Source organism: Cnephaeus nilssonii, assembly GCF_951640355.1.
Source record: "Cnephaeus nilssonii genome assembly, chromosome: 12".
NCBI classification, from domain to species: domain Eukaryota; kingdom Metazoa; phylum Chordata; class Mammalia; order Chiroptera; family Vespertilionidae; genus Cnephaeus; species Cnephaeus nilssonii.
Window position 1 is genome coordinate 61434087 of NC_137083.1, and position 72089 is coordinate 61506175.

A 72089-nucleotide genomic window follows, 5' to 3' on the forward strand; every position below is an offset into this window, starting at 1 on the left:
AATCGAAGGCCGAGTGAGCGAGGCCACGCCTGCGGAGAGAGCGGGCGACCGCTGGTCCCGGGTGTGCAGGGCTCAGCAGCTCTTCCCCGATGAAGAGGGAGTAGCATGTGCACATATACGCATAGGTGGAGACCGTAGTATTCCTCCAGCTTTACCGACGGAGATCCCTTTCCCTGACCTAAGACACACAAAAAGGGCTCTTTTGGAGGGGAAAATCCAGGGGCGGAGGCAAAACTTAAACGTCAGGAGGTATTCCCGGGTTCCATTTCTCTTGTCTTTCAGTGGACTGACAACTCCCTAATTCAATATAAGCCACGTCCCAAGCAAACAATTTTAAACCTGGTTAACAAACATGCGAAAATGTTCAAGCTCCCCGGTAAGTATAGTAACACGAATTAAGACGCCCCTCCCTTCTCCCCAATGAGAAACCAGCTCTGGATCATTACGTTAGTAAAGATTTTTTTAAAATAACACCCAGCAGAGAATAGAGTGCCAAGGAAAAGGAACTTTCATAGCTGACTGATGGCTAGGTAAACGTTTTTGTTCAATCAAACACCTTTTGCTCATAGAAAATTTTAATCAGCTTAAAGACAGGAACAGATCGAGATCGAAGAATGTTGTAGATGTACGGGTCAGAAGTTCCTATTGTTCCAAAATTAAACGGAAAATGTGGCTTTGAACTTACTGGGCGCGGTGCAAAGTGGGAAAATACAGATTGTTCACTGATGTCTATCAACGATGAGGGAAAAGCATATAAATTGCGCAAAGGAAACAAAACGTTTCAAGGTTTTCTCCCTGATGGTGTGTGTGTGTGTGTGTGTGTGTGTGTGTGTGTGTGTGTGATGCTTCATATGAGAGAACCTCATGTGATGCTGAGAAAAAAGAAAATCTGCTAGAGCTGAGGATGCATACCTCTTGGTGCGAATTTCTTGTGCCTCTAATTCCACCTTATTCTACTTCAGTCCCTGTTGCCAGGTATTTTACCCATTGAGCACTATAACGCACTGCTTATGAAAATATTGTAGACCTAAAAAAAAGTTTATGGCTCTAAAATATAAAAATCAAAATTAATAAATGTTAATTTTCTAAAGAAACTGTACCAGTGAGTGACCAAATAGCAGATAAAGTAAATTTTATTTTTATAGAAGTACATATTCCAAGTAATAAATAAAAAGTGAATGATAGAATGTTACCATTTTGCAACCCCTAATGAATTCAGAAATCAACCCATTGAGCATTAACCATCCTAGCATCACAAAATGAAAGATGAGACTTGTATCTCTACAACATAAAGATGACAATGACGTGTCTTGTAGGAAAAAATTTGAATCTTAATCTCATCATACATCTATAGCTAACTACCAATTTTTTTTATTTTTTTATTTTTGCTAACTACCAATTTATAGAAAATACAGAGGACGTGGGGAAATACTACAGTGGAACATTTTTTTAAAATGCTACAGAGATACAAACAGCAAAATCCAGGTTATTAAAATTCTACAGGATAAACAAACAAGTTTCTTCAACAAATAAATTGCAAAGGAAAATGATTTGGAGGGAAAGATGTGTAGGTTAAAAGGAAACTTGTGAAGGTTGTATAACTGTGAATACACTAAAAATCATTGAACAGTAATGGTTGTACAACTTTGTTAATATATTTAAACCACTGAGGTGTACACTTGAAAGGGGGAATTTTATGGCATGTAAGTTATATCTCTTTTTTTTAAATTTAATAATATAGGAAAGGAGAAGTGGATGGAAAGCTCGATGAAAGAACATTAACCATTAGCTGAAGCTGGGTGACGAGTACATGAGAACTGTCATTATATTGTTCTGTCTACCTTTTTTATGTATTAGGAAGTCTTCATAATAAAAAGGAAAAAAATAGCCCTAGCCGGTTTGGCTCAGTGGATAGAGCATTGGCCTGCGGACTGAAGGGTCCCAGGTTCTATTCTGGCCAAGGGCACATGCCCGGGTTGTGGGCTTGATCCCCAATAGGGGGCGTGCAGAAGGCAGCCGATCAATGATTCTCTCTCATCATTGATGTTTCTATCTCTCTATCCCTCTCCCTTCCTCTCTGAAATCAATAAAGAAATATATTTTTTAAATAAAAAATAAAAGGGAAAAAATGGTCTAGAAAAATAAGATTATATTAACAATCAACTGAAAATTATCTCATAGTTTTATGTTTATATCAATGTTAAATTTCAGAAACAAAATGAAAGATTTATTCTTGACTAAATTTAAAGCATTAGATTATTTTAAAAGCTTTATTAAAAGGTTAGAGCCAAATTCTTTCAGCTTAGAATGCGAGTACACTTTGCTGGGTATTGACATGATTTGGAGAGGGACCTTCAAAATAAGTGCACACAGACAATATGTACCTGCTAACACAATGTAATAGCAAGTACACAATATCGCCTATAAAGTAATAATGCCAACAATATTAACTTCAATATAATCAAGATTTAAGCTATAACATCCACTTACAGGAACTTTCAGGGGGAAAAGGAACAAGTTAAATGACATGTGAAACAGTCAAATTCAGGGGGACAATCTCCACAATATCTAGCTTAGTTTCATCAATATCATGAAAAACAAAATGAAATAACACAAAAACAAAATGGGATGGTGGTAACCCCTAATGAAATAACAGATCTAGGCAATGATAATCAATAGCTCCTAGCATAACAAAAAGAAACAACCAGGCTGACAGAAGTACACATAATCGTCTTTGAAGGAGTCTTACAAAAAAAAAAATCTGAATAATATCAAACCATTAGTGTTAACTACCAGTTTACAGGAAATAAAAGGGACAGAAAATATGTTCAATGGTATCTTGAGGATGTAACCTCCAAAATATATAATGTGGAAAGCTATAAAACAAACGGCCTATTTTCTTCAACATTATATTTCAAGGAAAAGAGAATCAACAGATTAATAGTTTTAAGAGACATATCAATCAATGTAGTGTTTGGTCTTGTTTGCCTTTTGATTAGAATGAGCCAACTGTTTTTTTAATGGGAAAATTTGATTGGGTATTGGATTATATTCAGGAATCATTGCTAATTTTTTTTTTTTAGGTATTGTGGATATGTTTTTTTTAAAAGAGCTATTTTAATATAAATACCAATTTTAATGGAATCAGTTAAATAAAAAATAAAATAGAAAAACAGCCTGGCTGGTTTGGCTCAGTGGATGAGCGCTGACCTATGAACCAGAAGGTCAGAGTTCAAGTCCTAGTCAGAGCACATGCATACTGAAATATTTACAGGCAAAATGCTATGGTGTCTAAGATTTGCTTCAAAATAATCCAGTAAGGGGGCATGGAAGACAAAATGAGAATGTAGATTGTACTGGCTAGTGTGGCTCAGTTGGTTGGAGCATCACTTCATACATCAAAAAGTGGTGGGTTTGATTCCTGGTCAGACTCCTGGTTGATGTTTCTTTCTCTCTCTCCCTTCCTCTCTCTGGAATCAATTTTTTTTTAATTAGAATGTAGATTAAACAAGGATGGCCAAGAGTTGATGCTTAGTATAGCTGGGTGATGGGTACTTGAAGTTAATTACACTACTTGCTCTCTTTTATAATTTAAATTGTTCCTTCATAAAAAGTTTTTTTAATAGTTCTTTAAAAAGCAATTCCAGATTAAAGGGAATTTACAACAAATTGTATGTAGTTCTCTTGAACAAATAAACATAAAAGATATTTTAATTTGGAAAGGTTATTAGAGAATATTAGGAAATTAATGTTATATTTATTAGGTGTGATAATGATGTCAAGGATAGATAATACAATCTCTTTATTTTTTTAAAGCATAATAAAATAATTAAGAATGTACTATCATGCCCTGACTAGTGTGGCTCAGTTGGTTGAGTATTGCCCCATGCACCAAGGTCACCTGTTGATTCCCAGGCAGGGCACATGCCTGGGTTTCCGGCTCAATCCCCAGTAAGGGGCGTGCAGGTGACCAAGCATACATCTATCTCTCCCTCTCCCTTCCTCTCTCTCTCTAAAGTCAATAAAAACGTATTTAATTAAAAAAAAAAAAAGAATGGACATTCATAATGCCTTAAGACAGCAGGACCATCTCTACTCTCCTGGGGCTTACCCAAGAACATAGTGTGACAAGCAGTAAGAACTCTCAGTTCACCCTAACTCAGAAAAAAAAAGTCAGTCGGAATTAGCAAGAAGTCTGTATTGAGACTATTTCTAGGAAATTATATTTCATAAATGTTGAGTACATACAGTGATTCAAATGAATTTCCAGAATCCCTTCCCACAGAGATTCTATCATTACAACTTTTAATGTAGTGGGGAAGTAGAGGATTGGGGGAGTGGTAAAAAGCACTTACTATATTATGAAATCTAGTTTTATTTGTCAAATTGGCATCTTAAACTCAGCACTGTGTAACCCAGTGGCTTTCAACTCTCACTGCACATTGGACAAACCTGAGGACATTTTGGAAAATACTGATGTTCAGCTCCATCCAGACCATTTGGATCAGAATCTCTGGAGCACTGGCATTGGCCATATTTTCAAAGTTCCCTGAGCTATTCCTATCTACAGCCAGGGTTGAGCTCACAAGTTTAACCCTCTGTATCCCAGTTTTATCAAGTGCAAAATGTGAGTGATATCTTCTGTTTTAGCCGCAACTGAGAATTATTGTGAGAGGTCAATGAAGTAGCATATGTGAAAATACATGGAAAAATATAATGTTTCATGTAAATGTAGGGTCATATTCCCATGTTAGCAATCAATGTATAGCAATCCTTTAAAAATGTTTACTTCTTGGACTGTTGGTTAGTTTGTTGTAGATTAAATATGACCCAGGATCATATAAATTCCTTGGTGAAGAGTCAAATGTGACTAACTGCTTGTCATCAGCCCAGATCAAATTAGCATTGATATGGAGAAGCCCAAAGTAATGAGTCTTTAGTTTACTTAATTATGAAAAGTATAAGCATTTATACATGTAAGCATTACAGACATAAGCATTATACATATAGATGTCATAGAAATGCAAAATATATAAATTGCAGCTAAAGTTAAGTTTGGCTGCCCAAAGAAAAGAAAAAGGGAAATGAGGGCTCACCTGTTGTGAACTAGACACTTCTATGTGTATTGACTTTTTAAATGGGCACATTAGCGCTGGCCAGGTTGCTCAGCTGGTTAGAGCGTCATGCCAATATTTCAAGTTTGGGGGTTCGATCCCAAATTAGAGCACATATAAGAGTCAACCAATGAATCCTATATAATAAAAGGGTAATATGCAAAATGCTCTACAGTACATGAATAGATAAATAAACTGTGGTATATCCATACAATGGAATATTATTTGATGCTAAAAAGAAATGAGCTATCAAATCATTGAAAAATATGGAGGAAACTTATAATCATACTACAGTCCTGGTGCACGGGGTCCCTCGGGCTGGCCTGTGCCCTCTTGCAATCCAGGACCCCATCGGGGGATGTTGGAGGCCCAGTGTACGGATTTGGCCCAATTCCCACAGGCCAAGCTGAAGGACCCCTCATACACCAGGCCTCTAATATGCATATGAGATCTTTGGTTAATCTCTTCCCACCCTTCCCACTTCCCTCTGAGATTCATCAGTCTGTTCCATGTTTCCATGCCTGTGCATTGAGCGTCTGCCCCCTGGTGGTCAGTGTGCATCATATCTACCGGTCAAAAGGTCGAAAGTTTAGACAGTTGCTTAGATATATAGATTATATATATATATATATATATATATATATATATATATATATATGTATATGTATATTACTAAGTGAAAGAAGCCACTCTGAAAAGGCAACATACTATATAATTCCAACTATATGACATTCTGGAAAAGGCAAAACTATAGAGATAGTAATAAGATCAGTGGTTGTCAGGAGTTTGGGAGAAGGAAGAAAGGAATAAATTAATAAAGCATGGGGAATTTTTGGGACAGTGAAACTATTCTGTATGAAACTATAAAGATGGATATATGTCATTATGTTTTCCAAACCCATAGAATGTACAACCCTAAGAATGATACCTAATGTAAACTATGAACTTTGGTAAGTAATGATGTAGTCAAGTTGGTTTAGCTGTTGTAATAAAGGTACAACTCTGTTGCAGGATATTGAAGGTGGGGGAGACTAGCTAGATGGGAACTCTGTACTTTCCAATCAGTTTTGCTGTGAACCTAAAACTGCTCTAAAAAATAATATTTTTATTTTATTTTTAGAGTTTAAAGTGAAAGGAGTTTATTAGTGAAGCAGTGACACAGAGAGGAGGCCACAGCCAGGGCAGCCTAAAGTCTTTTAATATAAAAGTCTTTTAATGTAAAAAAGTGGGGCCCTAGCTGGTTTGGCTCAGTGGATACAGCGTCAGCCTGCGGACTGAAGGGTCCCGGGTTTGATTCCAATAAGGGCCCATGCCAGGGTAGTGGGCTCAATCCCCATTAGGGGGCATGCAGGGGGCAGCCACTCAATGATTCCCTCTCATCGTTGATGTTTTATCTCTCTTCCTCTCCCTTCCTCTCTGAAATCAATAAAAATATATAATTTTTAAAAAGTGTGAGAGGGAGGCAGGGGGTTGGTGCAAAGGGACCAGGATTATCTTGAAACACCTTGTCTGTAGGTGTTCAAGTTAAAAGGCCCTTTTCTGGAGGACTGCTTGAACTAGAGAGCATGTAAACTCTCCTCTCATCATTCTCAGGCAGGCATTTGATTGGCATTAGAGCAGGCAACTAATGTGTTTAGCAAAGGGTTAGGATCCCTGAAGTCTGGTAACTTGAACCTTGTCTAAGAAATGGATATGGAAATTTTGAAGGCAATTCTTTGCCCCTCTCACACCGTCACTTAAATAAAATAAATTAAGTTCAAAGCTTCCATGTTTCTTTGTGTAACTCTGGACTTGAAGGCCTGACTTTGATTTTGATATTTAGAAAAAAGACTTTGGCCCTGTCTGGTGTGGCTCAGTTGGTTGAGTGTCATCCCTTGCACCAGAAGGTCACCCGTTCAATTCCAGTCAGGGCACATACCCAGATTTTGAGTTCTATCCTGGGTCAGGGTGTGTATGGGAGGCAACCCATTGATGTTTTTCTCTCACATCAATGTTTCTCTCTCTCTCTCTGACTCTCTCTCTCTCTCTCTCTCTCTCTCTCTCTCTCTCTTTCTCTCTCTCTCTCTTCTCCCCCCAAACCCCACCCCCCCCCGACTTCATTCCTCTCTCTCTGAAAATCAATAAAAACATTTTTTAAAAATACCTTAGGCCTTGCAAAGGTAAAACCAAGATTTCATTCCGGAGTAGGGAAGGAATTAAACAACTCTGAGATGACATTGCAAAGGTAAGCCTCATCAAGGAGCTTAGGTTGACTGCTAATGGATTGAGGAGCCATTGAAGAGTTGAAGCAGAGAGGTGGCATGATCGGATTTGTTTTCAAAGATCACAGCAGTGATTGGGTTGAGGATTTGTATTGGAGGCTGGCCGATCCCATGGGTGAACCTGCTATAGACAGCAGCTTCAGGGAAAAGAACTCTCCTCCCAAATATCTTCTACCTGCCGCCTAAAGATCTATCCTGTCACAGTATGCATGTTTAAGAGCAATATAACGAAAGATGGATATTCTTGTTTAGGCTATGATTTAAATGTAGTGCTGTCCCAGCACTGAGCCACGTAATCTTACAACCATCAATTATAACAACAATGCTCTTGTAGTGGTGTTTTATAGCTGAAAGATTAAAACAGAAGTCAACTGTAGTTTATTGTTATTTAACAAGTTTTCTTTTACACTTGACATCAGGAAAATGACATGATGTGACGCAGTAATATATTCCATTAGTTTTTGCAGGCTAATGAGAAGAGGACAAAGGCTCCATATAACATGTAAACATGTACTCATACCAAATAAAGGCTGCATGATGTCACAGCAGGAAATCTCAATAAAGTTTCATAGTGGTCCTAATGTGCCAAGTTCAATGAAAAGTGGACGTTTATTTTTTAAAACTGAATAATGGTCCCACATTTTTAAAGTTATGTGAATGAGTCATTTGTTTATTTATTTCATCCAATAATCTAACAGAAATTTTGGGTTAAAACTCGACACTTTTTTTTTTCAACATCTGCAATATTGAACTTGAAGTTCAGATATTTTTTCCTGTTCCCAATTCCAATAATAATTGGCTTATATACTCATTTGATGTGGCTTTATGTAACACTAACTTAACTACAAGGGAACAAGACAGTTTTATGAAAATATCAAGTGACATCTCGTTAAATTGGCATTAGAGGAATGCTCTCTGGCAAACATTTGTGAAGTATAACATCCAATTATCCCAAACAAGTAAACAGAGCCTTACAATTATTAATATCATTTTGCATTTTTGATGTAACAAGCTTAAATGAACAGGCACTCTCTGCATGTGTTAATATTATTAAAACTAAATTGCACAAGCAGATTAAATAGAGAAACTAAATGGGGACACATTTTTCTACTTTTCCCCAACATTGGTAATTGTAGTTTAGCAAAGCAACATCATTCATCAGAGTAAATTAATGTCACTAATGTGATGTTTTGAGTTTATGGTTATTTAACTTATAAGTTTATTTTATTTTATGTTTTATAAGCACTGTAAGCATAATAAGCTTATAAATAATGTATGCATTTAAGTAACATTTTGATAAAAATAACTTGTCAACATTGAGGAGCCTTTTTTTCTGTTTAAAATAGGATGAACAAAATTAAAAGGTGAAATGAACATTACTCAATTTTAAGAAATACTGTTCTACCAAATTCTCCTTCTTGCTTAAGTTAAATTAGTTTTGTTACATGAGGCCAATAGCATTCTAATTAATATACTACCTTTAGAGTTGTAAGATATAGATGCAAACCATAAAGTACAATTCCAATGTAATATTTACTATACAAAGTAGATTCTTAAGAAATGCTTTTTAATTACTCAGCTGGGAGAGGTAAAATAATATAATAATATATAAAGTTATAATAGCCCAAGATTACAATAGCCATATGAGTAACTACACCACTTTCTTTAAATTCAATTTTAATTTTTAAAATAATGACTATGTCCGTATTATGTAATCATCCATAAGTAGAGGAATAAATAGAAAAAGTAAAAATCTCCCCTTCACTCTCCACCTGGTCCTACTTTCCACTCCAAAAGACAGTTTGGTGCCTATCCTTCCAGATCTTTTTCTATGTATTTACATACTCTTATATGGACCTATGCAGCTATACTATTTTAGTTTGTTACATAAATGGGATTATACAGAATGCATACTGCAGATGGCTTTTCTTCTTTTCTACACCATATCTTGGACGTGTTATTATTTTTTAACAGGACTTTTTCATTCTTTTTTAAGCTGCAGCCATTCTTCTGTCACCTTTGGTGGAAACGTGAAGAGTGAAGACCTCTTAGGTTTGCCTTTCGGCTGGTGGACTCCGCCCAGTAAGCATCATTGGAGTCTCCCCTCCGCAGTCCTCCTGTCTAAGTCAGAGTCTCCCAAAGAGCTGGGGCAGCTGCGGAAGCTCTTTATCGGAGGTTTGAGCTTTGAAATTGCCGATGGGAGTCTGAGGAGCCGTGTTGAACAATGGGGACCCTCACAGACGACGTGGTGATGAGAGATCCCAAACCAAGTGCTCCAGAGGCTTTGGGTTTGTCACGATGCCACTGTGGAAGAGGGGGTGGGAGAGTTGTGCAACCAGAGAGGGCTGTCTCAAGAGAAGATTCTCAAAACCCTGGTGCCCACTTAACTGTGGGAAAGATTGTAGTTGGTGGTATTGAAGAAGACACCGAAGAACATCACCTAAGAGGTTATTTTGAACAGTATGGGACAGTAGAAGTGATTGAAATCATGACTGACCGAGGCAGTGGCAAAAAGAGAGGCTTTGCTTTTGGAACCTTTGATGACCATGACTCTGCAGACAAGCTTGTCATTCAGAAATACCACCCTGTGAATGGCCACAACTGTGAAGTCAGGAAACCCTGTCGAAGCAAGAGATGGCCAGTGCTGCATCCAGCCGAAGAGGTTGAAGTGGTTCCAGAAACTTTGGAGGTGGTCATGGAGGTGGTTTTGGTGGGAATGACAACTTTGGTCATGGAGGAAACTTCAGTTGTCGAGGTGTTTTCTGTCTGTTTTCAATTTTATTGATTTTTAGGGAGAGGAAGGGAGAGAGGGAGAAACATCTGTGTGAGAGTGTAACATGGATTGGCTGCCCCCTGCACGCCCCCTACTGGGGATGAAGCTCCAGCCCAGGCATATGGGAATGGAACCGGGACCTCCTGGTTCATGGGATGATGTTCAACCAACTGAACCACACTGGCTAGGGCAAAGGTCAAGTCTTACAGACATTAAATTTTCACTAAAAATATAAACTTAGCTGTTTGACACATTTTTTCTACTTCATGAAAGAATTATACTAGCATACATAGTATGTTTGACTCATTCTTAGCATAAAAGTTTACATACATAAATTTCTGTATATTCTCACATCAAAAAAACACCCATACAATAAAGACAGTCCGGCAGTTGGGGCTATCAGCAGAGCTGTCTGCTTCCTTGGGATAAATAAAATGGATAAGCTGACCCCCAGAGGAAGATTAGCATGCCAGAGGTTTGCAGGGAAGGCACTTGGGATCAAACACCAGGGAGAGGAGGGAAGGAAGCAGGAGGGGGCAGGGGGAGAAGCTGGACTGTGATGAAGTCTCAAAGTTGGCCCCTGGAAACTCGAAAGCTGACTGGCTCTTCAGCATTGTCCTGATTTGGGGCAGGGGGTCTGGGCCTTTTATATCTCCATCTTGGTTAGTCTCTGGATGCAGAGTGCCTTGGGGGGGTGGCAAATGGTTCTCTTCAGTCAAGAAACTCCCAGAGGGCCCTGGCCGGTGTGGTCAGTTGCTTGTCAACCCCTAAGGGCTTCCTGCTGACGGTATTCCCAGTGGCTGTGAGAATTAGTTCTTCATTCCTGAAAGGGAACCTGAGTGGATGCATCTCTGATTTCACCACCTATACTAAAACACTTAGGAAAAAACTAGCACCCGCCAAAACCTACTATGTGCCAACCACTTTCATAGACATTATCCTATTTAATCTCATAAGCAGAGGTTACTTGACCCCAAGGTCACATGGTTAGTGTTAGAAGTGGGAGGAGTGGCCATCTCTTTCCTCCAAATCAAATTTGCCAAGTAACTCTGAAAACTGGTAATTTCAGAAGTATTTATTGATTCATGTCTTAAAACTGGTATCTTCTGAACATCTATGTGCCAGGCACTGGGGAATTCTAGAAAAGAGACAAAATGTCTGTCACACACATTATGTTACACATATATATGTATGTAAATTCATAAATATACTAGAGGCCCAGTGCACGAATTCGTGCACTGGTGGGGTCTGGCCGCCCAGCCCCAATTGGGGCGGATCAGGGCTGGGCCCGTCGGGAGGAGGAGATGGCGGGAGGTTGGCTGGCCGGCCCACCCCGATCAGGGCCTGATCAGGGCCAGGCTGGCTTGGGGAAGGGGCCTTGGGCGATTGGCCGGTGGGCCTCGCCCCCAGTTGGGGTTGGGGGGCCAATTGGGGATGGGGCCGGCCATGGGGAGGGGCTGTGGCTAGTGGTCCAGCCGACCCTACCGCTGAATGGAATGGGGGTGCCGATTTGGGTTGAGACCGGGGAGGGGAGGGGCGTCAGGAGGTTGGTGGGCCAGCCCCACCCCCTATTGGGGTGGGAGGGCGATCAGGGCTGGGCCTATCGTGGTGGGGTGGGCTATTCGGGAGCAGGGCTGGCCAGGGGAAAGGGAGGAGGTGCTTGGCCAGCAGTCAGCTCTTGATCAGGGTGGGAGAGTCTGATCAGGGGCAGACCAGCAGGGAGGAGGGGCTGTGAGGTTGGCCAGCCAGCCCCACCCCCTGATCAGCCGGTTCGCTGGCCACAGTGGGTGTCATAGCGATCAGTCATTATGTTCGCTGGCTTTTTATATATATAGATAATGTATGTATGCATACACGGTTGTTCAGTCCTCCTTGAAATCCATCCTCTCACCTGCTATGCATAACCTTTCACCAAGTCCTGTTGTTTCTGGCTCCAAAATATATCTTGAACCTTCCCATTTCCAGCTATCTCCACCCTAGTCGTGGCCCATCATTGCTTTCTGCAGGGGCTTCTTTAGCAAGTTCCTAATGGTCACTCTACATCCTCCCTTGGCTCCAATCCATTCTTCACATAGTTCTCAGAGTGATTCTTCCTAAAATACACAACTATTCATGCTACGGTGCTGCTTAACGTCTTCCAATGGCTGTCTTGGGCTTTAGGATAAAGTCTAAGTCCTTTAGAAGGTTTACATACATTCATTGGATAACTATTTATTGAGTGCCCTGTTATAAACACTGGGGACACAGCAATGAACAAAAAGACAAAGCTCCTACTTTTGAGAAGATTATAAAAATTACATTCTAATAATTTAGAGGACCGGGAGAGACAGACACTCACATAAGATAACTATATAATGCGATATCAGAAGATAAGCACTATAGAGAACAACAAAGCACAGTAAGTGGAAGAAGAATCCCAGGTGTCTGGGTAGGAAGAGGGGAAGTTGCAAGTTGATACGGAGTGGTCAGGATAGATTTCATTGAGAAGTGACATTAGAGCAAGGAAGTCACAAAGAATTGAAGGATGTGAGGGAGTGAGCCATGTGAGTTTCTGGAAGAGCCTTTCTAGGCAGAGTGCCAACGCCCCAAGGCAGGATTATGGCTGCCACGTTAGTGAGGAGGCCAGTGTAGCTGGAGCAAAAAAAAAAAAAAAATGAGGGGTGGGGTGGGGAACAGAGCTATTAGAATCAGAGAGAATACATCGTTTCCTTCAAGGAGTTTTGCTGTAAAGAGCAGATAAATGGAGTGGTAGCTGAAGAAGGAACTGAAAGCTGAGAAGGTTTTTGTTCTGTTTTTAAGGCGGCAGAAATAATATCTTGATGCTGATGGGAACAGTCAGTAGAGGGGATAACGTGGGCAATGTCCTTGAGTAGACAGGCGGGGATTGTTAGGTCCAGTGTATAAGGTTGGCCTTAGAGAGGAACACAGACTATAGCAGGGCATCTCAATTTCTACACTTTTGACAGTTTGGGTGAGGTAGTTCTTTGTTGGGGGGAGAGAGGCAGAATTAAGGACCCATTGAGGTCAAGAATATAGAAATAAATTAGCATGTCATGCATTTTTCTTTCATATTCAGTTGACTGGGTGCAGGAGACGTGAACTTAACTGTGATTGAGGTTTTGCCATATAAGTACTATAAAGCAAGAAAGGTTCCAGGAACTTGAGAGGATATTCAAATAATGTATTATTTTGAGCTTATTTTGCTTTTTATTATGATATTGTCAAATATCTCAATAGTAGAAAGAATAATATAAAGAACCCTCATGAGCCTGTCACCCAAATCCAACAAATATAACATTTTGCAATCTTCTTTTTTTTTAAAAATTGATTTCAGAGAGAATGGGAGAGGGAGAGAGAGATAGAAACATCAATGAGAGAGAATCATTGATTGGATGCCTCCTGCACCACCACCACCCGCCCCCCCAAACAAGGGGGTTGAGCCCAAAACCCAGGCATGTGCCCTGACTGGGAGTTGAATCATGATCTCTTGGTTCACAGGTCGATGCTCAACCACTGAGCCAAGCCAACTGGGCTGCAATCTTCTTTCATCTATTCTGCCACACATTTTCTTTTCCTCAAGAATTTTAAAGCAGCCAGTTCTTTAAAAAAAATTTTTTTTTAATTAAAAAAAAAGAATTTTAAAGCAAATCCCAGACTGGTTCACTCATAAATACTTCAAGATGTATCTCTTATAAATAAGGACTTAAAAAAAAACCCCACCATAATCACAATGCCATTATCACATGTAACAAAACTAACAATAATTGCCCTAACTGGTTTGGCTCAGTGGATAGAGTGTCGGCCTGTGGACTGAAAGGTCCCAGGTTCGATTCTGGTCAAGGGCATGTACCTTAGTTGCAGGCACATCCCCAGTAGGAGGTGTGCAGGAGGCAGCTGATCGATGTTTCTAACTCTCTATCCCTCTCCCTTCCTCTCTGTAAAAAATCAATAAAATCTAACAATAATTACTTAATACTAGAAGCCCAGTGCACAAATTCGTACAGGGGTGGGAACTGGCCAGCCATCCTGATTGGGACTGATCTGCCTGGCTGGCTCTGGGGAGGAGACGTGGGAGGTTGGCTGATTCCCCCCACCCTGATCGGGGTGAGGCCAGCCCGCCAACTGCCGTGGCCCCTTCCTCCCCCCCACCCCCCGCCAGCCCACCCCCTGGTCGAATTGCTACAGAACTCCCTGTGGAGGGGACAATATGCATATTACCCTTTTATTATATAGGAGGATTAACTAATTCTCAGCTCATATTCAAATTTTGCAAAGTGATGATAATGTTTGCCGACCAACTTAAGCTAGCTAAGGAGAGAAGAAATAAGAAAGCTGATGATGTTTGGTACAATGGGAGGTGGTTAGATCAACGGGTTAAAGGTCCTGATGGGTGGAAAGATAATTGAAGTTAGGAGCCCATAGGGAGTTAGCTGAAGGGGTGTGGTGGGGAGGTCCCATTTTCATCTGCCCACTGCTCAGTCACAACAGTCTTCTTTTTCAGTTTATTATATGAGACAAACTCCTTCCAATCACTATCTCATCCATTTTTAAAAATATATATTTTTATTGATTTCAGAGAGGGAGAGAAAGAGAGAAACATCAAAGATGAGAGAGAATCATTGATCAGCTACCTCCTGCACGCCCCCCACTGGGGATCGAGCCTGCAACCCTGGCATGTGGCCTTGACCGGAATCAAACGTGGGACCCTTCAGTCCAGCGGTGGCCAACCTTTCGGACCTCACTGACCACCAGTGGTCCACAGGCCTGCGCTCTATCCACTGAGCCAAACAGCTCCGGCTATCTGATCCATTTTAGCTACAGCACCCCATACTCTGCAAACTAAATTAGGTCCTCCTTTTATACCTTTCTTCTTTGGAGCACTTACAATTTCAAAACTATAGAAAAAAAATGTGTTTGTTTGAAGTCGAAGTCCACTAAGAACCATGTCTCCTTTGTTCACTATGGTCATTGCAAGCTCGTAGGGCAGCGTCATAGGACACACCCACTAAATGTATTTGTTGGACAAGGGAGGAGGTGTTCAGTAATGCCAAATGCCACAGACTTCTAAACCCACCTGTAATGCGGTTTCTAAGAAGGATTCTAAATTACTTATTCTCAGGTGACCGTCGCCAATTCCTCACTTGTAAAAAGATAGAATTTAGGCGGGCCATTTAAGTTAATTACTTGAAGACTAAATTGGGCCCTTCGTTCCCGCTTAACTTGGAGAGACAGAGCTCTAAATTCCCCTTTATCAGCCCCAAAATGCTCTTGCATAAAGGAAACAATTAATTAACACCAGAGGCTCCCCCGCCAACCCCGCCCCGGGGTTTACCAAGCCCTAAAATGGCCAAGAAGGGGTGGGTCCCGTGGGCATGCGCAGAAGGATACCTGCAGAAGGGGATCTTAACCTCCCCAGAACGGAAGTCCCCGAGCCTTCAAAGCCGCGGGGAAGTAACTCGGCAACGGACCAAGATGGCGGCGCCCAGCGAGGGGACGGCGTTTGCTGCGGGGATTGAAAAGACTTGGGGTGCAGTTGTTCGCTCCCCAGAAGGGACTCCCCAAAAAATCCGGCAGCTGATAGATGAGGGGATTGCCCCGGAAGAAGGAGGCACTGAAGCGTGAGTTCGCGAGTCCACCCTGGTCCAGCTCCGGCTCATTGGAGAGGGATCCCCTGGGTGGGCGACTCTGGCGGCGTGGATGGCTTCGTCCCGTCCTCTGAAAGAGACTGGAGTCACGATCGGCTTTAATCTTCTCGGGGTGTACGGGATTGCCATAGTCAGGTTTGGGGGAGAAGGAAGAAAGAAGACCGCTGTGTGCACCTGACTGCTCTTAGTTGGGCTTCTTAACCTTTTTTGAGCTGTAGGCAGCTTTGGCAGCCTGGTAAAACTTACGAACCCCTTCTCAGCATAATATTTTTAAATGTACAAAGTAAATCACATAGGATTATGCCGGTGTGGTTCAGTGGGGCAGCTTCGAACCATGCACCAGGAGGTCGCCCGTTGGGTTGCGGTCGGTGCACAGCCCCGGTGGCGGGCTCCATCCCCGGCGGGGCGTGCGGGAGGCAGCCCGCGGTGTTTCTGCCCCCTCCCCCTGCCTCTGTCTGGGCTAAAGAAGTAAATAATTACCTAGGATGCTACAGGGAATCAATTCTGTTGGAATTCAGTTATGAAGGTAGTAGAAAAGGGTGATGCAGTCACGTACTTCATTATTAACGCGTTAAATACTATCTATTCATACCCGGTTTTTTAGCTGCCATAATTTTGAAGTAGTGATATCAGCATAAATATTTCAAAACACGTGCAACCACCATAATGTGACAAAATGTCTGTAATTTCCATTCGTCACAAATTCGCAGGTATTGCTGATGCTACTATGGTTTTATTACCTTCATTCATAATCGAAAGAATGCTAAATTTCAGTTAGAGGTTAGTAAAATAAGTGTCATTTTTTTTCCCCTTCCAAGTTTATGAATCCTCAGGTTTATCCCAAGAACCGCACCTCCCTGAGGCTCTCTGAGTCTCTGGGAAGAATTCTTACAATAAATTCCTTTCGGTTACAATAGTGGATGTAATCCTGTTTCTATTAAAATGACTTTTGTCTTCAGCAGTTCCGCCCAGTACCCCTCCCTGGGTGCTGTTGAAATACCTTTCCCTGCAAATAAAATAATTGTTTTTTGCTGGGGGGTTTTTCTCCCTGAAATTTTTTCATGAAATTGCCTAAAGATCTTTACTTTGATTTGACTTTTCAAATTAGTACGTTTATGAGCGGAGTGGGTATCAGTGATTGATCTAAGTAAGAATGCCAAGATTGTTTTCTTCTACTGTTCAACGAATTAAATGTCTAAGGTGGTCCAATTATATAATGCACAGAAGCCCAGAGTCTTATTTTGTGTTTCCTAAAGTTAAGCAAAATATGATTGGGGAGCATGAGTGAACTAGAGGAATGGTTAGCCATGGTAGAGGTAGGGATTGCTTGGAACCTAGGTGTGGCCAAACAGAAAAGAGACAGAAGGATTGGGATTCTATTTAGTAAGTGCCATCGTCCAAAACCCCCTTCGGGTACCCAGACCCTCAGGTGCCCAAGTCCTTTATATATAACTAGCGGCCCAATGCACAAATTTGTGCACAGGTGGGGTCTGGCTGGCCTGATCGCCCCAGTAAGGCCAGGGGAAGGGGCCGCGGGCGGTTGGCTGGCCAGCCCCGCCCCCTGGTCGAACAACCTTTGCACGTCCATTTGCATATTAGCCTTTTATTATATAGGATTGATTTCAGAGAGGAAGGGAGAGGGAGAGAAAGAGAAACACCATGATGAGAGAATCATTGATAGGCTGCCTCCTGCATGCCCACTACTGGGGTTGGAGCCCGCAGCCCAGGCATGTGCCCTGACTGGGAATCGAACTGTGACCCCTGAGCCACACAATTTGCATATTAGCCTTTTATTATATAGGATGACATAGTGTTTGCATATAACCTGTGCACGTCCCCCATATACTTTAAATAATCTCTAGATTACTTATTATGCCTAATATCTATCTATCTATCTATCTATCTATCTATCTATCTATCTATCTATCTAAAAGCCTAAGCCACCATCACAACCGAAACAACTGAACAGACGACTGAACAGGCTGAGTGGAGCAACCAGGCCGGCAGCAGGGGTTAGTGAGGGCCGGCCAAATGACTGAGCAGCAGGCTGCGTGGGGCGACCAGGCCGGCAGGGGGTCAGTTAGGGGCGACCAGGCTGGCGGGGGGGGGGGGCAGTTGGGAGCGACCAGGCCGGCAGGGGGGGCAGTTGGGGGTGACCAGGCCATCACGGGGGGCAGTTAGGGGTGATCAGGCAGGCAGGCAGATGAGAAGTTAGGAGCCAGTGGTCCCAGATTGTGAGAGGGATGTCCGACTGCCGATTTAGGCCGGATCCCAAACTGGCAGTCTGACATCCCCCGAGGGGTCCCGGATTGGAGAAGGTGTAGGCTGGACTGAAGAGACCTTCCCCCCATGCACGAATTTCGTGCACTGGGCCTCTAGTAATGTAAATAGTTGTTTACTGAGTCGTTAGGAAATAATGACAAGAAAAGGTCTGTACATGTTCAGTGTAGACACAACCATCATAGGCCTAACTACATAGTTCACGTCAGCAAAAACATAACATTTTTCCCCAAAATATTTTATATCTGCAGTTGAATGAATCTGCAGATGTGGAACCTGTGGATGCAGAGGGCCGATTGTATTGTGAAACCACTGAAAATGTTATCAGAGGAATTGCATGACTGAAATGATTTTTAGCAAGGTTAAAATCCAGTGCAGTGTGGTTGAGGATGTGGAGTGCAGAGAAGCTAGATACAAAATGTTTAAGCAAAGTGATGCCATGATGCCACGGAAAGATTACCAGTAGTTCTGTCATTTTATTTTAGGAAAGAGACATCTGCCACATTCCAGTCAGTTAATGGATCACCCCAAACAGAACAGCCACCATTGGAATCTACAAGCAAAGAAGCCTTCTTTAACAGAGTGGAAACATTTTCTATATCCTTTTTTAGTTCATGTGAATTATACTTCTGCCTGCTCCTGGAATTGTTATTCCCCAGGAATAACACTACTTGCTCTGATGTTTTAAATTTAAGAATTAAACTTGGTAAGAAATCTTTAAAAATATTTTTTTACTAGAAGCCCGGTGCATGAAAATCATGCACTGGGGGTGGTGGGCTCAGTCCAGCCTGCACCCTCTCGCAGTCTGGGAGCCCTTGGGGGATGTCCGACTGATGGCCTGGGCCTAAGCCATCAGTCAGACATCCTTAGCGCTGTTGTGGAGGTGGGAGAGGTTCCCGCCACTGCTGCACTTGCCGGCCGTGAGCCTGGCTTCTGGCTGAGCAGTGCTCCCCCTGTGGAGCACACTGACCACCAGGGGTCAGCTCCTGCGTTGCATGTCTGCCACCTGGTGGTCAGTGCACATCATAGTGACCAGTCGTTCCCCCATTTGGTCGATTTGCATATTAGCCTTTTATTATATAGGATTGATTTCAGAGAGGAAGGGAGAGGGAGAGAAAGAGAAATACCATGATGAGAGAATCATTGACAGGCTGCCTCCTGCATGCCCACTACTGGGGTTGGAGCCCGCAGCCCAGGCATGTGCCCTGACTGGGAATCGAACTGTGACCCCTGAGCCACACCAGCTGGGCTTGGTAAGAAATTTTATAGGAAAATTAGTATCATAAAATGTTTTCTCTCAAAGGAACATTTTAGATGATCCAACCTTTTCCTTTTACAGAAGAAAAAACTAAGCCAGAGAGGAGAAGGAACAATAATTAACATTTTTATATGTGTTTTCACATATATTATCACCTTTGATCTTTACCTTAAACCTATGAAAATAAGGTATTATTAAACTCACTTTACTGAAGAGGAAGCAGTTCAAGTAGGTTATGTGACTTGCCAAAGGTCAACCTGCTAGCAAATGGCAGAGGTGTGACTGTAGCGTAAGGCTCTTGGCAACCAAACCTAATGTTTTTTTGAGACTACTATACTTTTTGTCTTTTTCTAGATTTTCCTCTGTATATTAGTTATCTATTGTTGCATAACAAATTACCCTAAAACTCAGTGGTTTAAAACAACAAACACTTATTATCTCACAATTTCTGTGGATCAGGAATCCAGGCACAGCTTAGCCAAGTCCTCTGATTCAGGGTCCCTCACAGACAGCAGTGAAGGTATAGTCTGGGGCTGCAGTCATCTTAGGGCTCGGCTAGGAAAGGATCTACTTTCAGTCTAATGTGGTTGTTGATAGGGTTCATTTCCTTGTAGCCATTAGATTGAGGGCTTCAGTTACAGACTAGCTGTTGGCTGGAGACCTCCCTGTTTCTTGCTACATGGGCCTTTGCACGGCAGCTGGCTTCCATCAGAGTGAGCAAGCGAGAGAGCAAGACAGAAGCTAGACTCCTTGTAACCTAGTATCAGAAGATATCCCATCACTTTTGCCAGGTTCTATTCACTAGAGTGATTTTCTTTTTAGATTTAAATAGTTATAGACTTACAGAAAGATTGCACAGGTTACAAAGAACTTTCTTTCTGAGCTACTTGAAAATAAATTGTCAAAGTGATACCTCATTGTCCCCAAGTATTTCCTACAAACAAGAATTCTCTCCTACATACTCACAATGCAGCCATCAAAAAAATATATATATTCATGTAATAAATAACTGTCATCTAACCCTCTGACCCAAGTTATTTCATCTATTGTCCCAATAATGTGGGGTTTTGTTTTGTTTTTTTCATTTTATTGATTTGAGAGAGAGAAACATTGATTTGTTGTTCCACTTGGTCAAACCTGAAGGTTTGCCCTAGATGGTTTGGCTCAGTGGATAGAGCGTTGGCCTGAGGACTGAAGGGTCCTGGGTTCAGTTGTGGTCAAGGGCACATGCCTGGGTTGTGGGCTCGATCCCCAGTAGGGGACATGCAGGAAGCAGCCAATCAATGATTCTCTCTCATCATTGATGTTTCTCTCGCTCTCCTCTCCCTTCCTCTCTAAAATCAATAAAAATGTATTTTAAAGAAATAAAAACAAAACCTGAAAGCTTGGTGTATGAGCGCGACACTCTAACCAACTGAGCTACCCAGCCAGGGCCCAGTAATGTTCTTTATAGCAAAAGGATACAATTGAGAATTCTCTCAATTTTTCCTTGAATTTCATGATCTTGATACTTTTGAAGATTGCAGGCCAGTTATTTTGCAGTGTATCTCAGTTCACATTTGTGTGCTATTTCCTTGTGATTAGAGTCGGGTAATGCAGGAGCATCACAGAAGTGGTGCTGTGTTCTTATTGCATCCTGTCAGGTGGCACATGATTTTGATTTATCCCTTTCCTGGCAATGATCACTTTGATACTTGATAAAAGGGAGGTTCTGTCAGTCTTCTCCATTATAAAGTAACTTTTCCTCCTTTGTAATAAAAGAGTGTTTTGTGGCTGGTCTGCATAACTCAGTGGTTGAGTGTTGACCTATGAACCAGGAGGTCAAGGTTTGATTCCAGTTCAGGGCACATGCCGGGTTGTAGGCTTGATCCCCAGTTGGGGCATGAAGGAGGCAGCCAATCAATGATTCTCTCTCACCTTTCTTCCTCTCTGAAATCAATAAAAATACATATTTTTTAAAAAGTGTTTTTTGAGGAGGTGCTTTGAAATTAGGTAAATAACCTCATCAAACTTTATATAATTTCTTTATTTGTAGCAGCATGGGGTCATGATTTCTTTTAGTTAATAGGTTATAATCCATTACTACCATTATATGTTTGGGTGCTTCAGTTGTCCCTGGACTAATTTTTTATTTTAATATAGTATTTTTTATTTTATTTATTGATTTTAGAGGAAGAGATTCAGAGAGAGAGATAGAGGGAGATTGAGAGAGAGAAACATCTATTTGTTATTTTACTTATTTATGCATTCTTTGGTTGATTCTTGTATGTGCCCTGACCTGGGATTGAACCTGCAACCTTGACATATCAGGACAATGCTCTAACCAACAGAGCTACTCAGTTAGGGTCTGATTTTAAGAAAGTATTTAGAACCATTTCCTTTTATTCTCTTTTGTTCTCATTGGATATAAATTGATTATTACTTTGGATATGATAATTATTTAAGTTAAGCTAGTTAAGTGATTCTATTACTTTTTTTTAAAATATATTTTATTGATTTTTTACAGAGAGGAAGAGAGAGGGATAGAGAGTTAGAAACATCGATGAGAGAGAAACATTGATCAGCTGCCTCTTGCACACCCCTTACTGTGGATGTGCCCGCAACCAAGGTACATGCCCTTGACCGGAATCGAACCTGGGACCCTTGAGTCCTCAGGCTGACGCTCTATCCACTGAGCCAAACCGGCTTTGGCCTATTACTTTTATTCTAGATAATCCCAGCTCCTTTAACATTTACATCTAAATTCTGTTTTCTAGCCATTGGTCCTCCTTTTGCTGATACTGGAATGTTTTCAAATTCTCATATTCCTTATAAAAATATAGAACTTTCCTACATCTTCTTTCATGTTTTATCCCTTTTTCTCCCTGTGCTGTGAAAAATAAGAGCTCTTTAGGTAAAATATAAAAAGCTGAGTGTTGACTGTTAAAGATCAGTAAGTGTTTCAGGACATTTTCCCAAGCACATACCTATAGATGCTCTTGATGCTCTCAACCTATTGAAAACACATAGACTAGACCACACACATTAGTACATAACAATCAGATTTGGGGCAAGGGGTCCCTGGCCAGTATGACTCAGTTCGTTGAAGCGTCATCCTGTACATGGAAAAGTCAAGGGTTTGATTCCTGGTCAGGGCACATACTCATGTTTTGGGTTCAATCCCCGGTCAGGGCATGTGCAGGGGGCAACTGATCGATATTTCTCTCCCGCATTGATCTCTCTCTCCTTCTCTCTTCTTCTCTTCCATTCTCTTCCTCTCCCTTCCTCTCTCTCTAAAATCAATTTTTTTACAAAAAGCATGTCCTCAGGTGAGGGTTTTAAAAAATTGGGGACGGGGAATAATGAATAATACTATTAATTTTATTGAATATTCTTTGGAAGGTGAAAGTGGATGTGGTACAATAGGGGAGCATAGGTGAGTGGTGAAAAATATTTCTGCTTGTTTGGCTTTCACTATGCCTTATTGCTTAGGCACATCCCAGTGCTTTTGCTAGTGTTTATAAATCCCTAGTAGGTGCATGTGAATGGCTTCTACATGCCACCCCACATTTCATTTTATTTTACTTTTTAATCCTCACTGGAGGATATTTTTCCATTGATTTTTAGAGAGTGGAAGAGAGAGGGAAAGACAGAGAGAAATATTGATGTGAGAGAAACACATTGATTGGTTGCCTCCTGCACGAGCCCCAACCAGGGCCCAGGCTGGGGAGGAACCTGCAACTGAAGTAGATGCCCTTGACCGGAATCGAACCCAGGACCCTTGGGTTCGCAAGTCAACGTTCTACACACTGAGCCAAACCAGCTCGGGCTAAAATAGACATTATTTAAAGTATTACACATTTTTTAAATCCTCACCCAAGGATATGTTTTTTATTAATCATTTAGAGAGAGGAAGGGAGAGAGAGAGAGCGAAACATCAGTGTGAAAGAGAAACATTGATTGGTTGCCTCCCGTACATGCCTTTTCTGGGGATTGAACCTAGAACCTAGATATGTGCCCTGACCAGGACCCTTCAGTGTACGGGACAATGTTGCAACCAACTGAGACACACCAGCCAGGGTTAAAATAGACGTTTTAAACAAAAGAAATACATAGGGCTTCCTAGAGAAAAAGTTAATAACTTTTTTCCTCTGCTTATTACTTAAATGACCTGAATGTGTCTGTTCTTTAAAAATAGTTGTTTTTGTTAATCCTCACTCAAAGATATTTTTTCTGTTGATTTTTTTGTTTTGAGAGAGTAGAAGGGAGGGAGGGAGAGGGGAAGGGGAGAGAGAAACATTGATCTGAAAGAGACATCGATTGGTTGTTTCTCAAACACACCCCAACTGGAGCCAGGGATGGAACCTGGATCTCTGGTGTGAAGATCAGCGCTTTAACCACAGAGAAACACCAGCCAGGGCTAAAAATAGTTTTAAGCCCTGACCCCTGTGGCTCTGTTGGAGCATTGTCCTGTACACTGAAAGGCTGAGGGTTTGATTCCTGGTCAGGGCACATACCTAGGTTGCAGGTTCAGTCCCTGGTTGGGGTGTGTACGAGAGGCAACCAGTCAGTTTCTCTCTCACATCAATGTTTCTCTCCCTTCCTCTTTAAAATCAATTAACATATCCTCGAGTGAAGTTTAAACCCTGGCCTTGAAGCTCAATTGCTTGTAGTGTCATCTTAATACAATACACCAAGGTTACAGGTTGGATCCTCAGTCAGGGCACATACAAGATTCAACCATTAAATACATAAATAAGTGGAACAATAAATTGATGTCTCTCTCTTTCTCTCCCTTGCCTTGTCCTTCTCCCTCTCCCTTCCCCTTCCTCTCTCTCTTTCTCTCTCAAATGAATAAATAAAAATTTTTTAAGTAAATAAAAATTGTTTTAATACTTTTTTACTGCGTTTTCCCTCAGTTTAATATATTTATTTCTGTATACATGAAGAATAAGTGAAAGGTTTAATTTCTGACTTATTCAATTTAATGTACTTGCAGTGTTGTTTTTCTTAACATGAATACTCTTTGAAATGGGCAGGTAAGCCCCCTGAGCTGTCTCCACTTGTCTGTGCAAAATATGGCTGGGTCACAGTTGAATGTGATATGCTCAAGTGCTCCAGCTGTCAGGCTTTTCTCTGCGCCAGTTTACAACCAGCTTTTGATTTTGACAGATGTAAGTATAAAATACAAATTACGTTTTTCTCCATATTCAAGATAGACTCTGCTACTTTTTCTGAAAAGACTGGCCACTTGTTTGATTAACGAATGTATACTGCTGTATGTATATAACAACGTGAATTTGTGTTAGTCTTCACTGTATGAACTTGTCATTCCTTTTTTTTCAGTCATTCCTTTTTTAAAAAACTAAACTAGAATGAACTTGGTTTTATGTATTCTGGGAAACTAACAGTAGTATGTTTACTTTATGGTTCCAAAATTTATACTTAGGCAAAGAGACAGAAGACTTGGTGAAGGCTCACACTTTGGAATGCCTGCCTTATAAGATACATGATACTCTCTTTGTTATTGATCTTAGGATCTTGATTTAGAACTTGTTTTGTAGAAAATACTAAGATGCTGCAGTTGCTAATATTTCATATATTTTGTAATTTTCTTAGTTATTTTTATGTTTGGGTCTATACTCTTAAGGCTTTGAATCTCTATAGTGTTTTTAAAGCTTCGTTTCCTCTGTGGGTTTCAGATAAGGAACGATGCGCTGAGCTGAAGAAAGCCTTGTCTACTGCCCATGAGAAGTTCTGTTTCTGGCCAGATAGCCCCTCTCCAGGTACTTATTTCCAAGATTTCCCATTTACCATCTCTTCTTGGTCATTGCATTTCTAATATTGTATATTTATCTGTGAAAATATAATATTTCAAGTTCTTGGTCTTTATATTTGTGCTTTTCAAGAACTGACTTACATTCATTCACTTATTATGTTACTGCTTAACTTTATTAAGTGCGTTTGACTTGCCAAAGGCTTAGCCATGCATACGTTATCCCATTTAATCCTCATAGGGGCCCTGGAATGTAAACATTATCAACCCAGTTTACATATGTGTGTGTGTGTGTGTGTGTGTGTGTGTGTATTTTTTTTATATTGTTGAGAATATTATAGCTATCTCTCATTTCCGCCCCCCCTTACTCCCCCTCTTCCAAGACCCTACCACCCCCTAGGTTCAACCCAGTTTTTAGGTGAGGAAACTGAGAATCAGAAGTCTTAAAACCAACTAGTGAGGAGCCATAACTAGGGTTATCTACTTTCAAACCCTCTGCCCTTCCTGTGATAGCAAGGAGCGCCATGTTCTACCTTGGCTTCCTTTGGTGCACCAACAGCCCTAATGATGGCAGTTCGGTTGCTAAAGAAGACTCACAGAACCCCAAATAACAGTGATTACAAATCTACAGTTTATCACGGTAAAATGGCACAATCTAACAACAGCCAAAGACTGCCCCCACAGTGGTCTGGGCCAGCCAGGTGCAAGCACCTGTTCTCGCTGTATAAGGGCCATGGCAGGATACACTCTTTCGAATCAGGAACCACTGATATGGGTGCAAAACACTGTAGAACAAGAGAGCCCAAAATGATATTTCAAACGTGATTTTTTTTTACATATATGTATTTTGCTGGTTATATAAACCAGCCTTAGCTGCAGCCCTCAGGGTACAAAACTCTTTGGACCAATGGTTACAGAACAACACTGTTAATCCATATATTTCATCCTTGACCAGAAATTAGTGCCATGTAGATGTCTTTTTTTATTTTAGTAGGATAGCTGAGGCTCATTTCAGGGTCACTGATGACTAGGAATATTCCACAAGTGACCACAAAGAGGAAAGAATGGATAGAAGGTGACTAGAGTGCCATCTACTGATAAATGAAGAGGTGATAGGAAAGGGATTATTAAGAAATAATATTTTAAAGTGAAAATGACAACACTTTGTAAAGTATATGATTGTTTAACTATATGCTGTACACCTGAAACAAATACAAAATAATATGGAATATAAACTGTAATTGAAAAATTAAATTTAAATAAATTGAAATTCTGAGATCCAAATTTTTAGTTTTAAGTTATGGAGAAGACAGTCTTAGACGTTGCCTCTGAAATTAATAGATGATACTATACACATGGGAAACCCCTCAGGCTGTCTGACTACCTCATCACGTGAGGAAGGTTAACAGAAGGAAGTCACTGAAGCACACCAAGTGGATAGTGTAGCTTTCTCCTAGCTGGCTTTGGTCTCTAGACATTCATTTTGTCTACAGTAGATTTAGGAGCACAGATGGTTATGATATTAAATATCTGAAATAATTTTAGCCCCTTGGAAATTGATACAATATAGCCATGAATTTATTTTAATATTATCTTTATTAAATATGGTACATGAAAAGAGAATGTTATTGGAGTAAATTGTAGGTAACTTTACCAGTTAGTGTGATTTGGGGAAAGGCTCTTGAAAGATAAAAGCTTCAAGTGCCTCACTGAAAAAAAGGGAAGATGACTGTAAGAAGGATTTCCTGCTGTTGGCCTGGCTATTTCATTGTGCAGTACAACAAAACTCGGTCCTCTGAGGATGAATTCATCTGGGGCCGGTGTGCTCAGACCAAGTTTTTAAGGGTCTGCCTAGAGCTCTGTTGGTGAATCCCAACTCTTCTTGCTATACACTTCTTTCTTGATCCTGTTCATAACTTCAGCGGCCACTTACAAACCTCTAAATCCTATCCAGACCCCTCTCTGGAGCTTGACTTGTATCTTTCTAAACATTTCTACTTAATATTTTGCAGGTAGCTAGAACTCAACATAAACAAACCTAAATTTTTCATCTGATACTTAATACTTGGTTCTCTTATATTTTCTCCATGTTGGTAAATGACACTAATCTCCTCTTCCAGTTGTTTTAGCCAGAACCCTGGAAGTCATCTTAGATGTCTTCCCCATTACCACCACCTCCCCTGGTCCAGTCCATTCTCCCTCTTAAGTAGATCTCAAACAGGACCTTCCAATTATACTATCCCTGGATTTGGTTCTTTAACATTCAAGAGACTTGAGTGGAGAAAGGAACACCCACAAGTATTTATACATTAATGCTTAAATTTATTAAGTATATTCAATAAATACAATTTTGAAGGTAATATTTTCCTAACACGTAATAATTACAAACTAAACTAAATTCCTTTAAAAATTTTAAATCACAATCACTAATTTACTAGGACTGATTGTTTTGAACATATTACACACTAAAAGTAGACACATATTCACATATGTTAATTATAAAAGGTATATTTAAACTTATGTTAAAACATTTGCATGATGGGTTTCATTTCTTCCCTTTCACCTTGTAAGTTTTTATTAGTATGTTATTTTTTTCTAAATATATTTTTATTGATTTTAGAGAGGAAGGGAAAAGATAGAGAGATAGAAACATCGATGAGAGAGAAACATCATCGATAGACTGCCTCCTGCATGCCCCCTACTGGGGATCCAGCCCGCAACTCAGGCATGTGCTCTGATGGGGAATTGAACTGTGACCTCCTGGTTCATGGGCTGACGCTCAACTACTAAGCCATACTGGCTAGGCTATTAGTACTTTCTTAAGTTTGCAGCAATCAGACCAGATCCCAAATTAGAAGAGGATGATCAGAAAGATGTTGGGACCTGGGTTTCTTCTCCCAAGTATGTCAAACCTAAGCCACTGATTATTCAAACAATTTCCTTTTTATTTTATTATTTTTATTTTTAAATATATTTTTTATTGATTTCAGAGAGGAAAGGAGAGAAACATCAATGATGAGAGAGAATCATTGATTGGATGACTGCACACGCCACACTGGGAATTGAACCTACAACCGGGGCATGTGCCCTGACCGGGAATCGAATCGTGACCTCCTGGTTCATAGGTTGATGCTCAACCACTGAGCCACGCCAGCTGGGCATCCTTTTTATTTTTAAACCTCACTTAGTTTTTTAAAGTCCATACTTTTTCCATTGTTTTAGTTTTTATAACCTGACTTTTCTAGTAAAATGATGATGCATCATTTTAAATTGATGTCATGTGTTTTGACATATTTAGTTACTTGCAACAACTTTAAATAATTGAATAATATTAGAGACCAAAATTTGGTTGCTAGTGATAGACTAAGTGGTGGACAAAAATGCTACTGTTACTATTTTTTGGGCCCCTTTTAATAAAAAAACTGAAAAAGATTTTTTTTTTTAAACAGCCTGTTGTGGTATAATTGACATAAAACTACCCATATTTAGGTATACAATTTGATAAGTTTGTACACTCATGAAACTGTCACTACTAGAATTCTACTTAACTTCATGAGTTTATATTCATTTTCCCAATCTAATGCTGTATATGGTATTATTGTACCCACAATAATGAGGTTTTTAATTTTTTTTTAATGAGGTTTCATTCATCATTTAGAGTTTTAAAGTAATGGTTCTCTTTTCTCTATCCTTAGTTCACTGGTATCTTATAGGAATTATTACTTTATATCACTTTGATGTCTGCTAAGCTTATTTCTTTGCATTCAAAGACCCCTTACAATCTCTACTCCTAACTAATGCGTATTATCTAAAACATCACTTTCTTCTTTAAAATAATCTTTCAGTAATTTATTATTTTTTTAATTTTTCTTGATTTTAGAGAGAGAGAAACATCAATTTGTTTGACCACTTCTTTATGCATTCAGTGGTTGATTGTTGTATGTGCCCTGACTGGAGATCGAACCTGCAACCTTGGCATGTTGGACCAATGCTCTAACCAACTGAGTTACCTGGCCAGGGATTCAGTAATTTCTCATTACATACATTAATGAAGTCGTGGTCTGGCCACTGTCTACATGAACTTTATCTCCTGCTACTCTCCCCATAGGCATACCGTGTTCCAACCCTGTGAAACTACTTAGAATTCCCCAAATGTGCCATTCTTGGGCCTTTGCTTTCACACACTATTGTTGGACTTTCAAATTCAGCTTAGACTTGACTGCTTCTGAGAAACCTTTCCTGAGACTCTACTTTTTAAACATAATCACGGAAGTATCATCACCACCCCATAGAAAAAAAATCAATAACCCTGGCCGGTGTGGCTCAGATGGTTGAGCGTCTTCCCGTGCACCAAAAGGTCGTCGGTTTGATTCCTGGTCAGGGTTGTGGGCTCAATCCCAGTAGGAGGTGTGTGGGAGGCAGCCAGATGTTTCTCCCCCTCTTTCTAAAATCAATAAAGACATATTTTTTTTTAAAAAATCAATAATTGTTAATATCATAAAATATCTTATCAGTTTTACATATGCCATATGTTTTTTTATTTGTTTGTTTTTTTTAATCCTCACCCAAGGATATGTTTTTATTGATTTAAGAGAGAGGAAGGGAGAGAGGGAGTGAGAGAAACATGGATCAGTTGCCTCTTGTACCAGCCCTGACGAGGAATTGAATTTGCAACCTAGATATGTGTCCCAACCGGGAATTGAACCCACAATTTTTTTGGTTTACAAGACGATGCTCTAACCAACTGAGCCACCCAGCTGGGGCTCCCCACAGTGTTATACTTTTTTTTTCTTTTACAATTTGCACCAATATAATCCTCCAATTTACTTTTTCCGCAGATCGATTTGGGATGTTGCCATTGGATGAGCCTTCTGTTCTTGTTAGTGAATTCCTAGATCGGTTTCAAAGCCTTTGTCACTTGGACCTTCAGCTTCCTTCCCTGAGGCCAGAGGACTTGAAAACTATGGTGAGTTTTTCTTGACTAGCCTTCCGTGGCCGCAGTTGTCACCAGCATGTATATATGAAGCATTTCTTTTAATGACAAGAGGACACAGATTGCTTTGAAGAGAACCACTGGTTTGTCACTCAATTGTCCTTTTTCAGTTTTCATCAGAAAGGTGACTATTGAGCCCGAACCAAGAGGTCACAGGTTCAGTTCCTGGTCAGGGTACATGTACAGGTTGCGGGCTCAATCCCCAGTGTGGGGCGTGCCAGAGACAGCCGATGAATCTTTCTCTTTCATAGATGTTTCTATCTCTCTATCCTTCTCCCTTCCTCTCTCTAAAATCAATTTTTTAAAAAACATGTTTTTTTTAAAAAAAAAGAAAGGTGACTAGTAAGTGTTTAAGTAAATGGGTTCCATTTAAACTTTTAGATATGATTCTTTAAGTGACATAAATTCAATTTTATCCTGATTTGTTACTTAAACTATTTAACAGAAGATACTGAAATGTTATTTCATATGGTTTATTGAATATCATTTCCCAAAGAAAGTGCTAGAGTTATAAACTCCCTTCTCTCTTATGAATAGAAATCTTGAAATGTTCTGGCTCGTCTATACTTTGAATGTTTACTGTCCCATTTCTTCACCTTGTAGGTACTTTGAAAACAAGCTTCATTGTAGGAACTAGAAGCTATTATTTTGCTTCTTTAAATTGAGAGGTAGTTATGGACTTTAGCATCAAACCTCTGATGCCTATTACAAATTTCACCCTGTCACTAGCCAAGGTAATTTTTTTTAATCCTCATCCGAGGATATGGGTTTTATTCAAAATTAATTTGTTGAGAGAGAGAAGTTGATGTGAGAGAGAAATATTGATTGGTTGCCTCCCACATGTGCCCCAACCAGGGATCAAATCCGCAACCTAGATATGTGCCCTGACTGGGATTGGAACCTGCAACCTTTTGGTGTATGGGACAGTACTCCAATCAACTGAGCCACCCAGCCAGGGCCCAAGGCAATTTTTTTTCCACCCTGTCATGGTTCTTTAAAAACTGTGGCAAGCTCTGTTGTTCTGTCAAAAAGTAAATCCAGTGTCAGGCCAAGATATAAACAGTGACCTTTTTTCATTATTTGGGTTTGAAGTTTACAGGTTTCAGAGAAAATGTGCAGTTGGTAAACTGAAAACAAATTGGTACTATAAAAAGATTTGGTGGTTCCTTTCTCAGTCAGCAGATCCGGGGCAATTCAGAAAGCTTCTGTGTGCTGCCATAGCGCTGTCCCAGGACATCTTCTCTAATGAAGAGAACTGTCTTTGTGTTTGTCATTTCTGTCATGATTTTTGCCTTGAATTATGTAGGTATATCATTATGTATAATTTTCTTTTCATGGTGACTAAAACTTAAAGCTTTTTTGTTGTTCCTTTGTAGTGCTTTACAGAAGACAAGATCAGTCTTCTCCTGCACCTACTTGAAGATGAACTTGACCATGGGAGTGATGAGAGAAAAACTGCCACCAAATTAGGCTCAGATATCCAAGTCCATGTCACTGCCTGTATTCTCTCTGTGTGTGGCTGGGTAGCATGTAGGTTAGTCAGCAAATTTGGCTGGGGGACATCATACACCCATATACTTCAGTCACTAATTGTACTTGGAGATCACATGGTGTTTCCTATAAGGAAAGTAGAGACAGAGAGAAACTGAAGAGGTGGGGGCATGAGAGACAGTAAAAATCAGTAACAAAGCCAGAATTAGAACTAGGAAATTTAAACATACCTGAACTTTGTTCCTTTCACTGTCACTTCCCAGCTGGAAATTTGTATTCCTATAAACAATGAAGCTCCTTTCTACTTTCAGAAAGGAAGGAAAATGAGTTCAGTTGATAAAAACTAGCAAAGGAAACACCAGCTGGAGTCTTCTAGGCCCCCATTTTGGTGTTTCCATTCCAGCTGCTCAATTTGGCATAGACTACCTCTGAGATGGAAGACTGTCAGAACCGATCTTGATTTATTTTAATATGTTTTCTTTGGTAGATGAAGGAATAATTTTCATTTAAAAGGGAAAAGTTTTAAGAGGGATAGGGAAATTTATAAAACATAACTTTTAAAAGTCTTGCCATAGAAGAGCACACCAAGACTCCTAGGTATTTCTATAGGAAATAAATGAGAGATGATGACCTTGGGGGTCCTGAGATCAGAGGATTGGGGCCCTGGAGAGGACGTGTTCCCAGTCACTGGACTGTTTCAGAGATGTGTTGGATAAGATAAAGCATACTTGCAAATCATTACACTTAGTCCCTTGGAAATATTACCCTTTGAGAAAACTCTTTCTTTTCTGTTCCTACCTAGTTCTTCCTTGGAACCCATGCAGCTCTCCCTGATAACATGTTCACATTGTATGAGAAAAGTGGGGCTCTGGGGCTTCCAGCAGATTGAGTCATCCATGATCGACCTGGACACATCCTTTGTCCTGACCAGCTCCCCCATCCCTGGCCCTGAGGGGCGGCCGGAGCGCTTCCTCTTGGTGCCCGAGTCTCCTCGGAGGATGGTGACTCGGAGCCAGGATGCTGCGTCTTCCCCAAGCTCAGAGCAGGTATGGACTTAATTGGCTTGTTTGGGGTAAATTTTTTAAAAACAGTATTCTTGGCCCTGGCCAGATAGCTCAATTGGTTAGAGCATCGTCCTGATACACCAAGGTTGCAGGTTCAATCTCCAGTTAGGGCATATACAGAAATGAACCAATGAATGCATAAATAAGTGAAATAACAAATCAGTGTGTGTGTCTCTCTCTCCCACTCCCTATTTCTCACCCCGCCCTCCGCTTCCCTCCTCGCTTCCCTCCTCTCCCTTCCCCTCTCTCAAATCAATAAATAACATTTAAAAAATAAAAACAGCATTCTTGCCAAAAATGTTGTTGGTGGAAAAGTTGGGAGTTAACTTAGGAGTCAGTTCTAACCACATTGATACCACATAATGGTTTTATTTACCAGTTGCAATGGAAAAGCTAGATTCATTGTTTTGTATAGAAATCTAATATTCTCAGAAACTAAATTTTTACCATTTAAACTCTAAAGTACTTGCACCTGCTTCTAGAAATATTTCTCCTGACCATAGTCACTAAGAACATTGGTGTATTTCCATTATCATCTCCCCTTCCTCAGGCTGAAAGGAGCCCAGGACCCATCTTCTCTCGAACTCGGAGCTGGGACTCTTCCAGTCCTGTTGACCGCCCTGAACCGGAAGCCGCTAGCCCCACCACCAGGACCCGCCCAGTGACCCGGAGCATGGGAACAGGAGACACCTCTGGCCTGGAAGTGCCATCCAGTCCTCTTCGGAAAGCCAAACGAGCCCGCCTCTGCTCATCCAGCAGCTCAGTGAGTCCACCTGCGCATGCGGAAATCCCTGAGCTCAAAGAGCATGCCACACCCTTACCTGCTGCACAGAGAAGCAGGCGTGAGCTCATCCTGTAGCTAAAGGTTAACTATGTGAATAAGATTAAAGATGGGTGACCAAAGGGAAAACATTTAAGGGTTTTGTCATGTTTCTTTGGGATAGATTCTGGAGCGGTAATAAATATGTCGGGGGGGGGGGTCGGACAGCAGTGAGGTAGAGGAACAGACCAGACAACTAATAGTGCCTCTGAATTTACGTAGCACTACGCTTCATTAACACGGTTCTCCTCCTCCATCAGGACACGTCTTCACGAAGCTTCTTTGATCCTACCTCTCAGCATAGAGACTGGTGCCCTTGGGTGAAGATCACACTTGGCAAGGAAACCAGGGAGAATGGTGGAACTGAGGAAGATGCCAGCGCCCTAGCAGAACCAGGCTGGAAGGCAGTGCTGAACATCCTCTTGGCCCATAAGCAGTCTAACCAGCCAACTGAAACAGATGCCCTGGTGAGATGAGCCGTTGTCCCGAGTGTGTGAGGCACTTGCCGTTTATGGGTTGAGGAGCAGAGCTCAGTCCTATAATTAGCACCCCGCCTGCCCTCAGCTTTCGTAAGTCAAGTTAGATTAGACTCCATCTGGTTTCATCCTGGAGGACAGGCATGGAACTGGTTCAATCTTTCTGCACTTTAGCATATGGCATTCTATCAGGTTCTGAGAAATTCTTTGTCTTCTCAACTAAAATGTCTCAAAGGGAAAAGGAGTAAAGAAATAGAAATAGATGAATAGGCAGCTGCCCGGCCTCATGTTGCGGAACAGCTGCTTTTTCCATCTGTTGCTGTCACTGGCATTTGGAGCCTGGCCAGTGAACTTAGCTGCCTAGAGCACTGTGCTCTGGCACCAAGACTGCAGTTTCATTCCTCACAGTGGGCAGGTTACTTTGCCCTGAGACACGGCCCCAGACTTGTGCACTGAACCTCAGCTAGCCATCGCAGTCCTGACTGCTGCCAGTCACAAAAGATGGGGAAGCGCCAGTCCATCATGACAGCTGAGAAAACAAGTCAGGTGTTTGCTCTGTGCAAAGGCTGGAAGTGATAAGAGTTGGGCATTAAGGAACCATGACAACTGGGTTCTCTTTTCTTTGCTGGCTCATTCCCCAAGTTGCCTTGTAGCCTGCGTGGTATAAATATAATTTCTGACCTCTGTTCCCTCCAAAGACAAAGTAAAATAATACTCGACAGATGTTTACAAGAAGCATTTCCAGACATGGTTCTGTAGGGTCAAAGGATTCCACTGGAAGGAACTAGAGTGATGCTAAAAGCCCAAGAAAGTACATTTGTACCCTTAGTAAATGTACAGATGAAGGTTTTTCCAAGTCTTTGCAGGAAAAAAAATCTGCATTTTTCCAACTTAAAAACTTGAAAATATATAAAGCTATCTGAAGAATAACTATTTGACCTACCTCTCAAATTGGAGAGATTAGATCTATCTTTGACATAAATTCTCTCTGCCTAGAGCTTCATGAAATAATGTACTGCCAGTTTTTATTAACTTCCTCTCTCACTTCAGACTAACAAGAAATCCCATAGGACCCTTTTTTCTTTTTTTCTTTTTTTGGTAGTGGGAAAAGTTGGCCTCATAATTGGCTCTGGGTTCCAGGACTTTTGAAATCCTTTTTGGAAGCTTGTCTTTTAACCTCCCCGCAGCTGCTATGACTGGGAAATACAAAGTTTAATGAGGCTGTGGTAAGGGATCTTGATGTTGGAAAAAAGTTTACACTATTCTTCAACTTGCTTGTTTCAACTTTGTCTCTTTATTAACTAAATCGCTCTCGGTCTCTAGTAAGAGCTCAAACTTTTCCCTCCTGGGACTTTATTTTATTGAGACACTCATCCACAAAGAAGATAAGAAAACAGTGAAAGTGTCATTATGTCAGAAATCAGGGGGTCGACTTTATGGATTATCTTGTTAGATATTGTTTGGGCTCTCACTGCTTGTGACTCAAAGACACAGAGAACCAAGTGTTCCAAATCACTGAGAACTTTTTTATCTTTTAGAGAATTGTTTTGTCTCCCTGTAACACCATGTCTCAGCATCTCAGATCACTTCATAGGCAGGATCAAGTGGCAATGAGACTCTTCCTATTATTAGCTCTGCTGGCTAAAACATGAAGCTGAGAAGACCAAGGTTATAGTTTAAACTCTTAATGGTCATTTAACTTTGTTTTATTCCTTGGCCTTGGATTATATTATTAACTCCAGCTAGGCATCACGTAAATGTGGATCCTTGTTCACAAGAAATAATGAACTGGGACCAATTCAGCATCACAGATGAGAAACCAGAGCAAAATGTGTGCTGCACTCTGGTGGGTCAGAAGTGCCATCCTCACATAGAAAGATTAGGACAAATACAGATATTTGGAGAGAAGACATGAGCCGTATTTTAGAAACTTAGAGTGTGATAGCAAGAGTTTAACAGTAGAGCACAAGCTTCTTGATTTTTACTCTGGCTTTAGGTGTTTATTATGTATAGCACTATATAAAGTTAACTTGTTTTACTCACTCTTGGTTATATCTAGATCATTGTTGGAGAAATGTACAGACCAAGCCTTAATGCTGTTTATATCCTTCATCTCTGTGAAAAAAGTTTAATCTCTAATAATGAGCTTTTCTCCCTATAGAGTCTGTCTGAGAAATCAAGGAAAGTATTCCGAATATTCCGGCAGTGGGAGTCTTTATGCTCATCCTGAAGATATCCCAGCCCTTCCTGGAGAGAAGTGGAATGAGTGACGTTGAAGAATAAAGCCTGGATCTCCTTTGAGCAGCTGATGCTAAGTTTTTCTCCGTTCTGGTTTAATCAGAGGGAAGGGAGCTCCTGCCCTTTCAGAGGCAATGAGTGTCACCGTCTGCATCTGACGGAGGGGAACCCGTTTCCACACGGGGTGTGGACCTGATGAGGCACAGCAAACCGGGTTCTATGAAACCAGGCGGAGGGCCAAGTACATGAGCACTTCCAGAGTCTTTAGTGTGAGGCAGTGATTTAAGGACTCATATATCCCAAGAATATGACTACGTATTAATAAAATTTTTGTTAAAATTTTTATGCTGGACAACTGTTTTCCTCCTTGCCTTCTGGGCTGATGTAAAGGAAGCAGAAACAGAAATTTTCAGTGGATCAGTAAACAGTCACATTTTTAGTTTTTGGATTAGCTACAAAGCCTAAAATTTATTTGTGGTTCTAGTCAAAGAAGGTATTCCTAAACCAGAGCCAAAATGATGTCCATTATGTCACCAGGAATATCTCCTAATGTCATCAATGAGTAGTAAGCCCATCATTCTCTCTTCACTTTAATACTAACAATAGGAGAGGAAGGCCCTTCAGAAAAGACCCCTCTCCATGTGCCTTCTAATGCCTGGCTCCCCTGAGTGGGGCTCGCAAGGCTTTCACTGCTGGTGGGGAGCATCAGTCACCATGGTGAAGATTGACCCGCCCCATCTAAATAAGACTGTTCACTGATAAAGTAACCATGAAGACTAGAAAGTAGTTATTCTCTGAAATGCCATATTTTCTTTCAGTAACTGGTTGGTTGGCTTTATAACCCATGCCATTTATACTGAAGTATTTTATTTATTTGTATTTATTTATTGTTTAAATTGATTTCAGAGAAGAAGGGAGAGGGAGAAAGAGTTAGAAACATCAGTAATGAGAGAGAATCATTGATTGGCTGCCTCCTATATGTCCCCCATTGGGAATCAAGCCGGAAACCCAGGCATGTGCCCTGACCAGGAATTGAACCATGACCTGGTTCATAGGTTGATGCTCAACCACTGAGCCACACTGCCAGGCTATACTAAAGTATTTAAAAGAAAATTTCACCCATGCTAAACTTTATGAAAAAGAACATTTTTCTATGTACTGTACCCAACAAAAATTAATCCCCTAGTATCATCTAATACCTAGTCCATATTCAAAATTTTTAATTGTTCCCAAAATGTTCTTTACATTTGATTTGTCCAAACCAGGATTCAGTCAAGGTCATGGTTTGCATAAATATCTTTACTATAAAGAGATCTTTTTCCCATGCATAATTTGATTTTTTCCTCTCTTTTTTTCCCCCTTTAGAGAGAAAGACACATGAATTGTTGTTCCACTTATTTATGCATTCATTGGTTGAGTTTTGTATGTGCCCTGACCATGGATTGAACCCAAACCCTGGCACATCAGGATGATGCTCCAACCAACTGAGCCACCTGGCCAGGGCCATGCATATCAGATTTTAAATCTGTCATTTCTAATCCTGACTTTTAAAATGGTAAATAGTGTTGCTATCTCCTCTGTCAGTGGGTGAGGCCAGTAGAGGCTGCTTCCAGGTTATTTTTTGAGAGGTGCTCTCCTGCCTGTGGCAGTGGTGATTGCCGTGACTCTTCATCACTGCGTCTCCATGGTCCCCTTAGAGGTTGACTAATGGCAGTGCTAATGTTCCCAAGGTGGGAAGCCATCTGGTGACTGAGTTTGAAGTCTGCCCTCTAGAAGCTCATAGCCTCTAGGTCAGCGGTTCTCAGCCTTTCTAATGCCGCGACCCACAGGTTGAGAACCGCTGCCGTAGAGCCTAAGACCATCAGAAAACACAGATATTTACATTACGATTCATAACAGTAGCAAAATTACAGTTATGAAGTAGCAACGAAAATAATTTTATGGTTGGGGGTCACCACAACTTGAGGAACTGTATTAAAGGGTCGAGGCATTAGAAAGGTTGAGAACCACTGCTCTAGGTGATAATTTTTTAGGAAGTGTTTAAATTTTTCCACAATAATCTTTATACCTCCCTCCAAAAAAAAAATTCATATTTCTTTAAAATTGGCAAAGCGCTACAGTTTTTTGTTTGTTTGTTTTTGTGGGTTTGTTGTTGTTTTTTAACTATAAATGGAAACAGGTTGGGATAGACATGGTATAATTGAAAAAACATTAAGTCTCCTCCACGTGTGAGGCCCTGTATATAATGCAAAAATAAATGACTACTTGGTTTCCACCTTCAAGAAGTTTATAGTCCAAAAAAAAAAAAAAAAGAAGAAGTTTATAGTCCAGGCTGAAAGACACATTTGTACACAGATGTTGCACAAGATAAAGAGTGTTAAATACTCTAGGAGAATTATACGAGAAATTAATTCTCATTTATGGAATTGGAGAGAATTTCAGTCAAGGTGTAGGTTTGAGACAGATGAGTGAGAGGTGTAGGCTCCATGGGAACAGGGATCTTGTCTGTTTTATAATCTTAACACTTAAAAACTGCCTGCACATGGTAGACACTTAATAAAAGAAGAGCATTTGTTGCTGAAGGAACATTGTGAGTAGATAAGCAGTGCCGCAAGCTAATTCCAGCATGTCATAAATGCAAGAGTTTCATCAAAAGATTGATGGACTTGGGGACTCAGCAAGGGCTGAATCACCTATGTTATTGCCTGTTGGAAATGGCTAAGGGCATTTCCCTAAACCAGAAAAGGATGCATAAATGATTGCTTGCTGCCAGACAGCTGAGGGCATCTTAATCTACATGTTATTGCCTCCTACTGGCCAAATACCTGAACAGCCGTAGGCAGTTTCCCCCAATCTGACAATGGATTCTGTATACTAAACCCTGGCCTTTGATATGTATATCTACCTTGGTTTAGGACAATTTGTGTTAATAAAAAGCAAGGGGTCCAGAGAGACAGGAGAACTTGGTTCCTTTAGCTAAGTTTTCTCTGACTCCCCAAAATGCCTTCCAAAATTATGTTTCGTCTCTGGACTCTTGATTAATTTACACACAGTGCCTTCTCCAGATTCCTGAACCCCTTCTAGATGCTGGGAAAGACCCCCGGCAAAGCAGAATTTCACATGTTCCTGAAAGAGCAGGTATTCTGCTGTGGCTGGACCTTTGCATTCTAGAGTAGAAGAGAGAGGCTAAGAGAATAGAGATTGGGCCAGACTGGAATCTTGTGTGTTATACTGAGGATGAGTTTGGTCTTGATTCTGTGGTAAAAGAGAAGCTGTTAAAAAAATTTTTAAAATATATTTTATTGATTTTTTGCAGAGAGGAAGGGAGAGGGATAGAGAGTTAGAAACATCGATGGGAGAGAAACATCGATCAGCTGCCTCCTGCACACTCCCCAATGGGTATGTGCCCGCAACCAAGGTACATGCCCTTGACCGGAATCGAACCTAGGACCCTTGAGTCCGCAGGCCGACGCTTTATCCACTGAGCCAAACCAGTTAGGGCAGAAGCTGTTAAATTTTTGAGCAGGGCAATAATACCTGTGCTTAGGAAAGTCATTCTGGTGTTTGTGTATAGTGTGCATTGGGGAGACAAGAAGGCTCTGAGAGAGGTATGATGGCAGGGAAAATGGATAATTGGTAGAAATGTCAGCAATGACTTCAACATGATTATTTTGGGTGTGAGGAAGAGGGGAGGAATCAAGGATGACACTGAGGTTTGTTCCTGATCAGGATTGGGAACTCAGGTGGAGAGGGAAGATAATAGTTATGTTTTTAACATTTTGAGTTCAGTATCTGTCTAGAAATGATGTGCTAGAGACCGGCTGGTGTGACTCAGTGGTTGAGAGTCGACCTATGAACCAGGAGGTCATAGTTTGATTCCCAGTCAGGCCACATGCCCAGGTTGTGGCTCGATCCCCAGTGTGGGGCATGCAAGAGGCAGCCGATCAATGATTCTCTCTCATCATTGATGTTTCTATCCCTCTCTCCCTCTCCCTTCCTCTCTGAAATCAATTAAAAAAATATTTTTAAAGAATAAATTTTAAAAATTTAAAAAGAAATGATGTGCTTGAGGTCAGGAAAGGAGGATTCAGTGTGTTGAAATTGAATGCTCAGCATCTATAGAACCATGTAAAGTGAACCCGTCAGCCTTATTGTCTTCTCACAGGATCTTAGTGCCAGCCTGTTTAACTGTGTACCTGAGGGCTCAAGGCTACCTGTCAGAGTTTCTGGCAAATACGCTACAAGGCTAGACTGAGTATACTTTCAAACAATGATGGGTGTTCTCAGATGGGGTGATGGTTCATTTTCTGCGGGATGCCCGGATAGCTGTTAAAACATTTCTGGATGTGTCTGTGAAAATGTTTTAGGCGGAGATTAGCATTTGAATTCCTGAACTGAGTAAAGAAGCTTGCCCTCACCAATGCAGTGGGCATCATCCAATCCATTGATAGCCTAAAAAGAACAAAAAGACAGAGGAGGAACCAATTTGCTCTTTGCTTGAGATGGCACATCCATCTTCTCCTGCCCTTGGACATTGGAGCTCCTGGTTCTCAGGCCTTCAGTCTGGGGCTGGAACTATACCACCAGCTTTCCTTGGCTCCAGCTCGCAAAAGGCAAATGGAGCTTCTTAGCCTCTATCATGTGAGCCAATTCTCATAATAAATCTCTACATATCCTATTGGTTCTATTTCTCTGGAGAATTCTTACAATACAGATGGGATTGAGCTCATGAACTTTGTTCCCAAAGCATCTGTTGTCTTCCACATACTAGGACATCACTTCAACCCTAGGCTATTCATTCTTCTTGTGGGTTGTTCCAAAGTTTTTGATTTGGCCTTTCTAGGAACCCACTTTTCCTGATTTGATTCTTTATTTGAAAAATGTTTGTTGTTTTTTGTTTTTGTTTTTGGCAGATTCTTTTAAAGTAAATAATGGCCTAAAATATCATTTTTGCTACTTTAATACCTACAAAGGTAGCATTATATCTTCATTCTAAGGCATTTTCCCACTTGCACTAGCCACACTAGGTAGCTTATGGGGATGCTATACAATGTCTGTGCTCTTTGTCTCCTGCTGGTAAATAGAACTTTCAAAGCTTTCCTCTCTACCTCTCACATCAGAGCCTTCTTTGCCATCGTGATCCCAGCGTCAGAGCAGGTGGTGGTGTCTCAAAGACCCCCTGCTATTCAAGGCTAGTCAGACTCCCTCATTTGGCCAGTCCTCCCAGCCTTCAGATTCTTCTTTTATTGTTTTTCTCCACTAAGGCCTCCAGGATTCTGTGTTTTATTTAAACAAAGGTTGTATTTCCCATCTAAGTTGATTTCGTTTTCACAGAGGGAAAGACTGAAGCTCAAAGACATTTAATAACAAGCTCTGCCATATAGCTAGAATGTGGCAGAGCCGCACTCAATCCATTTCCCAGCCTTCTGTTCTTTTCATTATAATACAGCTGTGATCCCTTTCAGCACGGCAATCCTATGATCTTCCTTCCCAAGTACAAAGTCAAAATCTGCCTCTCACCGCAGCAGGGAATGCCTTGCATCTGCTCATGGGATACTGCTATCCAGAAATGAGTCTTTTACCTGGCCCTTTAAATTTTTATCCAACTTTAATAAACTTGGCAGCTGGAGCATTCTCTTTGGGGGCTTTTCTCATTTACTCATCAAACTCATAGACCGGTTGTGGCTGCCCTCAGAGCCAGCTTGTACATCCGTCCACAGCCTTCCATTTTAGCAACAAAAACAGCTGCATATACAGCTTGACCAACAGCAAAAGTTACAAACACTACCTCCTCCTCGGTTTTCCTGCTATTTTTAGTTTTATTCCTATTCTAGGTTTTCTTTGGCTTTATGTAGCTGTTATCTGGGTCAGTTGACCCATGCCTCAGAAGTGAAGGCTGCATCTGAGCCCTTTAATTAGAACCCATTCATTCCATCTTTATCCCAGCTCTCTTTTTTTCTCATTGCTCCCTGGCTAAGGTGGTCGGTGGTGATTGTTTTTCTTTCCACCACGCCTCTCTAGTCCAATCAGCATCATGTAGCTGAAGCCAATTAGTAAGAAAGGGAAAAGGGAACAAAGTTTGTAGGAAGGTCTCGGGGGAAGGCTGGTAGTTTACCCAGAGATTACCCAAAGATTCAGGCCGTGTTGATAATATACTTCTCAGCTTTCTGTCCTCACTTCAGTCAGCTCCCTGTCACTCTCCCAGTGGGTAGGTACAGAATAAAATGGGCTGTTTGCCACAGCCCTCAAGAGGGTGGAAATAGGAACATAAAATGTCAAACCTGGAGGGAATTCCAGATTTACAACAAGGCCTCACTGTTTTCAAGAGGAAACCAAGGTCACAGAGATAAGAAAATCATCTTTAGCCTCCATGTCCATTTCCTAGCCAGTCTTGCCCAGCCGTAACTAGACCCAAAGGGGAAGAAGGAACCCGCACGAGAGTAGCCGGTGGGGTTCAAACCATTTTGAAGTGACAGTGAAGCAAAGACTGCGGGTGGGGTCAGCCTCTGGGACATGAGAGAGAGGAAGATCCTCGAACGGGAGAACCCTGAAAATCGATATCCTCACTACTGCAAATAGCTGCCACAGCAAGTATACACTACATTTTCTAAACGCTACATATTTCACCTCGCTCAAGGTCACACGGCCGATAAGTAAAAAGGCCAGAATTCAAACACCAGCCATCTGTGCTCTGTGGGGAGCGGCTACAGTGTTTGGACAGGTTCAAGCCTTGGCCTAATGAGAGGGCACAGTCCTCTCATGGCCACGTGCAAGTCCCAGCTTGGAGGGCAGGGCCCTCCCAGCACAATTACAGCCAACAGCTATGGTTGTGAGCTTGAACCTACGGTCTGAACACATGGCCCCACATGCCTGAGTGAAGTGGGCTTGATAGAGTTCAGGTGCATGTAGTTGAGTAGGATTGAAACCCACGAGAATGTTGTAAACATCTTGACCACGCCCTTACTTTGCCTCGTGGCATCTGCTATAAAATAAAGACACGGCTTGTGGGCGCTGTCGCTGTCTCTCCATGAGGAAGCAGCGTCCCACCGAGACCCAGCTTTCATTCTCTTGTCTGTCTTTTCTAAGCCTTTCAGCCGCCCCCACTCAGGGTCACCCTTGGCCGTGCCGGCGTGGCACAGTGCTCCTAACTATACTGCCTGCCTTCTAACCAAAAATATAGTTCAAAAGAGGAAAAGTTATATACAGGAAGCTGTTCAGTACATGGTTACTTAAAATAAGTTGAAAATAACCTATAAGTTGAAAACAGCCTTGGCTGGTGTGGCTCGGTTGGGCATCATCCATGCACCGAAAGGTTGCCAGTTTGATTCATGGTCAGGGCACATGCCTACATTGTGGGCTTGATCCCAGCAGGGGTCGTAGAGGAGGCAGCCGATCGCTGTTGATGTTTCTCTCTCATCTATGTTTCTATCTCTCTCTCCCTCTCCCTTCCTCTCTCTCTGAAATCAATAAAAACGTATTTTTAAAAAAGTTTTTCTATTTCATTGTTTCTCTGATTCTTTTTGTATGTCTTTTTTTGATTCTTTTTGTATGTCTCTAGGTGAGAAACCGTCCAAGTAATAGCAATAAGTGACAACATTAAGATAGAATAATAATAAAGTTGTATATTTTTTGTTCTTTTTTGTTGTTAATCCTCACCAAGGATACCTTTTCCATTGATTTTTAGAGAGAGTGGAAGTAAGGGGAAGAGAAAGAGAAACATCCATGTGAGAGAGACACATCAATTGGTTGCCTCACACATGCACCCAACTGGGCCGAGGATCAAGCCTACAACTGAGACAGTGGCCTTAACCAGTATTGAATCCATGTCCCTTCAGTCCACGGGCTGATGGTCTAACCACTGAGCCAAAATAGCCAGGGCAATAATGAAGTTTTATCTTGAGAGTTGCCAAATAATATATTGCCTACTTTTGGTAAATATTTTGTATGCAAACAAATATATCAAACATTCTTTGTAGCTTACTAGCTTATACTGGGTATCATTTTCACCGGTTATAAACTGGGCAGGAAGGCTACCTGTTCTAAATCATATAGTAAGAATAGAAGGCGCTCTGCCCTCCTCTCCACCCTTCCTTCCATTCACCTTCAATCCACCTTCACTCCAGTGTAGAATCTAGTTCATCTTTTTCTGGGCTGAGCCTCTTCATAGCTGCAGCCCAGCCAGCATGGTTCAGTGGATAGAGTGTCAGCCTGTGGATTGAAGGGTCCCAGATTCTATTCCGGTCAAGGGCACATGCCTGGGTTGAGGCTCAAATCCCAGTAGGGGATGTGCAGGAGGCAGCAGATCAATAATTCTCATCATTGATCTTTTTCTTTCTCCCTCTCCCTCTATGAAATCAATAAAAAAAATATATTTTTAAAAAATGGCTGCACATCCATGATCACAGCAGCATTATTCACAATAGTCAAAAGGTGGAAGCAACCTAAGTGCCCACGGGCAGGTGAATGGATAAAGAAAATGTGGTATATGCATAAAATAAAATGTTACTCAGCCTTAAAAAAGAAGTAAATCCTGCCCTAGCTGGTTTGGCTCAGTGGATGGAGCGAGGACCTGCAGACTAAAGGGTCCCAGGTTCAGCTCTGGTCAAGGGCAGATGCCCAGGTTTCGGGCTGATTCCCCAGTGGGGGGTGTGCAGGAAACAGCCGATCGATGATTCTCATCATTGATGTTTCTATCTCTCTCTCTCCCTCTCCCTTCCTCTCTGAAATCAATAAAAATATTTTTTAAAAAATAAAATGGAGGCAAATCCTGTCATATGATACAACATGGGTAAACCTTGAGGACATTATGCCAAGTGAAATAAACCAGTCACAAAAAGACAAATACTGCATGCTTCCACTTATATCTAAAGGAAGTATCTAAAGGAGTCAGACTTGGAACCAAGATGGCAGGCAGCATAGGTAAACGCTTGTACTCACCGCCTCCCATAATCACATCAAAATTACAACTAAAATACAGAACAACCATCATCCAGAGCTGCCTAAAAGCTGGCTGAATAGAAGTCCGACAACTAGAAAGCACATTGAGACTGGTAGGAGCGGTGGAGCGGGCTGGACCAGCACCCACGTGTGCTGCTTTTTTAATCTGAAGGGAGAGTGTCCCTGCTGAGGCCGTCCATGAGGAGCAAGGGGTCCCAGCCCTACACCAGACCCTGCACCCAGGGTCCCAGAGCTGGGAAGAGAAGTTTCCATAACTTGGGGCTGTAAAAACCAGTGGGGATTGTGGCTGAGGAACACAGAGGCTACCAGAGACCCAGGTGTCCCTCTTCTTTTTAATATACTAATATATATATATTTATTTCCGAGAGGAAGGGAGAGGGAGAGAGAGAGAGAAACATCAATGATGAGAGAGAACCATCAATTGGCTGTCTCCTGCATGCCCCCCACTGGGGATTGAGCCTGCAATCCAGGCATGTACCCCTGACCGGAATCGAACCCGGGACCCTTCCGTCTGCAAGCCAATGCTCTATCCACTGAGCCAAGCTAGCCAAGGCCAAGTGTTCCTCTTAAAGGGCCAGGCACAAACTTAGACTTGCTTCTTCTGAGCTCCAGTGCCAGGAGGAGTTGGGGGACCCAGACACATACAGGGAGGAACTGGATTGTCTGACATCGGGCCAAGACCTCCCCTGTCGCAGGGCTGACTGGCAGCCATATTTGAGTCCCCATCACCCTGGAGCACACTGTTTGCTCTGCCCTAGGGGTTCCCTGAGACCCCACCCATCCAATTTGCAGCCCCACTCAAGCTGTTTGCAGCAGCTTTTCCATATGAATGGTCTGTCCGTGCTCAGGATTCAGACTTTGCTAAAACCTCTCAAACAAGCTGCAGCTGGGTCAGGGAGTCCCAAACCTATGAATAAAAGGCTCAAAACCCGGCACTAAAACCAGCCTGCCTTGCTTCACAGATGGGCCTCGCCTGGGCACTTCCAAACCTGAAACAAATAGGAGGAATCTGCAGATCTCTCTGTAGCTCCTGCCAGGTGGCCCCAGGCAGTGGCCAACTTTGCACCTCCCTGGAGACCCTAGAGCCAGCGCACCCAGTGGTCAGCATCAGACCATACCAGATTACAACTCTTCACATCCATAAGCAACACACTCAAAAGTCAGACTCAGTGAGCACCAAAGCCCCACTGAAGCAAGTCCTGCCCCATAAGGGTGTCTCCTGCACAGCAGCTCTCCCACTGTAGTTGCAGCTGGTCCCCGCAACCAATTAGCCTGGAGGTCAATTTCTCCCAGTGATGCCAATAGCAATCAAGTCTCAACTACAACGAGACTGTGCACACAGCCAACACAGGGGCATACCTAGAGTGCCCAGCTCAGGTGACTGGGGAGGCTGAGCCACTTGGCCCTATAGGACACCTACTACATAAGGCCACTCTACTAACTCAAGGAGATGTAGCAGCTCTACCCAATACATATAAACAAACACAGGGAAACAGCCAAAATGCAGAGACAAAGAAACATGTCACAAATGAAAGAAATTGAAGAAAGCAAACTACTGGATATGGAGTTCAAAACCAGTTAGAAGGTTACTCAAGAATCTTCTTGAGACCTCCAAGGAACTCAGTGAGACTTTCAAGAATCTTAGTGAGAATGACAAAAAAATGGAAAAGGACCAGTCAGAAATTAAGCATACACTGACTGAAATAAAGAATAATATACAGGGATTCAACAGTAGAGGATTCTGAGAATCAAATCAATGATTTGAAATATGAGGAAGCAAAAAAACACCCAATCAGAAGAGCAAAAAGAAAAAATAATCCAAAAATATGAAGATAGTGTAAGGAGCCTCTGGGACAACTTCAAGTGTACCAACATATGCATTATGGAGGTGCCAGAAGGAGAGAGAGAACAAGATACTGAAAACCTATTTGAAGAAATAATGACAGAAAATTTCTTCTACCTCGTGAAAGAAATAGACTTACAAGTTCAGGAAGCACAGAGGGTCCCAAACAAGAGGACCACACCAAGACACATCATAATGAAAATGCCAATGGCTAAAGATAAAGAAGGTATCTTAAAAGCAGCAAGAGAAAAGCAGTTAGTTACCTACAAGGGAGCACCCATCTGACTGTCAGCTGATTTCTCAGCAGAAATTATGCAGGCCAGACGGGAGTGGCAAGAAATATTCAAACTGATGAATAGCAAGGACCTACAACCAAGATTACCCAGCAAAGCTCTCATTTAGAATTGAAGGTCAGATAAAGAGCTTCACAGACAAGAAAAAGCTAAAGGAGTTCATTACTACCAAACCAGTATTACATGAAATGTTGAAGGGCAGTCTTTAAGAAGAGGAAGAAGAAGAAGAAGGAAAATTAAAAGATAAAAAAATATAAACAATAAAAAGGCAATAAATACATATCTATCAACAATTGATTCTAAAAATCAAGATAAACGAATAAGAAATCTAATGAACAGAATAAACTGGTGAATAAAATAGAACCAGAGGCATGGAAATGGAATAGACCCGTGGTCGGCAAACTGCGGCTCGCGAGCCACATGTGGCTCTTTGACCCCTTAAGTGTGGCTCTTCCACAAAATACCACGGCCTGGGCGAGTCTGTTTTGAAGAAGTGGCATTAGAAGAAGTTTAAGTTTAAAAAATTTGGCTCTCAAAAGAAATTTCAATCTTTGTACTGTTGATATTTGGCTCTGTTGACTAATGAGTTTGCCGACCACTGGAATAGACTAATGATTCTCAGAGGGAAGGGGGGTGAGGGAGGCGGGAAGAGATTAAACAAAGATCTTATGTGCATATATGCATTATCTATGGACACAGACAATAAGGTGGCGAAGGCCTGAGGCAGGGCAGGAACCGGATGGAGGCAAATGAAGAGAGGGTGGGAATACTCTCAACAATAAAGATTAAAAAATAAATTTTAGGCTGGTCCGAGTGCAGTGGTGTCTTACAACTAATTGATCACAGCCAGTTACAGATTTCTTTGTTCCTTCTCCACTCCCACTGCTTCACTTGACTAGCCTAAATAAATAAATAAATAAATAAATTTAAAAAATAAAGGATAAAGGCGTCAGACTTGTAGAAAGTAGAATGAGGTTACCAGGTGCTGGGAGAAGGAATATGGGAGTTGGCATTGAGTGGGTACTGAGCTTCAGTTTTGCAAGATGAAAAAGTTCTGGAGTTTTATGCACAGCAGTATGCATGTAGCTAACACGACTTACTGTACTCTCAGAAATCGTTAAGATGGTAAATTTTATGTTATCTCGTTTTTGGGTGTGTGTGTTTTTACCACATTAAAAAGAAAAGAAATGGCTGCTTCTACTGCCATCAACCTTTCATATGTACAGACCAAGACCACTCTTGAGTTCTGTCCCCTTAATCCTTCCTGTTAGGTTTAGGCAGCAGCAGTCATCACCCCTCTTCCTCTGTTGATGTGTCTGGGTACGTCCTGGCTCGGGGTCATGGCTCAGCAGTGCCCTGGTCCTGGACTTCCATGAGCTTCGGTTGCTTCTTCTCTAATACGGGAAGAAAATGGATGTCAAACCAGAACCGAGACCTTTCTTCTGCAGATCCAAAGAAATTAGATGTCAAGTAAAAAGAAACTTTTTAGATATTAAGTGCCTAGAAAATCTCCCCTCCTTCACCATCATGCCAGGTTCCAAAAGAACTGCAGTCACTGTAGCCGGCCTGAGAGTCCAGACCAGGTGTGTGGCCTTAGGGCCCAGCCGTAATAAAGCAGTTCCTGCCAGAGCCACTAGATGGCCGCCGTGCTCCACGTCTGACTTCCTCTAGCTGGACTCGCTGAGACCAGGCAAACCTGCCTCCCCATTTATACTCATCACTAGCAGACCAGCATTGGTGGACAATACTTTTCAAATAAATTATTCTCTTTTTCAGCATCATTTTAAAAATTTATTTTAGAGAGAGGAAGGAAGAGGGAAAAAGAGAGAGAGGAACATCAATATGAGAGAGAGATGGATTGGCTGCCGCCTGCACACCCCCACCGGGGATCGAACCTGAAACGCAGGCAAGTGCCCTGACTGGGATTCAAACTGGTGACCCTCCGGTGCACTGGATGATGCTCAACCAACTGGGCTGGATGACGCTCAACCAACTGAGCCACGCCAGCTAGGGTAGCATTGTTCTTACTTTGTCATTTTGTTATAGGTCTTCTCTCCTAACCAAACTCACATTCCTTGAAGGCTGAAGCTGCCTGGTTTCTTTCTACTGCAGGCTCAGAGAGGTAGACCAAAAACACTTATTGAAACAGCAGGGAGCAAAATGGAGAGAATGGATGTTTGTTGAGATAAGAAAGAGGTGGGGCCAAAACCGGTTTGGCTCAGTGGATAGAGCGTTGGTCTGCGGACTGAAAGGTCCCAGGTTCGATTCCGGTCAAGGGCATGTACCTTGGTTGCGGGCACATCCCCAGTAGGGAGTGTGCAGGAGGCAGCTGATCAATGTTTCTCTCTCTCCCTCTCCCTTCCTCTCTGTAAAAAAGCAATAAAAATATATATATATTTTTAAAAAAATACATTTTATTGATTTTTTTAATATATTTTATTGATTTTTTACAGAGAGGAAGAGAGAGGGATAGAGAGTTAGAAACATCGATCAGCTGCCTCCTGCACACCCCCCACCGGGGATGTGCCCGCAACCAAGGTACATGCCCTTGACCGGAATCAAACCCGGGACCCTTGAGTCCGCAGGCCGACGCTCTATCCACTGAGCCAAACCGGTTTCGGCCATTTTATTGATTTTTTACCAGAGAGGAAGAGAGAGGGATAGAGAGTTAGAAACATCGATGAGAGAGAAACATCGATCAGCTGCCTCTTGCACACCCCCCACTGGGGATGTGCCCGCAACCAAGGTACATGCCCTTGACCGGAATCGAACCTGGGACCCTAGAGTCCACAGGCCGACGCTCTATCCACTGAGCCAAACCGGTTTCGGCAAAATATATTTTTTAAAAAGAAAGAAAGAAAGAAAGAAAGAAAGAAAGAAAGAAAGAAAGAAAGAAAGAAAGAAAGAAAGAAAGAGGCGGGGGGTGGGGGTGTCAGGGTTAGGACCCTGTGACCAGGATTAAGGGCCAGGGTAGCAAGGACCAGAAGCAGACTGAAGGGGAATTCAGCTGCAAGAGGAAACCCAGGGGACGGTAAGCCATTGGCAGCCACGTTGGCACACACGCGGCGGCCCTCCTGAGGTGACTTCCTCATGCTGTTACAGCGCCAACCAGAAAGTGAGCCAGCCACCAAGGAAGCTCTGAAGACACGTTCACAGGGCACGGCACGCGTGCGTCTGACTGATGTCATCGTGGCCACGGTGCGGCCGCGACCCAGCAGATGACCCTTTGATTGTGAGGATGCCAAAGCCTGTGACTAATGCTAATTAACCCTGACTAATTAGCACTGAGCACAAAGAGGTCGGTGTCTCCACTGAATCAAGTGGGGAAACTGAGGCGTGGAGTGGGGAAGCAGCTTTGCTCTATTAGTCAGGGGCACCAGGCCACGCGTTTATCGCCGTCCTGCTCACACGCCCTTGAAGCCGCCCTTGAAAGTCAGCAGTAAACACTCCCAGCAGGGCTGCCCAGGGGAGGCGGAGAGGGGCCTTCCCTCAGGCTGTTTACAGGCTGGGTAGAGACATTGGACTAGAACCTCCCAGTGGCAAAGCCTACTTGGCACAACAATCCCCGCCCCCTTCCCCCGCTTCCACTGGCGGCCAGACTCAGCAGTGACAGCCAAGATCACAGGTGGTGGTATGGCTGGGCCAGACGCAGGAGCCTGAGGTCCCGTCAGGGCTCAGCCTTCCTGTGCTGCAGCCCCTGTGACAGCCGGAGAGAGGCTGTATCGTGTGGGAGTTCTGGTAGCCTGGGTTCAAATCCTGGATTCACTGGTTACCAGCTGTGTGCTTCTGAGCCAGCTCCTCCATGCCTCGGGTTCTCCATCTGTAAAAGGAGGAGAGTGCCAGCAGCTATGTCCTAGGGGTGTTTTGAGAAGTAAATGAGACATGTGAAGTGCTTCCAACAGTGTCTGGCACATAGTAAGTGCTCAGTAAATAGCTATTTTTTTTTTTTTTAGTATTATTTAAACAAGGCAGGTATGACAATCCTTAGCTGCACACCTGGCCACTCAGCTACCCTGTTGGCTTCAGCCCAATCATCTCTCTTGCCAAGTTTCTCCAATTTGCCGGGTCTTTTGTGTCTCCTGAGGCCAGAGAGCACTGACACAAGAGGTGCTGGGCTCAGGAGACACATACCAGAGTTTCCTCTCCACACGTCCTTGCTCGGAGTTGGGCTCTTTTAGCCCAATAGCCTCCATGACATCATCAGACAATGCAGGGGCCACGGGCTCAGCTCCCAGCCCAGCTCTAGAAACATCTTGGGCAACAAGACACAGGCCAAGATAACCACATTCCTGCCAGTCCCTCGGGCCCTGGCAAGCCCACCCTCAGAAGGTGGTGGTACAGTGATGACAGGACAGCTAATTAGAGTCGTCACCCTGCTGGGATGAGAACACGGGCTTGTTTGTCCTGCACTTCTTACCTGAGTCATCCATCCTGCAGCCACCTGCGCCTGGAGTGGGACCAGCAGGCTGCCAGGAGTCGGGAACCTTCTGCACACCGAACCTGGTGAGTGTCCGCACTTCCTGCTTGCTCTCCTCTCAGAAAGCAAGTCCAGGCAGCTTGGTTCTGGAGGCAGAGCGCCAACTGAGCGGAGCCTGGCCGGGCTCGACAACAGGCGGAAGCTCCAGGGCCCTTTCTGGGTGAGCAGCACCAGGGCCGAGGCCCCTGAGCCTTGGGAAAAGCACTTCCACCGATCAGAGGTGAAACCAAGAGGCAGAGAAGGGACAGGGCCGCAGCTTCGTCCCTGCCTCCGTGCCACCAACACACCACTGAGCCGCTCCCAGGGCCCCCCTTAGGGCCACAGCACGCCCCAAGCCAACCCAGCAAGTCACCACCAATCTGGGCTCAACTCCCACTGGGTCAGCCTGGGGTTTTCCAAAGTAAAATGAGGAAGAAAATTGATGCTATATTCACAAAAATAGTTTTTAAGTTATGATAAATTAGCTCTGGCTGAGCATCATCCCGATAGACCAAGGTTGTGGGTTCGATCCCCAGTCAGGGCACATACAAGAGTCAACCAATGAATGAATAAATATAAATAAGTGAAACAACAAATCAATGTTTCTCTCTCTCCCCCCCCCTCTCAAACCAACCAATCAATAAAAATACAGTAGAACTAGAAATGCTTCTTTGAAAGGTATCCTATATAATAAAAGGCTAATATGCAAAATGACCAAACGGTGGAACGACCGGTAGCTATAATGACTCTGACCACCAGGGGGCAGACGTTCAATGTGGGAGCTGCCTCTGATGGTCAGTGCGCTCCCACAGGATCAGCGCCGTTCAGCCAGAAGCTGGGCTTACGGCTGGCGAGCACAGTGGTGGTGGTGGGAGCCTCTACCACCTCTGCAGCCGCGTTAAGGATGTCCAACTGCCAAGAGCTGCCTAAGCAAACAGCAGACATCCCCCGAGGATCCCCCCCACCCCCCCCCCTTCGAGTGCATGGATATCGTGCACCGGCCTCTAGTATAAAATGAAAAAGGCCCCTGCTCCCTCTCTGCCTCACTGTGTGAGGGGAACGAGAAGGATGTGACAGAGGCGAAAAGGTGTGGTCCCCTCTGAGGAACCTGGAGGAAGTTTACAACATTGGGTGATTTCCACAGCAGGGCCCATCTGTGGCACAGCTGGCAAAGGCCAAATGGGGACACCGGTGGTGGGGACAGGAGACACAGGAAGCAGTGTTCTAAGGCAGTGATCCCCTAAGCTTAGGAATGTGGTTCTCTCCTCCTGCAAGACAGAGCTACAGAGCCCCATAAAACAAGTCACTGGCCCAGAGGCCACTTCCCCGGGGCTGGGCCTGCCTCCCCACAGCCGTGACTGCTGCTTGGCTCCCTCTGCCCCTGCAGCTCCCCCAGTAATTGGAGGCTTGGGGGTGGCACCCCTGCCATGCCATCTGTGCCCCATTAAAGCCTCAGCATTCCTGTAGCCACCCATCACCCTCGTGCTTTCTAGTTTGGCAGGAAGTAAGGCTGACGACAGCTTATCCCCTGTGGGGAGGGAGAGGCAGGAGGGTGGAGGAAGGCCTAGTTCTGGCCTTGCTGACAAGAACATGACCTCAGTGTCATAATGACTGGCTTTCTGGCTCACCTGCCAGCTGAGGGTGACTCCCAGCCCCGGCCTTCGAAGGTCCTGGTGGGCAAGGAGCAACCAGGGGCTTCCCGCAGCAGAGGTCAGCCAGGCGCTTCCCGCAGCAGAGGTCAGCCAGGGCGGGTCCCAGCAGAGGTCAGCCAGGGGGGGTCCCAGCAGAGGTCAGCCAGGGCGGGTCCCAGCAGAGGTCAGCCAGGGGTGGTCCCAGCAGAGGTCAGCCAGGGGGGGGGTCCCAGCAGAGGTCAGCCAGGGGGGGTCCCAGCAGAGGTCAGCCAGGCGCTTCCCGCAGCAGAGGTCAGCCAGGGGGGGTCCCAGCAGAGGTCAGCCAGGGGGGGTCCCAGCAGAGGTCAGCCAGGGGTGGTCCCAGCAGAGGTCAGCCAGGGGGGGTCCCAGCAGAGGTCAGCCAGGGGTGGTCCCAGCAGAGGTCAGCCAGGGGGGTTCCCAGAAGAGGTCAACCAGGGGGGGTCCCAGAAGAGGTCAGCCAGGGGTGGTCCCAGCAGAGGTCAGCCAGGGGTGGTCCCAGCAGAGGTCAGCCAGGGGTGGTCCCAGGAGAGGTCAGCCAGGGGTGGTCCCGTGCTCTTCTGCATCCGCTAAACAAGGCCTCGGCTTCAGCCCCAGGGCAGGCCCTGGACCCTGTGACTCCAGCAGACTCTTCATCACCACATATTCAGAGGGAAAGTTGGGGCACATGGTCTAACAAGGAGGACTGAGTTCACGAAAATGATGTGGCCATTTAAACACAGGACTGGGCCCTGCCAGGTGGCTCAGTGGGTGAAGTGTCGTCCCATACACCAAAACGGTTGCAGGTTCGATTCCTGGTCAGAGCACATACCTAGGTTGGGGGTGTATGGGAGGCAACTGATCGATGTTTCTCTCTCTCTCTCTCTCCCCCCCCCTTCCTCTCTCTCTAAAATCAATAAAAACATATCCTCGAGTGAGGATTTTAAAATAAAATAAAATAAAAACTGGGACACACAATCTCCACGTGCCCAGTGCTCAGTACTCCGGAGGCGCTGGGGACACCTGAGCTAGAATAGGGAGCCTGGCTGTCCCAGTGCCCCAGCTCTGGCTGTCACTCTGGTGACCTTGGTAAAGTCAGTCTCCATTTCATTCTGTATCTGTCCAGTCAGGGTAGTGATACTTATCAACTTATTGCTGAGGCCAGGGCGCCTTTGGGAAAAGTACGAAAGTCTATCATGGACACACACTCACGCCACATGAGGAGTGACAAGCTACATGGGGACCAGAGGTGTTGCCACAGAGTTGGGGTGGGGTGACAGTGGTATCTGAGTCAAGAATAGGAAACACACTTGGACAGTGTTGCTAAGTGGTTAGAGCGCTGCCCCATGCACCATAGGGTCTGGGGTTCAATTCCTAGTCAAGGCACATATCTGGGTTAGCAGGTTCAATCCCCAGCCCTAGTTGGGGTGTGTGCTGGAAACAACCAATTGATGTATCTCTCTCACATCGATGTTTCTTTCTCTCTTTCTCTCTCTCCCTCTCCCTTCCACCCTCTCTAAAAATAAATGGAAAAATATCCTTGCCCACTGCCCCAATTTAGTGCTAAATGTTGTTAGTGCATCTCAAAGTTGTAGTGAATGGTCCAAGTCTCCCAAAGTCATCTGTGAACGGTTTGGTTAGCTTCTGACCCTTATCTTCAAATCCTGACCCTTGGAGCCTGAACCTAGACCAAGGATCTGACGAAGAGGGGACACCTTTAGGTCAGGCCTCCTCTCCACCAGGATTCTCCCTCTACCCTTTCTCTTTGGCACCCTAAGGCCATTGTAGCTTCTTGGAGCCAGGACACATCCAACATCTCCATTTCAGAAGTTACTCCTTTACGTTTCCATATCCACAAGTTCAAGCTCAGTGCTTTCTCCCGAAACAAAGGAACTGGGAGGTCTCAGCTTACTGAAGCTTTTTCCAAGAAGCTGGTTTTGATGGTTCCCTTAGACTCTGAAAATCTTAGGACAGAGTTTCATCAGAGCATGTTCATAAGTGCTTGAGGAATAAATGAGAGGAAGTATGCAGCTGAGCACTGGAAAATGTGAAATCATGTGTCAAATACCTGTGATCTCTCAGAATTTCCTAACTGCTTCATCTACCCCCCACTTTGTAGTTCTTCCCCAGGACTGTACCCCCAGTAGCTGGCACAGTGCCTGGCACAGAGAACGTGCTTAAGAAATATTTGTTGCATGAATGAACAAGCAGATGTTGGTAGTTGGTGTAGAAGTTTGGAGGCAGAACTCACTTTGTCTTGCAACCGTAGTGTGGCCACCAGGACACCTGTTCTGATCCCTCCGAGAACCTGCTTTGATAGGGATCTGGAAGACATGATTTGCCATCCTCTTTTTTAAAAATATTTTTATTGATTTCAGAGAGGAAGGCAGAAGGAGAGAGAGATAGAAACATCAATGAGGAGAGAGAATCATTCATTGATTGGCTGCCTCCTGCACACACACACACACACACACACACACACACACACACACACACACGGGGATTGAGCCCTTAACCTGGGCATGTGGCCTGACTGGGAATCGCACCGTGACCTCCTGGCTCACAGGCTGATGCTCAACCACTGAGCCATGCGGGCCAGGCTGCCCTCCTCTTGATGAGAAGAAGGCAGAAGGGTGTAGGAAGTGAAAGGGGAAATTACCTGAGGGCTGGAAAGGGGAAATTTGGGGCTAAGTTTAGGCTGAGAAGTGAAGAAGGGGACTGAGTGTCCCAGCAAGTATGTGATCTGACTCTGACACATTAGGGACATTTTGACATAATATATACTCTGTGGCTCCTCTCCATCTCATCTGATATTCTCAACATGGAACAGGTAATGAGAGAACTTGAGTTTGGAAATTCTTGAGTTTATTTATTTATTAATTAAATATATTTTTGTTGATTTCAGGGAGAGGGAGAAAGAGCTAGAAACTTTAATGATGAGAATCATTGATCAGCTGCCTCCTGCACTCCCCCTACTGGGGATTGAATCCCAATGTGCCCTGACCGGGAATCCAACAGTGACTTCCTTGTTCATAGGTCAATGCTCAAGCACTGAACCACACCGGCCAGGCCTTGAGTTTGTTGTTTGTTTTTTTATTAAAACAAAGGTAATACTTACCTGGCAGGGGAGATACCATGATCATGAAGGTGGTTTTCCCAGGGTGAGGCTTACCCATTGCATTCCAGATGTGCTGACCCCTGCGATTTCCCCAAATGTGAGAAACTCAAATGCATAGTTTGTGGTAGTGGGGGACTGCATTCATGCTGAAAGAAAAAATAAATAAGTAAAGTAAAATAAAGGTAACCAACCTTGTAAGGAGCTTTATCATTCACAAAAATGTTACACGTTCATTGTCTCATCTTGCCCTATAACAACTCCATAGAATTAGGTTAACAGACATTAGTCTCAACTTCCTTTTGCAGTCAATAAATGGAGTAAAGACTCTAACCCAGGGCTCTCCGACTCGGGGCCCTGTACTCTGTCCATTGTATTTTACTTGTTATCAATTGCATTACAACACTACAACAGGGAATTAAAGGAAAAGGCAGTCTGAAAACACCTTGTAAAACATAAAGCCTTATCCTATGTAATAAAAGCCGAGTATGCAAATTGTCCCCTTGGGAGTTCGACCGACTGGGAGTTCAACCGCTCGCTATGACGTGCACTGACCACCAGGGGGTGGCGCAGAACGAAGAAAGGCCCTGCTGGCAGCTGGAAGGAAGGCCCCGGCTGGCAGCCGGAAGGCCCTAATCGGCCCTGATCGCTGGGCAGGCCTAGGGACCCTACCCGTGCATGAATTTCATGCACCGGGCCTCTAGTGTTTTCATAAAATATTTTTTAAATTGTGATATAGCATATGGCCAGAGCTACTGCTGGTCCATATGAAGTCTTTCTAGCAGAGAATGAACTGTTTGTATTTTGACCAACCTGTCCCAACTGTACATGATGAATTTATGGGGTATGGGGAGAGGAAGCAACAGATCTGAAGTCACAAAATCTGGGCTTTAAATCCAGCTCTGCCCCTACTAGCTTTGTTACAGTGAGCTTGTCATTTGCCTCTCTGAACTTCAGTTTCCATATGTATAAAACTTAGATATTAATTATACTGTTACCTTTATCACAGCATTATGATGAGGTTTAAGTGAGGTAAGATAGTATTTGAATGAATATACATATACAGGGTGTCCCCAGAAAATGTATACATATTTTTTCTGATAGCTCAATTGATGTTTCTTTCTTTTCAGATTTAACCCATTGGAATTAATAATTATTCTAAGTGTGTATACATTTTTTGCGCGCGCGCACACACACACACACACACACACACACACACACACACACACACTAGAGGCCCTGTGCACAAAATTCATGCACCGGTAGGGTCCCTAGGCCTGGCTGGCGATCAGGGCCGATTGGGGCCTTCCTTCCCCCAGCTGCTGGTTGTCAGCCGGGGCCTTCCTACATTCCGCGCCCCCCCCTGGTGGTCAGCACATGTCACAGCGAACTCCCGAGGGGACAGTTTGCATATTAGCCTTTTATGATACAGGATATATATACACACATACATATATATAAAGTGATCTATACACTATAACTGCTACTTTGCCTTTTGCTTTTTTGTTTTATGGTGGTGGTGGTGGGGGGGGGGGTAATTGGTGATGGGCATATTTCCCTTAGAGTTTCTAAGGCAGAAGGCAGTAGGCCAGTCATCATCCGCAAAGTTCCTTCTTCCTAAAAGGACTGAGCTTTTCTTGGATCTGGGAGTCGGCTTGCGTATCTACTCCAGCAGCGGAAGGTAAGGGCTCGACAGCCTCAGATCTGTTGAGGGTGTGTATTTCCCCTGCGGGCAGAGAATGAGCAGTCCTCACCAGCTTCAGGGCTGGGATTCTGCAGCGTGGGTATCCAAGGACCTGCATAGTCTGAGCCTTGGTTACCCTTCATTCAACACAGAGTTTGGGTCTGAGCTCATAGAGAGAGCCCTCATAAAATGTTTGGTGTGAAAAATGCCACCTTGCCCTTTTGAAGAAAGAGAAAAGGAAATGTTTGCATCCTAAGTCGGGGGGGGGGGGGGGGAGGGGCTCAGCCCTCCAACCAGGTGGCAGCAGGAGAGTGTCAGTTTCTGTCTGGCTGAAGGCGTGGGACCCTGTGGCAGCGAGGGGCCAGAGAGCACTGGAGCTGCTAGTGGGGCTCTGGGGTACCACCCCTTGATAAGCTCTTGTTTTCCTTATAAGAAGATTTCTTCCTATTTTTGTCCCCTAGCCCAGACTTTTCGCCCAGCTCTTCACCTACATTTCCACAGCCTCCTGAATGTTTCCACTTAGATGTCCTATTGTCACCTCCATTCAATACGACCCAACGTCACTTCTTGTCACCTATTAGTGCCATCATTTTTATCCTAGCCACTCAGGCTGGAAACCTCAGAGTCATCTTTAATGTTTAATATCCCCTTCTCTCTGGCCACCATCAATAGCGGTCTCCAAACCCTGGTGCCTCATCCCTCCTGCATCTCTCATAGCCTTGTGTATTCCCTTCCCCACTGTACTGCCCTCCCCTGGCCCAGACCCTCTTGACATCCTGTCTAGATTGTTGTCCAGGATGGCCCTGCCTCCAGATTTTACCTGGTCTGACCCACCTTGCACACACTCCTGTCAAAATGCTGCTTTGACCAAGCCACCATCATTCTCAAGATCCTTCAACCACTCCCCATGACCTATGGAACTGGCGCTTTCTCAGTCTGATTTCAACAATCTTTGTCCATTTTATTTTATTTTTTAAAAAATATATCTTTATTGATTTCAGAGAGGAAGGGAGAGGGAAAGAGAGATAGAAACATCAATGATGAGAGAGAATCACTGATTGGCCGCCTCCTGCACGTCTTCCAATGGGGATCAAGCCTGCAATCCAGGCATTCCTTGACCTGAATCGAACCTGGGACCCTTCAGACCGCAGGCTAATGCTCTATCCACTGAGCCAAACCAGCTGGGGCAATCTTTGTCCATTTTAATTGCATGAGAATGAAAATTCTGTTCTAGCCACACTGGTCTATGAATATACTTCCTGAACAAACCACACTCAGCCCGGTCTCCATTCCCATGTCTTCCTTCCTCCCAGGAGTGGAATGCCCTTCCCTGCGTCTCTCTCCTTGTCTACATTGTACCCACCCTTTCACACTCAGCTCTCATCCCAATTTCACACAAGCTCACACGATTCATTGCTCTGAACCCCTGCTGTAGTCACTGCCTGTAACACACACATTTATTTCTTGCTCATTTTTCAGGCAACATCTTTGATTCATTATAGTGATTAAGAATGTGGGCTCTGGCCCAGCTGGTGTGGCTCAGTGGTTGAGCGTCAACCCATGAACCAAGAGGTCACTGGTTTGATTCCTGGTCAGGGCACATGCCCAGGCTACTGGCTCAATCCCCAGTGCAGGGTGTGCAGGGGGCAATCTATAGATGATGTTTCTCTCTCATCAATGTTTCTATGTCTCCCTCTCCCTTTCTCTCTCAAAAAATCAATAAAAACATATTTATTTATTTATTTATTTATTTTTAACATATATGTGTGTTTTTTATTGATTTCAGAGAGAAAGGGAGAGATAGAAACATCAATGATGAGAGAGAATCATGATTGGCTGCCTCTGATTATAGCTCTTTACTGATTATAGCTCCTCTTAGTACTTGGTGTATTATTTCATTCATTCATTCAACAAGCATTTATGGAGACTGGCTGTGGGTGAGGCATTGTAGTAGGTGCTGGGAATACCACGATGGGCAAAATGGACACCTGCCCTCCGCAGGGTACGACCTAGTGGACCAACGATGACCATAAGGCAGTGACACTGGTTTTCTCACAAACATGCAGAAGTAAGACATCCACATAAATGAGTCCTCCCCCCAAAGGTCACAACAGGAGATGATCCCCTCCCATCCCGCCGCTAACAAAGCTGTCACTGTTCAGAAGGTTTTGTATGTTTTTTTTAAAATTATTTTAATTTAGTTTAACTTTATTGATTCTAGTGAGGGAAGAAGGGAGTGAGACAGAAACAGAGAGTGAGATGTGAGAGAGAACATTGATCGGTTGCCTCCCATACAGGCCCAACTGGGGACCAAATCCACAACCTCGGTATGTGCCCTGACCGGGAATTGGACCTGTGACCTTCTGGATGAATGGGATGATGCTCCAACCAACTGAGCCACACTGCCCAGGGCAGGTTTTGTATGTTTGTGTTTTGTTTTTTAGCTTTTCTCTCGAAATAGCTTTTAAGAGCCTCTGGCATATTCTCTTGCATTAACCTCAGTGGAGGCAAAGCTGTGAGTGGTCTGTAGCCGTTCTGACTTAGAAATAGTTAAAAGGCATTCAGAGTTAAGTCTGGCAAAAAAAATTAGTGTGATAAAGCTAGGCAATAATGTTGTGGGTAGAAAATTTTTTAAAATGTGACTCTCTGGAGACTGATTCTTGTCAGTCTCAGAAACGATCTCTGGAAGCAACTTCCCAACTGGAGCGCCAAGAATGTTCGGAGCCACAACAGCATCACTGTTTAGCCTTCCAGAGGTGAAAAGGGCAGCAGTTATTTGGATGTGAAGTTCCAGAGAATGGCGGGGCTGGTACACTCCACAACCTTTGAGTTCCTTTCAAACTCGAGAACTTATGGTTCTATTTTTGTATAAAAAACAGTCTCATTACTTCATACGTACGAACTCCCAGGAGGACGAAGGGGCTTTAGGCGGCATCTTCCCAGCCCCCTGTCTGTGGCCCAAGACACTGAGGACAGTTTAGTGCCAAGGGGCAGCCTCGCCTCGGGGGACGGTGCCTGCATCCTCTCAGTCTGTCCCTCCCTCGCGTTGACCTAGGGCACATTGTTTAGCTGCTCTGCCTCAGTGTCCTCAACTTTAGAATAATAATAAAAAGTATTATTATCACTAATACCTTGTAACTACTGCACAGGGCAGTCGTGAAAATTAAATGAGTGAGGACATTGTAAGGCTTTGAGAGGAGCGCCTGGCATGAGATCAGGCCCAGTAAATGAATGAGTCATTCCTAATGGTGATGTTTAGTTCTTCAGGAGCAAGGACCAGGCATGCTCTTTTGTTTGCATGGTTTCTAGAATGGAGCTACCAACATGGTGCACGCTCAGTAAAACTTTGTTCCAGAATACAGCACACACACGCACCCCTCCCAGAACTCTGTGTCCGGACATACACACGTGTTCACACAGACACCAGCCCCTTGCCCGCTCCCTTCCTCTTGGGTACTTGCCTGTAAGAATGTCTTCTGCGGGGCCTTGGCTCCAGTGGTCTGAAGACTCCGAGGCAGTTCTCTGCTCTTTGGCAGGCAGACAGCAGTGGGATTTGGGGAGCAGGGTGCATCAGGAGTGGGGTGGGAGCAGGAAACAGAGGGTCCTCTATTTTAAGCACTTGCCTCACGTGTTCCATGGGGACCATCCAATCACCATTTAAAATAGAGCCCTCCTGGTGGCCAGGGCAGGCCAGCAAGGCCTGCTGGGTCCCAACCTACCCTTGTGGCCGTGAGGCTGAACCCTGCAGCCTGCCGGCCTGGCTGGCTGCTCTGGAGAAGAGTGGCTTTGTCTTGGGATCAAGTGGTAGCTGCCTGACTCGTTGGGAGCTGCCAAGGGCGGTGCTGAAAAGAAGGCTGTGGTTCCCAGAGGGTTGCAATGCCTCGGCGGCCTCTTCCTCACCCAGGAGGGCCTCCGGATCCCTCACCAGCTGGCATCTCGCTGGCTTGGTTTTATTTTTAGACACCTGTGGTGGGTTGGGTTATCTCCAGTCCTGAACATACTCCCGAGCCACCAGCAGCATTTTCAGCAACTCAGGTCGTGTCTGTCTCCTCCCCAGAACTGACCCCAGAGCAGAAAACAGGGCACAGGAAAGGGGGGAAGGTCAAATGTCTAGCTGCCTCTGGGAGGGGACAAGCCTTGGCCTGAGGTGACCACCTTCTCTTCATACTTGACCTGGCCCCAACAGTTCCAGGCCCAGCTGTGCCCGAACAGAGGGGTGCTCATCTCTAAGCCTCTGCCCCTGGCAGGCCCCGCCGAGCCTGACTGAAGGCCTGGTCACAGCCCTGCTGGCACTGACAGCCCAGCCTTCCTCAGGGCATCCTCCTCCTCCAGCAGGCCCTAGTCATGCGGGTCTCAAAACACAGGAGGCTTGTTAAAATCACCTGATGGCCTGTTAAAAACACAGATGCCTGGGCCCCTCTGTAAACTCATTAAATCAGAGTCCATGTGGTGGATCCGGGCGTCTGGATTATGGCAGCAAGGTTCCAGGTGACTCTGATTCACACCAAACTTCGAGTCAATGCCCTTCTTGGCAGGTCCTCTTTGATCTTCACCTCCTTGTTTCATTGAAGCGGGAAGCCCCTGGGGCTCAGAGGGGTGCCATAGCTCATTTCTGACTCCAAAAAGTAAAGTGTCTGTGAAATCATGCAGGCACCAGATCTCCAAAATGAGGAACTTCTTATCAGTGTAGGATGGATGCTTCTTGCCTATCAGGCTCTGCTTTTTAAATGTAAATTGTGAGGATTATGAACAAGAGTAAATGGATCAGGAGTGGGGCCTGGTACAGTTAATTTAGGCAAGAGCATTTGTTGAACAGCTAGCCTAAGGCAGACACGATTCTAGGCACTAGGGATAGTGCACTGAACAGGCCAGAGTGGGTCCCAGCCCTCATGAAGCTGACATTCTGGTGAGAGATATTCATTAAGTGAGCAAATCCTATATAATAAAAACATAGTATGCAAGTTGCCTCCCCTCCCCCACCGGGAGTTCGTCCAAGAGTTCGAGCAGAAGGCAGGGACAGCTGGGGAAGGGAGGGAGTACCCGGCCGGCAGCCGGCAGCCACTAGGGACCCTATCAGTGCACAAATTTCATCGTGCACTGGGCCCCTAGTAAGTACATAAAATCACTTCAGACAGTAATTGAATCGGGATGTTCTCAAACACAAGTAACAGAAGATTCCAATTGAACCAGCTTAAATGATAAGAGTACTGCCTACCACCGTGGTAGGCAAACTGTGGCTCTCGAGCCACATGCGGCTCTTTGGCCCCTTGAGTGTGGCTCGTCCACAAAATACCACGGCCTGGGCGAGTTTATTTTGAAGAAGTGGCGTTAGAAGAAGCTTAAGTTTAAAATATTTGACTCTCAAAAGAAATTTCAATCTTTGTACTGTTGATATTTGGCTCTGTTGACTAATGAGTTTGCTGACCACTGGCCTACCCCACTGATATAGACAAAACACTGAATTGTGGCTCCCCCCGCCCACTGCCCCTGATTTCATGTTCAAGTCCAAACCTCCAGTACCTCAGAAAGTGACTATATTTGGAGACAGGACCTTTAAAGAGGTGATTAAGTTAAAGTCATTAGGGTGGGCCCTACTCCAAGATGACTGGTGACCTTATAAGAAGAAGAGATGAGCCCTGGCCGGTGTGGCTTAGTTGGTTGGAGCATCGTCCCATATACTGAAAGGCTGTGGGTTCGATTCCCAGTCAGGGCACACACCTAGTTTGTGGGTTCAATTCCTGGTTTGGGGTGCGTATTGGAAGCAACCAATCAATGTTTCTCTCTCACATTAATATTTCTCTCCCTCTCTCCTCCTCTCTCTCTCTCTAAAATCAATAAAAACATATCCTTTGGCCAAAACCGGTTTGGCTCAGTGGATAGAGCGTCAGTCTGCGGACTGAAAGGTCCCGGGTTCGATTCCGGTCAAGGGCATGTACCTTGGTTGCGGGCACATCCCCGGTAGGGGGTGTGCAGTAGGCAGCTGGTCGATGTTTCTCTCTCATCGATGTTTCTAGCTCTCTGTCCCTTTCCTTTCCTCTCTGTAAAAAATCAATAAAATATATATTTAAAAAAAATATCCTTTGGTAAGGATTAAAGAAGAAGAGACGAGAGGTGAGGTCCTGGCTGGTAGCTCAGTTGGTTAGAGTGTCAAGATTACTGGTTTGATCTCCAGTCAGGCACATACAAGAATCAACCAATGGCCCTAGCTGGTGTGCTAAATGGTTAGAGCTTCGGGCTGCACACTGAAGGGTCACAGGTTCAACCTTGACAACCCAGTCAAGGGCACGTACACCTGGGTTGCGGGTTCACTCCCCACCCCCAGTCAGAGCACATGCGGGAGGCAACCAATTGATGTGTCTCTCTCACATGGATCTTTCTCTCTCTCTCCCCACACCTTGCCCACCCTTCCTCCCTTCCACTCTCTCTGAAAAGCAATGGAAAAAATATCCTCAGGTGAGGATAAACAAACAAATCAAACAATAAATGCATAAATAAGTGAAACAACAAATCGATATTTCTCTCTCCTCCTCCCTTCCCTTCTCTCTCTAAATTCAGTAAGATAATAAAAAAAATAAAAGACGAGATGAGGACACAGACAAGTACAGAGGGAAGACCATGTGAAGACAAAGGAAGGAGACACAATCTGCACGCTAAGGAGAGAGGCCTTAGAGGAAACCAGCCCTGCTCTCACCGGGAGTCCAGAACTATGAGAAAACAAACTTCTGTCATGTAGCCACCCAGTCTGTGGGACTTACTTATGGCATCCCTAACAGACTCAGATACTCAGCCAGCAAGAACTCCTGTGGTCAGACAGCTCCAGGCTTGATTAAGTCAGGGAAACAATGGCTTCCTCAAGGACGCAAGTCCCGTTCATCCTTCTGCTGTGCCATCTTCTGCCTGGTGCTCAGCTCACAGTATGGTTGTAAGTTGGCTTTCCAAGTTCCAGGCATGACACTCAGATAGGACAACGTTCCCTGGAAGAGAAGAGGGACTGTTTCATGCCACGTGTCTCCTTTTCAGAAAAACAAAGCTTTTCCCTAGCAGCCCCCCAAGGAAGTCCCCTCACATTTCATTGGCCAGAATGCCATCACATGCCCAATCCCAAAGCAAGTGCTGGCAAAGGGACTGGGAGCCCCATAATTGGCTGAGACTAGTTAGGATTCACTTTTGAGATGAGGGAGGGGGAGTGGTCACCTGAACGAAATCAGAGTTCTGTCAGCAAGGCAGAGGGGAAATGGCCTTTGGGGAGGCAGCCAACAGTGTCTGCTATGAAGTGCTCTGCAGAAAATAAAAGCAGGCTGAAGTGATAAAGACTAACGGAGGTGGGGCGAAGGCAGCAGTGTGAGTCAGGGAGGACGGGGAAGGTCATCTGCAAGCCAAGGAGAGAGGCCTCAGAGGAAACCAGCCCTGACGGGACCTCGATCTTGGCCTCCAACCTCCAGAACTATGAGACAATAAATTTGTTGTTTAAGCCACAAAATCCGTGATGTTGTTTTATGGCAGCCCTAGCAAGCAAATACAGCGATGCACCATGGACTCTAAGTGGGTAAGAGGGACACAAGGACATGAACAGCACGTACATTGTGACACTGGAGTGTTGTTCTGATGAGGTTGAAGAATCAATGGGGTGGAAGGTCCTCAAGTTAGTGAGCTGAAAAAAATCGGAAGTGATGGTCAGAGTGAAGGATTCTCGGATCCTCAGTCTGTCAGCTCGCCCTTTGGCTGGCTTCTTAAATGGTCTCCATGATGGTTGACCCAGTTCCAGGGTCACAGGCAGACTTAGCGACATCTCACAGAAGAGGAGGCACTATTTCTTTCTTCCATGCACCTTTAAAGCAAAAAAAATCTTTCCCAGGCCCAGCCTGTGTGGTTCAGTGGTTGAGCATCGACCTATGAACCAGGAGGTCAGGGTTTGATTTCCAGTCAGGGCACATGCCCGGCTTGCGGGCTCAATTCCCAGTAGGGGGTGTGCAGGAGGCAGCCGATCAATGATTCTCTCTCATTGTTGGTTTCTATCTCTCCCTCTCCCTTCCTCTCTGATAATATATATATATATTTAAATATTTTTATTGCTTTCAGAGAGGAAGGGAGAGGGAGAGAGAGAGAGATAGAAACATCAATGATGAGAGTCATTGATCGGTTGACTCCTGCACGCCCCTGACCAGGGACCCAGCCCGCAACCCAGGCATGTGCCCTTGACTGGAATCGAACCCGGGACCCTTCAGTCCACAGGCCGATGCTCTATCCACTGAGCCAAACCGGCCAGGGCTGATAAAATATATTTTAAAAAATCTTTCCCAGAATGCCTACAGCTGTCTTTCCTTTATGTCTCAGAGGTCAGAAATTCTTTCACATTTCCATTCTTACACAAATCTCTAGCATGGGCCAAAGATGCTCATGACTGGTTTACTGAAGCACATATCTGTGTGAAGGAAACAAAATTGGAGTTATTGTAGCAAGAAGGAAAGGGAGTCTGTGTGCTCAGTATTGTTTGCTACCAAGGGGTGGTGGCTGGCATGGGATAAGGCTTATGTTTTGAGGAGATGGCAGTTCTGAAGGAGGAGAAGTGGTTTTAGAGAGGTCCTGAGGTTACCTGACCTACCTCCAGACTCTATACGAGACATTGAACCTCTTCTCTCTTTCCTCCCGCTCTCCCTCCAGTCACACAGAAGTACCAGGAGTTCATCTAACGTGTGCTGTGCTCTCTTTGACCATCATCTCCCCTCCTGCCCTTTAATTGTGCTGCTTCTTCCCCACCCCAAATCCTGCCCTAGCCTGGCTCCCTTAGATGTTCTTAGGGTTCAGCTAAGGGTCACCTCCTCCAAGAAGTCCCCCCCAATTTCCTCACTTTGGGGTAGCATCCCACACGTGTACTAGGTATGAACTGTTCAACAACAGTGACGATGGTAAATATGTTACTTTTTACAAGATGTCGTTGGCATTAATTAAAACCACCTCAAGCTCACCCCCCTGGATTGGAGAGAAGTCTGAGACCAATTGTTTAAGAGATGGAGTCCATGTCCTTGGATCACCACTCAACCCTGGAGTGTTTAGAAGGGGTCCCCCGGGTCCTGGCTGGGTAGCTCAGTTGATTAGAGCAGTGGTCAGCAAACTCATTAGTCAACAGAGCCAAATATCAACAGTACGATTGAAATTTCTTTTGAGGGCCAAATTTTTTAAACTTAAAACTTCTTCTAACGCCATTTCTTCAAAATAGACTTGCCCAGGCCGTGGTATTTTGTGGAAGAGCCACACTCAAGGGGCCAAAGAGCCGCATGTGGCTCGCGAGCCGCAGTTTGCGACCGCGGGGTTAGAGCATCAAACCGATTCACCAAGGTTGTGAATTTGATCTCTGGTCAGGGCACATACAAGAAGCAACCAATGAAGGCATAAATAAGTAGAACAACAAACAAATCGATGTTTCTCTCTCTCTCAAATCAATTTGAAAAAATAAAAGGGGTCCCCGAGACTCCCCGTCCCCCAACAGGAAGAGGCCCCAGTTGGCTCTGCTGTTGCTGCTCTGTGAGCCAAAACTGCGGCTTCCGGTCTGGTTCCCGACCCCCTCTCGACATTGCGGTCCCAAGGCCTCTACCAACCTGGTTCTTCCCCATCCTTGGATTCACCTGGGGTTTGCCCGTTTCCAACTCTCCCCCTCGACCCTTCCTTAGACAATAAATTGTAATCTCACTAATAGGAGATTCATCAATGACCTTCACCACCTCCTTTTATCACCTCCTGGAGGTAAAGAGTTCCCAGAAATCTAAGAGGCCTGTTTATCATACAGGGAGGGGGAAATACCTTTCATTCCCTCCTCAGGTATCCAGAACCACCTAAACAAACACAGTTGATTTTCAATTGTAATCTACACGTTCACAGGTATCATGCTACATAAATCACACATTTATATTTCATCCTAACCAAAAAAAGAAAAAAAAAAGTGGTGAAGTTCACCTGCACTGTAATTATGTATGTCTCGATCTTCCTAATAGGCTTAGAAATATTTTGAGAACAGATAGCCCATATTACAAACCTTGTATCCCCAAGATGAGTGCATAATAAATGTTGGATGAAGGAATGAATTGGCTGTGGAATTCAGAATGCTCAATACAATATTGTACTTACTGGCCATATTACAAGGCTTAAATACCAAGGCCTCTGGCTTTCTCTTTACCAAGAGAACTCCTGATTTTCAGAGTCTGGTAGCAGTTTGTCCTTCCAGACCGGGGACAAGTTTGTATAAGGTGGAGCATTTGTACAGGAATTTTCTATCATATTTGGCCTAATCTTTGACAGCTTGTGAAGATCAGTACGCTACCCAGCTGGCATGGCTCAGAGATTGAGCATCGACCTATGAACCAGGAGGTCACGGTTCAATTCCTGGTCAGGGTGGTTGGTTGCAGGCTCGATCCCCACTGTAGGGTCTGCAGGAGGCAGCCGGTCAATGATTCTCTCTCATCATTGATGTTTCTATCTCTCTCTCCCTCTCCCTTCCTCTCTGAAATCAATAAAAATATTTTTTTAAAAATGATCAGTAGACTTGACTTTCCTGATTTTAGGCAGTTCATAGTCAACGTGTTAATAATTTAGGAAACAGACTTATGTGAGAAATTTTCTCCCAAGAAAAACATTGGAAGACCATTTATGTGAATGAGCAGGGTGTTTGTTTGCTTGTTTGTTTAAGTGTGCGTAGGGGGATGTTTTGTTCTGGGTTTGCTCCATAAAAACCTTGGCTTCTGGGTGTTAATACAACTGACCAAATGAAATGTTTCCGCCTGTGCTGAAAACGAACGTCATTAGCACTACTGACCACTGCAAGTAGGCCATCCCATTCCGGAAGACAGGCGGCCAGAGGAGGGCTCCTTGGCACGATCGATCGATCGATCGATCGATCGTCTTAGCCCCTTCTGACTCAAGATCTCCTTCCCCTCCCTGGAGACAGAGGAGGACCTCAAAACACACTCAGTTACCTCAACAGCAGACACATGGCTATCCCTCAATGAGAGAAATTTAATCCCAGTGATCTGTGCGTAGGAGCTCAAGGAACACCAATAAAAACCCAGCAGGGTTTGAGGGAAAAAATATCTAATAACCAATAAATGCTTATTTCTCCAAAACAAGTCATACCAAACACATTTATAGGTTCTTTCCCCCCCCCCTCCCTGATTTAATTACTGATCTGGTAGATGGCTGGAATGCAGTGGGAAGCAAACCCTGTCCTATAATCAGAGATACTCTCCCGTTGATGCCAACACAGGCACGCTCAGGCTAAATGTGAGGGTGTCCTACCTGGGTGATGGCGGGGCGGGGGGGGGGGGGGGAGGAGGAATGAGCACCAGCAGGGGCTGGGAGCAGAGGCCTCTCCACAGAAGGGGCCATGTGAGAATCAGTCCCTGGTGGGGGCACTGTGTATCTGGCCCAGACAGAATCCGATGGGGAGGGAAGGAAGCAGAACGGGGAAATGGAAAGCAGATGGGAGCTAACCTTGGGGGGCTGCCTGCCTCTGTGCGCAGGAGTTCTCAGGGGCTTCCTCAGATGGCAAGGAAGGGCGGGAGAAAAATTCTCCACAGAAACCTGGGCCACACCACCTGAGCTAGAATTCGAGAAAGTTAAATGAAAGAGGAGGCGAGGAACTCCACCTAAGCATTGATTAACAAGTCATTATTGAGCACTCGACCACACATGCCCGTGACTCTGCTGGACACCAGGAATATTGTAAGATAGATCTGGTTTCACCCTCATGGAGTCTCTGGTGCTGTGAGAAAGGGGTACACTAATCAATTAATTAAACAAAGACACCCTGCCGGGTGACTTAGTTGGTTGGAGTGTCATCCCATACACCAAAGGGTTGCAGGTTCGATTCCCACTCAGGGCACATACAAGACTCAACCAATGAATGCATAAATAAGTGAAACAACAAATCTCTCTCTCTCTCTCTGTCTCTCTCTCTCTCTCCCCATTCCTCTCCCCTCCTCTCTCTCAAATCAACCAATACACTTACTTAAAAACAAAGACAATCATGACCTTTGACATTCCACAATATTCTCCTGGTACTGGCCAGGGCCTTGCCTCAGCCATGCTCTATTGTCCAGCAATGCCAAAGACAGATTCAGCTCTAACACAACAGAGGATGTCTCCTTTCCTCCCGTAACATCCCAGAAAGGCAAACTGTTGCAAATGAACCAAGTTTAGTTCATTTTGGGGGAAGAGGGTGTCAATGATTTATTTAAATACTAGTGGTCCTGTGCACGAATTTGTGCACATTGAAAGGCAATTAATTAGAAGAAATATTTTAATATTACTATTCGCCCTTTCTCTATAATAGAAGTGTCAACCAAATTCACAATCAACAATGACAGATCAAAACACAAGTGTGTGATTGGCGCCAGAGAGAACTTTATATGTATCGCACATGCACAAATCAACGTTGATTTTTAAATTTCCAGTGCGCATCATATGTGCCGGCCAGTCGGTAGGTCAGATGGTCAGACAGACGGACAGTCAGTCACTTAGCCTTTTATATATATAGATAGATAGATTACTACTAGCGGTTGGCTGTACAATCTTTTTCTGAAAATCAAGAATCTTGCTTTAGCTGGTGTGACTCAGTTGGTTGAACATTGTCCCATGCACCAAAAGGTTGCTGGTTTGATTTCCAGTTAGGGCACATGCCCAAGTTTTGGGCTTGATCCCTGGTAGGCAGCATGCAGGAGGCAGCAGATGGATATTTCATTCTCTCATCGATGTTTCTCTCTTGCTCCCTCTCCCTTCCTTGCTGTCTAAAAATCAATTTAGGGGGTGAGGCAGTCTAGAAGGAGTCAATAGGGATAAAAAGGGGGGCATATATAATATTTTCAACAATAAAGATTTAAAAATAAATAAATAAATAAATATCCATTTTAAAGTCTTAAAAAATAAAAAGAGCCCTAGCTGGTTTGGCTCAGTGGATAGGCAGCCTGCGGACTGAAGGTTCCTGGGTTCGATTCCCATCAAGGGCATGTACTTGGGTTGCAGCTTCCTCCCCTCCCCAAGCTCTGGTCAGGGCTTGTGCAGGAGGCAACCAATTGATGTGTTTCTCTCTGTCTTTCCCTCTCTCTTCCACTCTCCCTAAAAATCAATGGAAAAATATCCTCAGGTGAGGATTAACAAAAACAAAAACAAAAAAAAAAAACAAAAGAAAAAAGAATCTTACAATGTTCACACTCTTTGCCCAGAAGTTCCACTTTATTTAGAATATATCCTAAGAAAGTTTTAAAAATTAGAGTATTATATACAAATATGCAGTGTTAATTATAACAAGAAAAAAAGGGATGCAACAAGTGATATGAATTGATCCACATTAAACAAATTGTGGTACATTTATGTGATGAAATAGTTAACAATAGCTAAAAACAATGTTGGAGCAGATGCTCATGATTTAGTAAGTGAAAAAAATTGATACGAACTCATATTATACAATACATTCCAACTATGTGAAAATATGGGGGCCTAAAAATGAAAACATGACAAATATTAAGCATTTTTTTCTCTGGGACAAGGGGTTATATATGACTGTTTTATATATATATATATATTATTGATTTCAGAGAGGAAGGGAGAGGGAAAGAGAGCTAGAAACATCAATGATGAGAGGGAATCATTGGTCGGCTGCCTCCTGCACGCCCCCTACTGGGAATTGCGCCCACAACCCAAGCATGTGCCCTTGACTGGAATTGAACCTGGGACCCTTCAGTCTGCAGGCTGGTGCTCTATCCACTGAGCCAAACCAGCTAGGGCATGACTGTTATTTTCTTTACATGTTCTAAATTTTCCCCACTGGAAAGATATTACTTTTAAAATCAGAAAAGAGTTTCTACCAATGGAAAATAATTTCAGGCTTATAAGCTGTTATGTCTGATCAAATAATTGAATAGATACTCCCTCCCCTGGGAACTGACCATCACCCTA

General features: G+C 43.7%; 1 protein-coding gene and 1 pseudogene across 2 annotated transcripts; both read left to right on the forward strand.

Moving 5' to 3' along the window:
- The first annotated feature begins 7324 nt into the window (after positions 1 to 7324).
- Positions 7325 to 13021, forward strand: LOC307108085 (heterogeneous nuclear ribonucleoprotein A1-like; annotated as a pseudogene). Its single transcript has 3 exons — positions 7325 to 7338; positions 9372 to 10130; positions 12948 to 13021. The product of its transcript is annotated as a heterogeneous nuclear ribonucleoprotein A1-like (transcript).
- Positions 13022 to 15582: 2561 nt separating this feature from the next.
- ZC3HC1 (zinc finger C3HC-type containing 1) lies at positions 15583 to 38717 on the forward strand. The gene is made up of 10 exons (XM_079785917.1): positions 15583 to 15766; positions 18559 to 18670; positions 24334 to 24484; positions 25013 to 25096; positions 29925 to 30052; positions 31456 to 31613; positions 32373 to 32616; positions 33185 to 33397; positions 33715 to 33921; positions 36092 to 38717. The coding sequence occupies exons 1-10, from the start codon at positions 15621 to 15623 to the stop codon at positions 36158 to 36160; spliced, it is 1512 nt and encodes a 503-aa protein (XP_079642043.1). The 5' UTR covers positions 15583 to 15620; the 3' UTR covers positions 36161 to 38717.
- The last annotated feature ends 33372 nt before the right edge of the window (positions 38718 to 72089 follow it).

What these genes read in the sequence shown, in the direction of transcription:
- ZC3HC1 (XM_079785917.1), top strand. Translation starts at nt 15,621, where the DNA reads ATGGCGGCGCCCAGCGAGGGGACGGCGTTTGCTGCGGGGATTGAAAAG. An exon ending in ACAGAGTGGAAACATTTTCT is followed by an intron (nt 18,671 to 24,333) that starts ATATCCTTTTTT and finishes TAACATGAATAC; the next exon opens with TCTTTGAAATGGGCAGGTAA. An exon ending in TGTGGCTGGGTAGCATGTAG is followed by an intron (nt 31,614 to 32,372) that starts GTTAGTCAGCAA and finishes GTTCCTACCTAG; the next exon opens with TTCTTCCTTGGAACCCATGC.